This window comes from Hyla sarda, chromosome 9, assembly GCF_029499605.1.
Source record: "Hyla sarda isolate aHylSar1 chromosome 9, aHylSar1.hap1, whole genome shotgun sequence".
Classification (NCBI taxonomy): Eukaryota; Metazoa; Chordata; class Amphibia; order Anura; family Hylidae; genus Hyla; species Hyla sarda.
In genome coordinates this window covers 166524068-166596156 of record NC_079197.1, presented here as the reverse complement: position 1 = coordinate 166596156, position 72089 = coordinate 166524068, and the positions used below count along the sequence as shown (strand labels likewise).

Here is a 72089-nt window from a genome sequence, read left to right as displayed (position 1 = left end):
GAGCAATGACAGGACACTCCCACACAGCATGCAAAATGGTACCGATTTCTGAAGAACAGCGGAAACACAGATCAGATGAAGAAACACCAATGTGTTTCAACTTAGCAGGGGTAAAATACAATCTCAAAACATATCTAGATTGGATCAGTATATCTCTACTACTGACTACTGTGGAATTATAAGAGCCTTGAACCTCCTTCCACTGACTTTCAGACAAATCCGGGATATCAGCCACCTATTTATGAAATGCTAGTGAGAAAGGGCTAGGCCCCAGTGTCTGGAGGAGAGCATAGGCCTGAGTTAGGGGTTTAGAAAGATCCGTAGTTCCCAGGAGGAGCTCCACCTCAGAAAACACAGGAGTAAACGTCAGGGAGCCAAACTGCCCCTGAAACGCATGCTGAAGATACCTATAAAAGGCATTTCTAGGGATGCTATAACGTTCCTTCATGTCTGAGAAGGATAAGAAAACCTGATCTTCCCCAAGCAAGTGGATCACAAATTTGACACCATGAGAACCTCAGAAACTGGCCTCCTGTAACCCATGTAGGTGAGGTAAATGTACATTCCCCCGCAAGGGTTACCGAGGAGATACCAGAGGCTGCGGAAATTCCCTCAACACCACAGACCATACTTTAGCTATAGTTTGAAGGGGAATAGGAAAGGAAGAGTGAGAGTGATACCTGTAGAATGTGTTAGTAAGAGCTTCATAGGAACCCATAATTGCTTCAGCCAAGGCCGTCGTCAAATTGGACAAATCCAGATTGATCCACAGACACTGCATAAACCAGTTGGGAGGCAAGAAAATAGTTATAAACATCAGGGGCAGCTAAGCCGCCATGCCGCTTAGGAGCCTGGAGGAGAGCCCGACCAAGTCTGGGTGGTTTTCCCTGCCAGTAGAAGGATCCCAGAGCACCACACAGTGTACTAAAATATTTCCTAGGGGGGATCATGAGAGCTAAATGGAAAAGATAAAGACATTTAGGGAGATAAATCATTTTAAAAATATTACTCTTGCCAGCTAAAGAGAGAGGGAGTGAGGACCAGGCAGACAGCCACTCCACAGTGGAGCGTAAAAGCATCTCCAAGTTCAGGGATAGATAGTCTGTCAGGGACGCAGTCACCTTCACCCCTAAATATCTAATACGGGAAACCAATTGCACCCCTGCCGTAAGAGAGGAGGGGAGGGGAACTCCAGACAAAAGTGCCTAAAAAGTGTTGAAATCGAACTAAACTGGTCAAGTAGATCAATAAGGGACAGGAGAGAACCCCCAGCATCCGCTAAATATACCAGAGTGTCATCTGCATAAAGAGAAACCTTCTCGACAATAGACCCCCTGGGAATACCACAAATGGTAGGGTCCCTGCGCATGGCTGCCGCCAACAGCTCCATCGCCAGCGCAAAAAAGGAAGGTAGATAGCGGGCACCCCTGCCTCGTCCTACGACCCAAGAGAAAGGGGACAGAAACATCCATGTTTGTTCGAACACGGGCCTTAGAATTATCATATAGCAAGAGAACCCAAGCACAGAACCGGGGACCAAATCCAAACGCAACTAGCACCTCCCACAGATAGGGCTATAACACTGAGTCAAAGGCTTTGTAAATATCCAGACTAACCACCATACCAGTAGGAAAGCTCTCCCTTACTGCTGCTATATTGAATTGCAGACGCTTCACATGAGTGGCCCTACCCGATATAAACGCAGTTTGGTCAGGATGAATGATAGCATTAATGACCCCATATAGGCGAGTAACCAGCATTCTAGCCAAGATCTTTATATCAACATTCAAAAGGTAAATAGGTCTATAAGAATCAAGCAGCAGTGGATCCTTTCCAGGCTTGGGGAGCACTACAATCAACGCCTCCCTCATAGAGTCCGGAAGAGCATCAGCAGCGGCTACTGAGTGAAAAATTTGAGTAGTATAGGGGCCAGTCGCTCCTCATTCATCCCATCGCCTATCATCCCACCTAAACCGGGGGTCTTCCCATGGGGAAGATCACGTATGGCCTGTTCCACCTCTTGAACTGTAAAGGGGGAATCTAAGGCCTCCGCCTGAGCGCTACTAAGCGTGGGAAGGGATAAGTCATGTAAAAAGAACAAAATTTTCCCTTGACAGGGCATAGAAGGGACAGCATACAAAGAGGAGTAAAAGTCCCTAAAGACAGAGTTAATCAATTAGGGGTCAACCACCACAGCACCCTCGCTGCCCTTAATACAAGGTATAGAGGCAGCAGGGCGACTAGCCCTCGCTAAATACGCCAACAGTTTACCATTCTTATCTCTGAAATCAAACAAGGCAGCTTCCCTATTCGCTAACCACAACTGGACCCTATCTTTCTGAATGACCAACAGAGATCTCTGAGCTTTAGCCCACGCCCTCTCAATCTCAAGGGTTCCTAACATACTCAGCCTCCAGAACACTCACCTCCTGCAACAGCCTGCCCTCCATAGCCGACTCAACTTTCCTCTGGCCTGCAACTCCCACTATAAAGGCACCTCTAACCGTGGCTTTGTATGCATCCCATTGAACTAAGGGGTCAGGATGAGAAGCATTATTCTCCCAATACTCAGCATGGGCAACCCCCAGGGCCTCCACAACTGCCTCACCCTGCAGCCAGCCAGGGTGCATTTGCCAGATACGGGAAGGGGGGCTGAGATCCCCCTAGTGGTTTAGGAAATATCTCTTACTGCCTGAAAGAGGTCCTCGGATGCCAGAGCAAGATCAATTTGAGAGAATGACCTATGGGCCACAGAGTAAAAGGAAAAGGAAGATGCAGTCGGGTACTTCCCCCTCCAGAAGTCGGTCAGGCCCAACGCCAAGCGCCAGGTATTAAATGAGGAGGAGCCAGGGTCAGCAGCAGTGGTACAGTCGAGCATCAGATCAGGAGTCACATTGAAATCACCAACAGGTGGACCGATCATCAGAGGTCGGCTGCAAGGCTTCAGCATATTGTTTGGATTTCTTACTCCTGTGACTACCACGGGGGCCACCCATGATTGACAGGGCCCCACACAAAGCAGGCAGAAAGGCACCAGAAACACAGTCCTATGAGTGCAGGTCACCTCTCTAAAGATGTCAGGCCGGAAGCACCACAAGTCCCAGCAGTCCAGGGCCACACAGAGAGCAGGTAGAAAGGCATTAGGTAGCTAGATCAGACCGAATGGGGACCCCAGCAGATGAGGCAGTCCACAGAATGCAGTGGAAGCACCACAAGTCCCAGAAAATCATGGCCACACAGAGAGCAGGTAGAGAGGCACTAGGTTGATATTGCAGGCGGGAGCAGGCACTCCAGCAGAAGAGGCAGTCCACAGGAGACCGCAGAAGCACCACAAGTCCCAGCAGGCCAGGGCCTCATAGAGAGCAGGCAGAGAGGCTCTAGGTGTATATGGCCAACAGTAGGGGCTCAACATAGGGCAAGGCAGTCTACATAAAGCAGAAAGAGCACCACAAGTCCCAACAAACTAGGGCCCACAGAGAGCAGGTAGAAAGATACTAGGCAATATTGCAGGCATTGAGGGGTATTGTAAGGAGTAGGCAGACCCCAGAGGCCAGTGCAGGCACCACAAGTCCCAGCAAGCACTCAGCCAGGGACCAGATGTTCTCACTCAGCAACATGTAGCAGCCAGGAGCTGAAAAGGGTATGAGGCTCCAGCCCGGTCTCACAGCGTGACGTCAGCAGCTGCACTTTCCCTCTGGCGGGAGTTGCTATGGCCCCAGGAAAGAAGGCCCTGTCCACGAAGGCAGAAGATTGCTCCCTGTCTTCAGGATGACCGAGGATCCAGAAAGGTAGAAGATCCAGGGGAAGCTCCCCCCACACCCCTCACCACCCGGCCACAGAGGATCACCCGCTCCAGCCCACACTGGCTCCAGACCTCCATCTCACTCCTCCGTTCAGCGCCGCAGGCCACAGTCACCGGAAGCCATCTGTGCTACTCAGAGCCACTGGAGCTGGATCACCAGCAGCACCCCGTTCTCCTGCACACAAAGGGACCAAAGGCAAGAAGACTGGCAGCGACAGGGTAAGATTTCAGTGGTATATAATAGCAGGGCAGTGGGAGCTCCTAGAGCGCAGGTCCGCTCACTCCAGCATCCAGGCCACACTCCACAGGAACATTTTTCTATGCCTAAGGCTGGGTTCATGCCACGTTTTTCAAATACGGTAACCGTATACGTTAACCGTATTTGAAAAAAGTGATGTGAACCCAGCCTAACTCACAAAATAATTTTCTGATTGAGAGTTTGGAATTTATTTTAAGTAAGAATTATTTTGCTTTTAATGAAGAATTTTTTATACAACACAGAGGCACAGCGATGGGTGCGAAATGTGTGCCAGTTTTTTCTAATATGTATATGGGGGCTTTTGAAAAGTTGTTTATAGAGGAAAGTATTTTTAAACCGTTTATTACTTTTTTTTTTTTTTTTTAGTAGGTATTTAGACGACCTCATTTTAATCTGGCAAGGGAGTACAGAAAGTTTTTATGAATTAAAAATCTTTTAAATAATGACTGGGAGTTCCATTTTACTGAAACAATTAGCAAAAAACAGATCACATTTTTAGCTTTAAGTATTTATAACAAAAATAATGTATTACAGACGCACTTTAAATCAGTAGATGCCAATGGGTATCCACATTTTTCCAGTGATCATTTGAAGAGCTGGAAAGTTAATGAGGGGCATTTACTAAGGGGTTTAGTCATTTTTTTCTGACTATTTTTGGCGCAAAATTGTCGCAATTGCGCCTACCCTATAAATTGTGCGACTTTCCCTAGCAAGAGCTAGAAAGTAAAAAAAAAAATTCCCGCTTAATTTACGCAAGTTTTCAGTTTTGACTTGCAGTGGTCAGGAATTTATTAACTGAGACAGTCGCAGTTGCGCAATAAACTGTCGCAACGGCCATAAAAATTGATTAAATTTACTCCAGCTCCAACATGGAGCAGGAAAAGCTACTGCCGCCCGGGCTCCGACATACTTTCTCCCCGCTACCCTCACTGCGCTACCGGGGAACTACAGTGATTTACATCCCCCCCCCTCTCACCTGCCAGCGCCACACAACTCCCATCTGTCTGCTGTTGCAAGACTACAAGTCCCAGCATGGCCTTACAGTGAGGACACGCTGGGAGTTGTAGTCTTGTAGCAGCGGGAGCTGAGCGGCGCGGGCGGTAGACAAGGGAGGGGGGGTAGCGGGGAGGCCGTATGAGGAGCCCGGGCGGGAGACAAGGGGGGTAGCGGGGAGACCGTATGAGGAGCCCGGGCGGCTGCACTGTAATGTCAGCCCGGGCTCCTGCCCTGAGAGCCATAGGCTTTGGCTGTCAGGGCATGCTGGGTGTTGTAGTTTTGCAACAGCTGGAGGGCCACAGTTTGCAGACCACTGGTGTGTGGTCTGTAAACTGTAGTCCTCCAGCTGTTGCAAAACTAAACAGCTGAAGGGGACCGGCGAAAATGTTCACTTACCCTTCCGAGGCTCCAGCGACGCAAGCTTCCAAACCAGGGTGCCTCCAAATGTTGCAAGACTACAACTCCCAGCATGCCTGGACACCCTTTGGCTGTCCGGGCATGCTGGGAGTTGTAGTTTTGCAACAGCTGGAGGCACCCTTCTTGGGAAACACTGGCCTAAAACAGTGTTTCCCAACCAGGGTGCCTCCAGATGTTGCAAGACTACAACTCCCAGCATGCCTGGACAGCCATTGGCTGTCCAGGCATGCTGGGAGTTGTAGTTTTGCAACAGCTGGAGGGCCACAGTTTGCAGACCACTGGTTTGTGGTCTGTAAACTGTAGTCCTCCAGCTGTTGCAAAACTAAACAGCTGAAGGGGACCGGCGAAGAAGTTCACTTACCCTTCCGAGGCTCCAGCGACGATCGCTGTCGGAGATCGTCGCGCGGCAGTGTCGCGCGGCAGTGTCGTGCAGCGCTGGATCCTACGGAAGCCGGTAAGTTGCGCAAGCTTCCCAACCAGGGTGCCTCCAGTTGTTGCAAGACTACAACTCATATATAGCCAAAAACAAAGAGACCCACAATACTAATATTATTTCAAAAAGTATAACAATCTTTATTAGACAATAAAAAACAGTTTTAAAAAATTAGAAAAAGGCAGAGGATGACCTTACACAGGAGACAACAGGTGCCAGTGGACCTGGTATGGGTAATGGAGGTATTCAGTCAAGAGTATACATAATATAAGGCTGGCATAGCTGCATGTTTACAATATCGTAACAATAGATATAATATCTAACATACATTGAGGTAACATAGGAAGCAGCAATGCAATACAACAGACATAAATAGGAAATACCTAAAAAGGACTACCTGTCATATACCCAAAGGCCAGGAGCACCAAGCACCAACACCCCAACGCACGTTTCGCGTATGGGCTTCGTCAGGGGGCGTGTCCTGATTCCCAAAAGAGGTAGGTATATAAGGGCTAGCATGCCCAATCAGTATCCGCAGATCATGGTGATGGACACTCGTCAGGGCCAATGATAATCCAGCCGATCCATAAGGTCAGACCAGATAGGATAAGTACAAACCGCCCAATTACCTGTAAGACGGAAAGGGGGAGTGTCTCTCCTCATGAGCCGGAAATCCGGCGCTAAAGGATGACGGCGCTTATGTTTCCGGGTTCCCGTGGTGACGCACAAAACATGATCCATAGTAGGCAGGCCACACAAATATGGCGCCCGTCAGTGTGGGCATGGCTACACAAAAATGGCCGAGCGATTAATCGCGCGCATGCGCCCAGAAGGGAACGTAGGGGAGCTCATGCCATCGCGCACGCGTCGAATAACGGCGCACGCGCGATAGGCGTGCGCTCCACAAAGATGGCGCCGGAACGGTGAGCGGAGACAATGGGGCCATGAGTGGCGATACTGGGAAGAGACGCTCGGAAGGCCAATCAACCCATACAGAATAGCAGCATACGTGATACTATATAGGGGAAGGTTAAAAAGGATTAACCTGTAAATAAATAAAGACCAGTAAATAAGAAATAGGGGAGATGAAAAGAAACCACCGACGTGAAAAAGTGTGTGAAAAATAGGAAAATAAATGAAAATACTGAGGAAATACCTACCACCAAAAAATAAATAAACACCTATAATAGACATAAAAATAAATAAATAAATGACTAAACAAAACACAATTAATTATATAAAAAAGGGGGGAGGGTGAATATGAAGAATATATATAAAAAACATAATATGAATAAATTAAGGAAACAGGTGAATTTGATAAAAATATAAATATAATGGGCTGTATAGAAAGTGTAATAAAACGCACATGTACAGGTTTATTGAAGTATGAATAAGCATACAAAAAGTGACCAGTGAAACAACCGAAATGACAAATGTGATCCAGGTAAATGGGGTAAAAAACCCCGTGTAGCAACCATGATAGCATACTAAAAAATAGTGATATAGGTGTGAAAGATGCAAATGTAAGGGCAATCGTATCAGACAATTACGATACAGAGTGCCATAAAGTGCCAAAAATGGTGTAAATACATGTGTGTAAATAAGTGACCAAAAATGGAAATAAAAACATAATAAATGTCAAGTGAAAAATGTGCAAAACTGAATGAAATTGAATAAAAAATTGTGATAAAAATCTGAAATGAAAATAATTAATAATAAATATTGGTAATAATGATAGTAATTTATATGAACAATATCCCCTATAATAAATAAAAGATAAATAAATTCATACATAAATTCATTAGTAAATGGATTAAGCCCCAATATTAATCAAGCGTAGCTAAAAACTAAGCAAAAGTGAATGTACAAAAATTAGTGCTTGGTGGTATCGGTCTGTGGGTATATGACTGGAAGGACAAGTACATCACCATGACCTAGCGGAAAAAGGAAAAAGAAGAGCAGAGAATATAAAACCAATTAAAACCAAATAAAAACATAACACAATACCTCAAAAGAGGAATAGGATCACGATCTAGAGTATAATACATATAATAATACAATTGGTTTAAGGAGAACTATAATTAAATAAATGGTACAAAACTAACATGATCATTGAGTCCCAAAGGTGACAATGTTTTCAAGCGATAGATCCAACGGGTTTCTAACTGTGCCAAACGTAGTTTCCAATTACCTCCCCTGGAGCCCACGTATACCATATCAATTCCTCTTACCATAAGTCCACTTGGGTCACATGCGTGAAATTGCTTGAAATGACGTGGAATGGTGGTGAGTTTATGTGGATCTATTTCATCCTTTGCGGCCATGATCCCAAGGATGTGCTCCCGGATCCTACGACGAAATTCGCGAGAGGTCATACCGACATAAATCAAGCCACATGGGCACGTAGCATGGTAAATGACACCTGTGGTTTGACAGTTAATCTTATGAGTGATGGAGAATCGACGTGTCCCGTTTGAATCAGAGAATTCGTGATCCGTACAGATATTAGGGCATGTGACACATTTACCACATGGGGCACATCCCCATTTGGGGAGTTTTGAGCCGAAGGGACATGGTTTCTTGGGAACTCTATAATAGCTCCTCACCAACATGTCGCGGAGATTAGGAGATCTCCTAAATGTGATGGATGGTTGGGGAGGTAAATAGAGTTTCAAAATGGGATCTAAAAGCAATATATCCCAAAATTTGTTCAGTATGTCACGAAGCTGTGGGACCTGTGCATGGTATGCCGAAATGAGCCTCACCTGATTATCAGTGATAGATTTTCTCGTCCTGCGCTGCATGAGATCTTCCCTTTTCGCATGCTTAGCTCTTAGATAGGCTCTTCTGATCCATTGTTCTTTATATCCTCTCTCCCGAAATCTTTCGGAAAGGTCAATGGCCTGTAATTCAAATTGTGAGGGTGTTGAGCATATACGACGCAAACGTAAAAACTGACCCATGGGAATGCCCTTGAGTAGACTTGGTGGATGGAACGATTGAGCATGGAGTAGTGAATTAGTAGAAGTAGGCTTTCTAAATAAATCAGATTGGATATAGCCATGTTCATCGACCCCAAAAGACACATCCAGAAAATCCATTTTCTCACGGCCTGATTTATAAGTCAGCTTTATATTCAGGTCATTGTGATTTAGCTGATCGATGAATTGTTTAAGTTCCACATCACTCCCTTTCCATATAAAGATAATATCATCGATATATCTTGCCCAGGTCTGTACCTTATCAATAAAGGGTAGTGGATCAGTCAAAAAGATCGCACGTTCCCAGGCACCAAGAAATAAATTTGCATAGGCGGGCGCACACGCCGAGCCCATAGCGGTGCCACGGATTTGTAAGTAATAGACCTCTTTAAAGATAAAAAAATTGTGTGTAAGAGTGAATTGCAATAACTCAGTGATAAACTCACCCAATAGTCTATCTACATCCGACATTCCCAGGAAAAGTTGTGTGGCTCTGATTCCATCATCATGATGTATTGACGTATATAAAGATTCGACATCACATGTCACAATTAGCATATCATCATCGAGATGGATATTTTCCATACGCCTCAAGGCGTCCGAGGTATCTTTCAAAAAAGATGGAAGAGTGTCAACTAATTTCCTAAGGACATGGTCAATCAACTTACATGCCTTGTCGCAAAAATTGCCACACCCCGATATGATGGGCCTACCTGGTGGGGTCCGGGCATCTTTGTGGACTTTTGGCAGAAGATAGAGGGTGGCAATTGAAGGGTATTCGATCCACAGTGAGTCGAACTGTCTCTTGGAGATAATATCAGTAGTCATTGCTTTGGTAAGTATGGATTTCAATTCATCCTGAAATTTAGATAAAGGATTAAACGTTAGCCTTTTATAACAAGAAGTATCCTTCAACTGCTTAAAAGCTTCTTTCTCATAAAGTTTAGTCGGCCAAATAACGATATTTCCTCCTTTATCAGAGGGCTTTATTGTTACATCCTTCATCCCTTGCAATTCACTAATAGCCTCTCTTTCCGTCCTGGAGCAATTATCAAAATTGGGAGCTCTTTGTAAGTTCTCAATCTCATTTGTGACAAGCTGTACAAAAGTTTCGATATTAGAATAAATTGAGATTGGAGGGAACTTACGTGACTTTGGATGGAGTGTGGAAGGAAACCATCCTTCTATATCCTGGGTGTGTTCCTCGGACAGTTCCTCAAGTGCTTGTAGAGCTATGAGTTCATCACGTGAGGAGCAGAAGGCGGCAGTTGTGGAATTATGGTAAAGTTTCTTAAATATCAGTTTCCGGGCAAATAATTGTAGATCCTTGTGGACCTCAAATTTATCTATACTAGATGTGGGCGAGAAAGATAAACCATAACTCAATACATTATTCTGTGCTGTGGTTAAGACCTTATCTGACAGGTTAATTACCTTCATCGTATGGCGTTGATGATCATGGTGTTGGTTCCTATCCTGTCTATGTCTTAACACTGGTCCAGCTGCCTGGTCCTTCTTCCGTTTGCCTAATTGGCCACGGGAGGAAGATGAAGCTACCGAAGACGTGTCTCACATAGCACCGTGTGAGGCATTAGAGGAGATAGAATTGGTTCTATTCCTAGTCTGGAATTTCCACTTGTAGACCCGTTGGTTATGGTAATCAGAGAGATCACGTTGAAATTTCTTGACTTTCTGGGACTGAATTTGTTTTTCCCATGTAGTAAGTAAATCGTCGAGTTCCTTAAGGAAACTCTCATTATCAGGTGGAGATAGGGTGTCATGGAGTTGTTTCAGATTATTTTCAATTTCACTAGAAATACTGACCAGAGTTCTAGAATTGAGATCAATAATGAGTTGTAAAAAAATACCTGCACAATTATGGCAGTTTTCCTCCCATGCTTTAGTGAAGATTTCATCCTCCCTTCCGTATGATGGGAATGTTTGAATACGCAATCCACGGGGTATCATCCCCTTTGACCTATATTGCTCCAAAGACATCCGATTCCACCATATTTTCGTTCTCCTATGTAATAAATTCCGCAATGTCGTTTTCAGAGTCCGTGTTGACTCTAGATCTGTGCCACCTGCCAAGGTCATCGAACCACCGAATAGATTTTCAGCCTGGGAACGCCAGGATGTTTCACGTGCCGTAAAATCCATATTAGGACAAAAAGTATACTCTGTAAACACAGGAAAATTCAATTTAGCCAAACAACAAAAACGGCAAAACAATGCGTGCCGTATGTAGGTCCCGGGGGTACCAATATATAGCCAAAAACAAAGAGACCCACAATACTAATATTATTTCAAAAAGTATAACAATCTTTATTAGACAATAAAAAACAGTTTGGCTGTCCGGGCATGCTGGGAGTTGTAGTTTAGCAACAGCTGGAGGCACCCTGGTTGGGAAACACTGTTTTAGGCCAGTGTTTCCCAGCCAGGTTGCCTCCAGATGTTGCAAAACTACAACTCCCAGCATGCCTAGACAGCCTTTGACTGTCCAGGCATGCTGGGACTTGTAGTTTTGCAACATCTGGAGGCACCCTGGTTGGGAAACACTGTTTTAGGCCAGTGTTTCCCAGCCAGGTTGCCTCCAGATGTTGCAAAACTACAACTCCCAGCATGCCTAGACAGCCTTTGACTGTCCAGGCATGCTGGGACTTGTAGTTTTGCAACATCTGGAGGCACCTTGGTTGTGAAACACTGTTTTAGGCCAGTGTTTCCCAGCCAGGTTGCCTCCAGATGTTGCAAAACTACAACTCCCAGCATGCCTAGACAGCCTTTGACTGTCCAGGCATGCTGGGGCTTGTAGTTTTGCAACATCTGGAGGCACCCTGGTTGGGAAACACTGGCCTAAAACAGTGTTTCCCAACCAGGGTGCCTCCAGATGTTGCAAAACTACAAGTCCCAGGTTGGGAAACACTGTGCCCGGCCTCCGCCCCACCTTACTGTAAGGGCATGCTGGGAGTTGTAGTCCTGCAGCTGGGGGCAGGGGACAAGCTTGTCACTTGCCCACACATCTCCTGCACCACACAACTACAACTCCCAGCATGTCCTTACTGTAAGGGCATGCTGGCAGTTGTAGTCGTGCGGGGCGGGAGATGTGTGAGCAGGTGATAATAAATGTACTAACCCATTTTTTTTTGTTTTCTTCTCATTTCAGATCCGTGTATCCTGTGGACTCCTTCGGATTCGGTGGACTACTTCGATGACCAGCGTTTTTCTTTGTTTGATTTTAATAAAATGGTTAACGAGGGCTTGTGGGGGAGTGTTTTTTGTAATAAAAAATTTTTAAAACCTGTTGTGTTTTTTTCTTACTTTACTAGACAGGCTTAGTAGTGGAAGCTGTCTTATAGACGGAGTCCATTACTAAGCTGGGCTTAGCGCTAGCAACAAAAACAGCTAGCGCTAACCCCCTATTATTACCCAGTACACAACGCCACAGGGGTGCCGGGAAGAGCCGGTACCAACAGGCCTGGAGCGTCAAAAATGGCGCTACTGGGCCTAAGCGGTAACAGGCTGGCGTTATTTAGGCTGGGGAGGGCCAGTAACAATGGTCCTCGCCCACCCTGGGAACGTCAGGCTGTTACTGTTTGGTTGGTATTTAGCTGAGAATGAAAATAGGGGGGACCCTATGCGTTTTTTTTTTAAATAAATAATTAAATATATTAAAAAAACGCATAGGGTCCCCCTATTTTTATTCTCAACCAAATACCAACCAAACAGTAACAGCCTGACGTTACCAGGGTGGGCGAGGACCATTGTTACTGGCCCTCCCCAACCTAAATAACGCCAGCCTGTTACCGCCTAGGCCCAGGAGCGCCATTTTTGACGCTCCGGGCCTGTTGGTACCGGCTCTTCCCGGCACCCCTGTGGTGTTGGGTACCGGGGTAATAATTGGGGGTTAGGGCTAGCTGTTTTTGTGGCTAACGCTAAGCCCGGCTTATTAATGGACTCAGTCTATAAGACAGCTTCCACTACTAACCCTGTCTAGTAAAGTAAAATAAAAATAAAACACAACAGGTTTAAAAAAACATTTATTACAAAAAACACTCCCCCACAAGCCCTCGTTAACCATTTTATTAACATCAAGCAAAGAAAAACGCTGGTCATCGAAGTAGTCCACCGAATCCGAAGGAGTCCACAGGATACACAGATCTGTAGAAGAAGTAACCAAAAAAAAAAAAAAAGTGTAAGTACATTTAGGGAGAAAAAAACTGTGTTAAAAAAATGTAATAAACACACACACACACACACTAAACGCCGTTTACCACTTCTGAGCCATGACTACAATTTACAGTGATCCCTCAACTTACAATGGCCTCAACATACAATAGTTTCAACATACAATGGTCTTTTCTGGACCATCGTAAATTGAAACCAGACTCAACATACAATGCTACAGACAGTCCGGATCTGTAAAACGTGTCAATGGCTGGAAGAACCAACCAATCAAAATGGGCATTCACTGGTAAAACCCCTGTATTACTGAAGTGTATGCACTGACTGGTGTCTGGTATTACATGTTCTGTACACTTTACCTGTATCAGGGTTAGCTGCTCTTTTGGACACCAGGTGAGGGCAACTCCATTACTTGTTTGGGACATTGCCTCTACTGTACAGGACCCCTGAAGAAGCTCCTGTCCTCTACATAGACCAGTGTTTCCCAAGCAGGGTGGCCCCATCTTTTGCAAAACTACAACTCCCAGCATGCCCGGACAGCCTTTGGCTGTCCAGGCATGCTGGGAGTTATAGTTTTGCAACAGCTGGAGGCTCCCTGCTTGGGAAACACTGACATAGACAGTAATTTACAGCTCCCAGCAGATCTTTATTACTTTTATATGTAAGGATTTGCTTTATCTATATTAGTTATCTACTTATTTTTCTTTGTCACTTTTTCCTATTTTGGATGACATTTTGGTGCCTTTAGAAACAATTACCACGTTTCCATAGAGTTATGGTCTCAACATACAATGGTTTCAACTTACAATGGTTTTCCTGGAACCAATTGATATTGTAACTTGAGGGACCACTGTAGTTATTGAATTATTTAGATGTGGTGAAAAAGCTAAAAAGAAACTCAAAAACAAAAGATCCAGTAGGAAACCAGCAGCCAAACCTATTCAGACAGCAGGAAAAAGGAACAGACTATTTTTTCTACTACATGAAGTAAATTTCCCACTTTTGCCTATGTGTGCCAAATTTATTAATGCCGTGCAACAATTTAGTAAATTTGTCGCACATAGTCAAAAATGAAGTAGAAAAAAACAGGGTAAAAACCAGACTACATAGTAAAAGATTAGTAAATGCCCCTCAATATCCCTTTTGGGCAACTATCAAGAATAAGAAGAAATTGTTCAGAAGAGGTGAAGTATGAAGTTCAAGCGAAGATAATAGAAGAGAAATTCAAGGAGAAAAATTATCCATTGAAAGTCATAAAAGGAGCGAAAGGAAAAGCGGATGATAGAGTAAGAAATGAACAGATAAAGGACCAGGGTTTAGGAAGAAATTGAAGAAAAAAAGTACAGAAGAAGATCGATAAATATGGAAAAGCTTTCATTACCCGTTTCCCTCGAAATACAAAGGAAATAGAAAGAATTATTAAAAATCATTGGAATATATTAATACATGATCCTTTTCTTAAAGGGGTACTCAGGCCCTGAGACATCTTATCCCCTATCCAAAGAATAGGGGATAAGATGTCTGACCGCGGGGGTCTCGCCGCTGGGGACCCCTGCAATCTTGTATTCGCCACCCACCTGTTTGAGCTGCAGCCGGGTGGCGACCATGGGGCCGGAGTATCGTGACATCAAGACTCCGTCCCCGTGTGATGTCACACCCCGCTATGCAAGCCTATGGGAGGGGGCGTGACGACCGTCACGGCCCCACCCATAGACTTGCATAGCGGGGGCGGGGCATGTCACATGGGGCGGGGGCATGATGGCCGTCACGCCCCCTCCCATAGACTTGCATAGCGTTGGGGCGTAACGTCACGATACTCCGACCCCGTGGTCGCCACCCGGCTGTTTGTGAGCTGGAACCGCGGCATGCAGCTCAAACAGGTGGGTGGCGAATACAAGATTGCGGGGGCCCCCAGCGGCGGGACCCCCGCAGTCAGACATCTTATCCCCTATCCTTTGGATAGGGGATAAGATGTCTCAGGGCCGGAGTTCCCCTTTAACATCAAACATCACTATCCAAAGCATTGCGTGTCCCGGCATTTTGCTGTAGCTCACAATGCAGACCCAGAACTGCTGACAGTCATTCCTATAGCGGAGGTACAAGAAGGGTTAAGGAGGTTTGCCACTTTGTGGAGGAGAGTACGTTTTTTAAATTTTAAGCTCGATACTCTGGTTCCGTATGCAGTGGCGTTGCGACCGGGGTGCGGGGGGTGCGGCCCGCACCGGGTGACACCATCCTGATGGGGTGACACCAGGTACGCCGCCGGTCCTCAGTTGCGCTGCCTGTCTCCATACTAGCAGCCCCCCACGGCCCCCACTTGCGCTGCCTCTGTAAGAGCATTCCCCCCGGTCCTCACTTGTTGCGTCTATGTACTAGCACCCCCCCCCCCGTCACCTGCACAGTGAAGCGGCCTGCGCCCCCACGTCTTCTGTTGCGCCGGTCCGACGTCCCTCCGCAGGGCCGGCGCAGGAGGACGTGACGTCACTCGCAGAGCGACCGGAGAGAAGGAGCGCTGCGCTGGATGGGTGAGTGAGTGTCTGTCTCTCTCTGTCTGTGTGTGACTGTGTGTGTGTCTGTGAGTGTGTGTCTCTGTGTGTGTGTGACTGTGTGTGTCTGTCGCAATCGCTGTCTGTGTGTGGCTCTCTGTCTGTGTGTGACTCTCTGTCTTTGTGTGACTCTGTGTGTGTGTGACTCTGTGTGTGTCTCTCTGTGAGTGTGTGTCTCTCTGACTGTGTGTGTGTGTGTGTCTCTCTATCTATCTGTGTGTGTGTGTGTGTGTCTATGTTGTGTGTGTGTGTTTTTTTTGTGTGGGGGAAGGGGGGGTTTGTTTGAACCAGCGATCTAATGTGGGGAGACTTTGACTTATTGTGGGGAACATGCAAGGGAACCTGCGGCCTAATGGGGGGAAACTACTACCAAATGTGGGGAATCTATGCTACCTAATGTGGGGAAACTGCTACCTAATGTTGGAAAATTGCTACCTAATGTGCGAAGGCTGCTACATAATGTGGGAAAACTGCTACCTAATGTGGGGATTCTGTGCTACCTAATGTGGGGAAACTTCTACCTAATAGGTGGAATCTGTGCTACCTAATGTGTGGAATTTGTGCTACCTAATGTGTGGAATCTGTGCTACTTAATGTGGGGAAATTACTACCTAATGTGGGGTAACTGGTACCAAATGTGGGGAATCTATGCTACCTATTGTGGGGAAACTGCTACCTACCTAATGTGGGGGAACTGCTACCTACCTAATGTGGAGAACTGCTACCTACCTAATGTGGGGGAACTGCTACCTACCTTAAGTGGGGGAACTGCTGCCTACCTAATGCTCCCCCCCCCCTGGCAGTAGCACCCTCATCATCCACCAGCAACCCCCCCCAGCAGCAGCACCTCCATCAGCAGATCCTGATGGTGGATGATGGGGGTGCTCCTGCCAGGAGGATGATCCTGCCGATGGACGATGGGGGTGATACTGCCAGGGGGGATGGCCAGTAGCACCCTCATCATCCTCCAGCAACACCTCCCCAGTACTAGCACCCCCATCATCAACTAGCAACACCACCAGATTTATATTCAGAGGGTACAGTATGTGGCAGATTTATATTCAGAGGGCACAGTGTGTGGTGGTATATTCAGAGGGTACAGTATGTGGCAGATTTATATTCAGAGGGTACAGTATGTGGCAGATTTATATTCAGAGGGTACAGTGTGTGGTGGTATATTCAGAGGGTACAGTATGTGGCAGATTTATATTCAGAGGGTACAGTATGTGGCAGATTTATATTCAGAGGGTACAGTGTGTGGCGGTATATTCAGAGGGTACAGTATGTGGCAGATTTATATTCTGAGTGTACAGTATGTGTTGGTATTCAGAATGTACAGTGTGTGGTAGTATTATATTCAGAGGGTACACTGTGTGGCGGTATTATATTCAGGGGTACAGTATGTGGTAGATTTATATTCAGAGGGTACAGTATGTGATGGTATTATATTCATAATGTACAGTGTGTGGTAGTATTATATTCAGAGGGTACAGTGTGTGGCGGTATTATGTTCAGGGGTACAGTATGTGGCAGATTTATATTCAGAGTGTACAGTATGTGATGGTATTATATTCAGAATGTACAGTATGTGGTAGTATTATGTTCAGTGGGTACAGTGTGTGGCGGTATTATATTCAGGGGTACAGTATGTGGCAGATTTATATTCAGAGGGTACAGTATATGTTGGTATTATATTTAGAATGTACAGTGTGTGGTAGTATTATATTCAGTGGGTACGGTGTATGGAAGGTTTATAATCAAAGAGTATAGTGTATAGTAGTATTATATTTAGAGGATACAGTGTCTGGCAGGTTTATAATAATTATTGTTTTCATATAGAGGATGAGAATGCGCTGACATAGTGAGGAGACGTCTGGGCGTCACATTCTGCAGACAGAAGTTTTAGCTGGACCAGGCGGTATGTACCATCTGAATTAGATAAGGGAAGACTATAGAGAAGACGTCACCTGTAGTCACTGATATCGTTGTACATTCTCCTCACTATGTCCTATCAGAGCTGGAGTCACTTGTCAGTTCTACAGTTATGATGAGTGAAACTACAACTCCCAGCATAACCTCACCACTGCATAAAGGGGTACTCTACTGGAAAAAATGTTTTTTAATCAACTGGTGCTACAAAGTTAAACAGATTTATAAATTACTTCTACTTAAAAATCTTAATCCTTCCAGTACTTATTAGCTGCTGTATACGTGATTCACAGGAAGTTCTTTTCTTTTTTAATTTATTTTCTGTCTGACCACAGTGCTCTGTGCTGACACCTCTGTCCATGTCAAGAACTGTCCATAGTAGGAGCAAATCCCCATTGCAAACCTCTCCTGCTCTGGACAGTTCCTAACATGGACAGACAGAGCACTGTGGACAGACTGGAAAGAACTACACAACTTCCTGTGGAGAATACAACAGCTTATAAGTACTGTAAGGATTAAGATTTTAAATAGAAGTAATTTAAAAATCTGTTTAACTTTCTGGCACCAGTTGATATAAAAGTAAATGTTTTCCAGTGGAGTACCCCTTTAAGTAATTCTGGGAGCTGTATATTTAAATGGTGAAAACTTCTTTAACACTTTCCCATTCTGAGGCAACTGGTATATCTGATTATTATACTGGAATTTCTCACAATGCGCTACAACAGTGGTGTCTGTCACAACAGGCTAAAAACTTACTCGGGGGGGGGGGGGGGAGGTATGGGGTGACACCATTTTCTACCGCACCGGGTGACACCAACCCTAGCAACGCCACTGTCCGTATGGTTTAACTTAATGAAACACTTGAACGTATATGATTGATTTAGGCTATTTTTAAGGTGTACATTGTTTTATTATGTAATTTCCTTTCTGTGGGGGGAGGGGTTTGACTATAAAGGTAGCATGGTGTTTGTATAGTGTTATCCCTGAGGAAGGAGGCAACTCCACAACGCGTCGGAACAATTGTTAGATTTTATGTGCAATAATTGTACTGTTTGTATATGAGAAACAAGTCCCTGTCCAGAATTTGCTCTACAAAAGGAGAAATACGACGGAAATAAAAAAAAGAAGCAAGGTCCAGAAAAACAGCTGGCGGTACACGGTGGGCCGAGAGTTTACAGGTGGACCGGCGCAAGGGGAGCTATTACTGCTGTCTCCCCTCGGTGAAGTAAGTGGTTCTACTTACTTTTTTATGCTCCAGTGTGCCCTCCAGCAGGATGGTCGGTCCGCTCCTCCAGTTTATTCTTACAGTTTCCTTGTATACTTGTAATAATTGGTGTTGGGCACGAATATTCGCAATGTGAATATTTATCACGAATATCGCATATTCTCGAATTCGCGAATATTGCAAATATAGCGCTATATATTCGCAATTACGAATAGTCACATTTTTTTTTTCATAGTACACCTCCCAGTGATCATACCTCCCTGCTTCCAGCTTGTGGTCTAAACAAGGCTCCAATACTAGTTACTGTGTCAGACTGGCGTGTGCGCAAAAATTCGCATATGCGAAAATTCGCGAATGGTGATCCCTCCCTTCTTTTAGCTTGTGGGCCAATGAGAATGATCATGTTTGCTGAAGATCATTCGATATTGCGCCTGCGCATGCAAATTTTATGGCGAATGTGCATGCAAATTTTATGGCGCATAGCAAAAAAAGGCCTTGAATATTGTGAATATGCGAATTTTGTGAATACATGACAAATATTTGTCCATATAGTCATGAAATATCGCGAATTCGAATATGGCCTATGCCGCACAACACTAGTAATAATGGTGAATGTGGTCTTAGTGTACTGTACATAATCTACCATGAGCCCCACAGGACACTAGATACACCTCTGCCACTAGAGATTGGTGCTGCCATGACAGTGCAACCATCTCACAACCGATCGGATCACTATGTGAAGTCTGCAGAAAATTATGCAGGGCCTCATGTTTGAGTTTTGCCGAAGGCTTCACAAAGTCTAAAGCTACCTTTGCCTATGCCACTGCTCAAGCATCATTTTTTTTCCCTTTCTGATCCTAATGGAACCTCTGGGCATTCCTGAGAAAGGAGATTTCTCATCAGTGTTAGCCTTCTTTCCGGGCCCTGGCTTAGTAATGGACATGGTGTCTGATGGTTTCCACTGCTAAGCCAAAAAGTAAGTAAGCAAAAATACACTAATACTATTTTTTATTTTTTTATTTATTGAAACCAACCCAGGCCCCTAAAAATAAATTTTGTTAATTAAAAAAAAAACAAAAAAACAAAAAACATTTTTTGTTCTTGATCAAGTAGTCGTGGCCCTCTTCATGTAAAAATAAAAAAAAAGGCAGTAAAAAAAAAAAGAAATAGGAATACAAGATATAAATACAATAATAATATTAATACGGCAATTATCATTGTATCCATAACCTTTTGCAATGTGATGTATAAACAAATTATGTTTGTCAATTACCGTGTAATAACGCAGATGCTCCAACTGCAGTAATACCATGGGATTAATTATCAATAACACATGGCATTATATATAAACCTATTAAAGCAGTGAGCGCTATATACCCTATACAAGAACATCACATCACTGTGGAGGCAATGACCAATTCATATTGAGGTTGATCAGACCCAAGGTCTTCATTGGGTCAACCAGAACAGGTAAGAGGAGATCGTGTGTTATAATAAACTAAATGGCCAAAACGATGTGGACTCCTACAAATGACAGCTACGGGGTGTTAGCATATTGGGCATCCCATTCCAAAACTCTAGGCATTGAAGGGAGATTTTCACCCCCTTTCACAGCTATAACAGCCTTCCCTCTTCTGGGAAGTATTGGTGGCTTTGAGAAATGTTGGTGGGAATTTTTTGCCCCTTCCGCCAAAATGGCATTTGCGAGGTCGAACACTGATGTTGGACCAGAAGTTGAGTTTTCCAGGTTATCTATTAGTAGAGGTGAGTGAAAATGCACCACAAAGAACCCCGCACTCACCGCTTCACTGACGACTTCAAATTCCAACGCTGGACAGACCGGATGAGGCTGCAGGAACGACAAGTCGTTCCTGCAGCCTCATCCGGTCCGTCCAGCGTTGGAATGCGAAGTCGTCAGTGAAGCGGTGAGCGCGGGGTTCTTTGTGGTGCATTTGCATTCACCTCTACTAATACATGTTATTACTCACATTATTCCCCAGCACCTCCGGACCATGACCCTGGTACCTCCACCCTACAGCCTGGTATTGACCTATATTTATGTGTATTAGCCTTTGGGGGATATAGCAGTGCCAACTGAGCTCTTGTTTTGCAACAATTCCAGGTTATCCTATGGTGTTGGATGGAGTTGGTGTTCCTATGGTGTTGGATGGAGTTGAGATCAGCGATCTGTGCAGCCACCTGAGTTCCTCCGCCCCAAGCTTGTCAAACCTTATCTTTATGGCCCCTCTATTTCTGCACAGGGGCATAGGTAGTCAAGCTGCAAAAGAAAATGGCTTTCCCACAAAGTTAGAAGTGTCTCTGATGGGAAACTCAAAACCAGAACCATTGAAACCAAGGGCAGGAGAAGGAGGGCACACCGGTCATCAATGTATGGAAGTCACAGTATCTATATTCACCTAGCATGCAATGCTTTTTTCTGGCTTAGAAGACAATATGGCCAATCCAGGTGAATCAAACACCTTGTGCATAGTGATGAATGCTGTATTATCTTCCATACCTGATAATCTGTCCAGGGGCCCTGAAAAGACATTTGTGAGCCTTATTTTGTTAACTACAGGGATGGAACATTAATTCATGGATAGAGTGCTACTCTTTTCTCTTTGGTAGAGTCTAACCAGAGATGAGCAAACTTTAAAAAATTTCGGTTCTGTCGGTCAGCCAAACTTCAGCTAAAAGTTCTAAAAGTCAAAGCTGGGTAAATGAATGGTACCCGAGGGATACTAGAATAATAAGGGGACTGGGAGGACTAAGAAAGATTATGAGAATTAGGGTTATTTAGTTTAGAAAAAAGAAGGCTTAGTGGAGACCTAATAACTATGTATAAATATATCAGGGGGGAGTGCAGAGATCTCTCCCATGATCTATTTATACCCAGGAGGTGGTCATGGTGAACTCAATAAAAGAGTTCAAAAGTGTCCTGAAAGTGTTTCTGGAGAGTAATAACATTACAGGTTATTGATACTAGATCTATAGGTACAGAACCTTGATCCAGGGATTTGTTCTGATGCAATATCAGAGTCAGTCGGAAAGGATTTTTTCCCCCCCTAGTATGGGGCAATTGGAATCAGCCTCATAAGGGTTTTTTGTCTTCTTCTGGATCAACATATGAGGGCCAAAATAAGGTTATAGGTTGAACCTGATGGACTCTGGTCTTTTTTCAACCTTAAGAACTATGTAACTAACAGGTTTAATAAACCACTCTGCACTAGAGGATTGTTTATGCTTTTTAAAATTATTGTCCAAAAATTATCCCTTATGAGGCAGAGGCCTACCAATGTTTATATGCCCATACATACACACACTCTCTGTTGCTTTTGTATAATTATTATATATGTGTGGGGTCCTACTCCTATCTGTTTTAGTCACTGCTTAGTGTCCCTCACAGAGTTCTTCACCTAACATCTGCTATCTCTAATATAGCTGCTGAAGCTATGTGCATAGGCTTTTATAGTGGCTTTGACTCTATACTGCCTCCTGATTGACTGGGAGATCTGTTTGAAAGGTATTATGGGATTCCTTAAAGTCATGTGATCCTCCCTCCTTCTCCTTTCTGCCATATGGCTGATGTTATTTAAGCAGTTCTGAACTGAACTTTTAGCAAGATGCTAAAACCGAACTCAGGTTCTATGGGTTCAGTTCGCTCATCTCAAATTCTAACTTTAAACAAGCCCTTTAAAAAAAGTCAGTGGTCTATGAAAACTGGTTGGTTATGGTGGTCACTGTTTCAGGTATCATCACATAGCTGTAACAAAAAAATAGATAGAGGTGGTCATAGTTTTCTAAATCAGGATGTGGGGGGGGGGGAATTTAAATAAGATATTTCAATGGGGTATCCATTTGGTTCTGCTAGCACATTAGTTATTTATATTAGACATTAGGACTGAATGTTTTTTGGCCTCGGTATTCCATATTTCCTTATTTGCACATGCTGTAGGGTCTATGAAGGGGGAAGGGGGCAGCATTATACATCTTCTTACATCTTCTTACCACTCATGTTGGCTAAATTGTTTTGGGCCCTCTCTATGGTAAGATCATCTTTGGTCATAAAATATAGATGTTATATACATAGCAGATACATTTTGAAATGTTGTTGAAGGCCTGATAAGAACTTTTCTAATTCCATGGTATTGCTCATGGTTGGGTCTCTTTTCAGATACAGCCTAAGGACAAAGATGTTCAGGAATGAGACCTCATTTTTCATCATAAGAGGAATCACCGATGATCCACAGCTTCAGGTTATTATCTTCTGCCTGGTTCTATTCATTTATCTCACCACTCTCACAGGGAACTTGACCTTCCTATTACTTGTCTGTTTTGATCATCATCTCCACTCTCCCATGTACATTTTTCTAGGTAACTTGTCCCTCGTAGATATCTTATGTTCCACCATCACACAACATAACATCCTTTTAAGTTTCATCACCAAAGATAAGTCAATTTCCTACATTTCCTGCATGGCTCAGATGTACATGTTTGGCTCTCTAACGGGTCAAGAGTTATTGATATTGACGGCTATGGGTTATGATCGCTATGTCGCCATCTGTAGACCACTCCTCTATCATAATATCATGAATAAGAGAACATGTGTTCTTCTGAACGGTGCCTGTTGGCTATGGGGATTTCTACAAATCATGCCACCACTTGGGGTATTCTACACCTTTACCTGTTACTCATCCATGATGATCAATCACTTCTTCTGCGACATTCTGCCATTAATGAAACTATCCTGTAATGACATTTCGTTACTACACACCTTCTTTTTTATGGAGTGTTTAGTTCTTATAGGTTCTACACCGTTCATTTTGACCTTCATTTCCTACGTTTTTATAATTCGCAACATACTGAAGATACATTCCACCACTGGGAAGCGTAAAGCCTTCTACACGTGTTCCTCCCATCTCACAGTTGTTCTACTGCTCTACACAACTCTTTTCAGCCAGTATCTGTCACCAGAACTGAAAAACTCGACAAAACTTTTTGCTCTTTTTAACACGGCTGTTGTCCCTCTGCTAAACCCACTGATATACAGTTTAAAAAATAAAGATGTTAAAGCGGCTCTCAAGAGAAGGCTGATCCTGCTGAAATGAACTCTCTGATTTTTGCACCCATAGACGTACATACCACAAAAGCAGCTGGTTTGGCCCTCAGAGAAAGTCAGTTTTGCCCCATCACTCTAGATGTCACCTCCCTATCCAGGATCCCAGAGTGTCTGTCGGCTTTATCTTCCTTCTTCTCCTGCTTTCTAAATCTTATCATGTAGAAAATGGAACTCATTGGCCCTGATTTACTACTGCAAATCTGACATGTTTTGTCAGGTTGTACATCAGATTCTGTCGCATTGCACCAGAAATTCTGTCTGCGCCAGAATTTGCATCAGAATTTGCTCCAGAATAAAAAAAAAACCCTACTACCTCTCCATTTTACTGAGAAACCCCAAAAATGGGTGTGACCGTCGGGAAAGGGGCGTGGTCACTGAAAAGGGGCGTGTCCCTGACATTTTCACAAAAACCCAACATATTTACTAAGGTTTTCACAGAAAATTTAGTGGATTTGAGCTGATGAAAACCCTACAAATCAGAGCACATGTAAAAAAAGCAAAATGTACAGAAAAGTACAAATTGTAGGGAAACCTTAGTAAATACCATGGAAAAAAAATTGTAGGGAATTAAAACCCACAAAGAAACCTACACAACACTCTTAGTAAATCAGGGCCAATGTCTTTTCCCCATTTTCCTCAATCCCTTCCACCTGATCTATCAATCACAGTTAATAGCTCTACTCTTTCCCAGTCCCTGAAGTCCAATGCCTTGTGATCACCTTGCTATCTTTCAAACCACACATCCAGACCCTTACTACCTCCTGCCATTTTTACCCCAAAACATTTCTCAAGTCCATTCATTCCTTAAAAGGGGTACTCCTTTGGAAAACGTTTTTTTTTTAAATCAACTGGTGCCAGAAAGTTAAACAGATTTGTAAATTATTTCTATAAAAAAAATCTTAATCCTTCCAGTACTTATTAGCTGCTGAATACTACAGAGGAAATTCTTTTCTTTTTGGAACACAGAGCTATCTGCTGACATCACGAGCACAGTGCTCTCTGCTGACATCTCTGTCCATTTTAAGAACTGTCCGGAGTAGGAGAAAATCCCCATAGCAAACATATGCTGCTCTGGACAGTTCCTAAAATGGACAGAGATGTCAGCAGAGAGCACTGTGCTCGTGATGTCAACAGAGAACTCTGTGTTCCAAAAAGAAAATAATTTCCTCTGTAGCATTCAGCAGCTAATAAGTACTGGAAGAATTAAGATTTTTTTAATAGAAGTCATTTAAAAATCTGTTTAACTTTCTGGCACCAGTTGATAAAAAAAAAAAAGTTTTCCACCCCTTTAAAGGGTACCTCTCATCAAAAAAACTTTTGATATATTATAGATTAATGTATGCAGAATAACTTTACAATTGCATGTTATTAAAAAATATGCTTCTTTCTATTTAATTTTCCACTTTGAAGAAATGACCACTAGGGGTCTCCCTACCAGTCCTGGCAGCAAGCATTTCAGACTCATGCTGGAGTCCTAAACACTACGAGCTGCCAGTCTGCTTTGTTCACAAAGGAGAACACTCAGAGCTGCCAGCCTGCTTTGTTCACAGCCTGTTTGACTGTGAACAAAGCAGGCTGGCAGCTCTGAGTGTTTAGGACTCCAGCATGAGTCAGAAATGCTTGCTGACAGGACTGAACGGGAAAAATACAATAGAAAGAAGCATATTTTTCATTAACATGCTATTGGAAAGTTATTCAACATTCATTAATCTAAAAAAATACCAAAAGTTTATTTGATGAGAGGTACCCTTTAAGTTTTACTTGTTGACTAAACTACTGGTGCATGCCTTCATCATCTCCCACTTGGACTATTGCCACATCCTCCTCTGGGGCCTTCCATCAAACCTCTTGTTCCCCTTCAATTCTCGCTGTCCAGCTTATCCACGTGTCCTCTTGATTCTCCTCTTGGCTACCTGTTGCCCAAAAAACTTTTGTTTAAACTGTTAACCAAGACATACAAGCCCCCCCCCCCCCCCCCCCACAACCTGTCCCCTCCGTACCTCTTTGACCTGATATCCCAATGCTTCCTATCACATCATTTCTGATCCTCTCAAGACCTCAATCTGTGCTCTCCTCATCCGCACCTCACACGACTGTCTCTAGAATTTCTCCCGTACTTCCCCATACATTAGTAATCACTCCCCCAACATATCTGCTCTCACCCACCATCAAGAGGCCTTCAAGAACAACCTGAAGACCCATTTCTTCAGGACAGCCTACAATAACCCTGCTGCCATTGTCTTGCCCTATGAACGGCCCCTTTCCTACCGGCTCACAGATGACCAGCTGTCTCCCTCACCTTCTGTTTCCCGCCCATGCTCTCTCTATTTCAGGCTGTCATTTACTTACGTTCACTGTACCTGTGTCTGTGTTATGTATTTTTACCTTTATCATATGTACAGCGCCCTGGAACCAAGGACACAATAAATATAAAGAAGAAGAATAATCCCTTTTCTGAATTTGTGTTGTGACACTAGGCTGCCCCTTTCCTTCATATAGATAACAAAACAGGATGACCGTAAATTTAGGAATTAGTCCGGCGCAGAGAGGAACCATCAGGGAGCCAGATAAAATCAATGGATTTATTAGATTCAACGCGTTTCACTGCGCATGCGCAGCTTCATCAGGCATCATTTCCATCCTGTTTTGATTCCACTTCTACCCAGGAGGGCTGCAGTGGACCTATACTTATATTCATTCTACACTTTACCTTGTTGTGTGTGGGCGCACAACCTACTCCGGTAAGCGGCCTGGGAATTACCGTCCCCTTCCCCCACTAACAAGACCTGCTGATCCCGCACATGAGGCGCCTTCCTTCCTCTCTCTAGATTTCATATAGATATGTTAGTGTAATGAGCACCTGCTTTCTTGTTCCTGACTGGGGGTATGTTGGCATGAACCCCATACTGATTATATTGTGGGGACCAGTGGCATTGGACAGTCATTCCAAGTTGTGAGTTGTGACTTCTTTTAGCATATACAGTGGTCCCTCAACATACGATGGTAGTCCGTTCCAAACGGACCATCGTTTGTTGAAACCATGGTATGTTGAGGGATCCGTGCAATGTAAAGTATAGGACAGTGGTCTACAACCTGCGGACCTCCAGATGTTGCAAAACTACAACACCCAGCATGCCAGGACAGCCAACGGCTGTCCGGGCATGCTGGGTGTTGTAGTTTTGCAACATCTGGAGGTCGGTCCGCAGGTTGAAGACCACTGTTAGAGGAAGTTGTACTCACGTGTCCCCGCCGCTCCGGACCGTCACCGCTCGTCACCGCTGCCCGGGATGTCGCCGTCCATCGCTGTCGCCGCGTCCCTGGGGTGTCCCTCTGCTCTGCTTCCCTGGCATCCGCGCGCTCCATCGCTGCCATCACGTCGCTACGCACGCCGCTCCTATTGGATGACGGGACGGCGTGCGCAGCGACGTGATGACGATGATGGAGAGCGCCGACGATGCAGGGGATCCCGAAGAGGACGCTTCGGAGCCCCGAGGACAGGTAAGTGATCGTCAGCGGACCACACGGGGCACCGTAAACGGCTATCCGGTCGCGGCTGAAGCAGTCTGCGCTGCCGGATAGCCGTTTATGCGATGGCCCCGACATACAAAAGCATCGTATGTTGATGCTGCCTTCAACATGCGATGGCCTCTGAGAGTGATCGTATGCTGAAATGATCATATGTCGGGGCCATCGTAGGTCGGGGGGTCACTGTACTGTATATCACAATAATATTTTTCCCTTAATTGGGCTGAGTTTTTATGACTAATAATAAAAAGTCAGCCATGCTGTGTAATTGCCCTCTTTATCCTGTACTATGTGCCAAGTTCCCCCTGTATTAGGTCTATGTATTAGCAGCCAATAGGCACAGAATGCCAGATATCACCTGTTACCTGCTAAAATCACAGCCTCACCCCCATGTACCCATATCAGGGTCTTCTCTTTCCTTCTGTAGTCATATCAGCCCCCTCAACTTTCTCCTTAAAGGGGTACTCCGCTGCTCAGCATTTGGAACAAACTGTTCCGAACGCTGGAGTCGGGAGCCCGTGACGTTATAGCCACGCCCCCTCGTGGTGTCATGCCCCGCCCCCTCAATGCAAGTCTATGGGAGGGGGCGTGACGGCTGTCACGCCCCCTCCCTTACACTTGTATTGAGGGGGCAGGGCGTGATGTCATGGGGGGCGGGTCTATGATGTCACGAGCTCCCGGCGCCATCTCCAGCGTTCCAAACTGTTCCAAATGCTGAGCAGTGGAGTACACCTTTAACCTATATAATGAAACAGCAGTCTCCCCTTTCCCAGTACACACTGGGGCCTATCATTTTTCTTGTAATCCAATCAAGCCCCCTTATCCTTGTGGTTGCAACAGTGCCAGTCTTCCCCAACAGGCGCACTGATGTATAAGAATATCAGGGGGCAGTACAGAGATCTCTCCCATGACCTATTTATACCCAGGATCTATAACAAGGGGACATCCTCCACGTCTAGAGGAAAGAAGGGTTCTATGACAGCACAGACGTGGGTTCTTTACTGTAAGAGCAGTGAGACTATTGAACTCTCTGCTGGAGGAAGTGGTCATGGGGAACTCAATAAAAGAGATCAGGAGGGGCCTGGATACATACCATTTAAATTTAAATCAACTGGTGCCAGAAAGTTAAACAGATTTGTAAATTACTTCTACCTTAATCCTTCCAGTATTTATCAGCTGCTTCATGTTCCACAGGAAGTTCTTTTCTTTTCGAATTTCCTTTCTGTCTGACCACAGTGCTCTCTGCTGACACCTCTGTCCATTTTAAGAACTGACAAGCAAATCCCCACAGCAAACCTATTCTCTATCCTGCTGTGGACAGTTCCTAAAATGGACAGAGGTGTCAGCAGAGAGCACTGTGGTCAGACAGAAAATAAATTCAAAAAGAAAAGAACTTCCTGTGGAGCATACAGCAACTGATAAGTACTGGAAGGATTAAGATTTTTAAATAGAAGTCATTTACAAATCGGTTTAACTTTCTGGCACCAGTTGATTAAAAAAAAAAAAAAAATTTCCAGTGGAGTACCCCTTTAAGACGCACACAGAGTTCAAAGTACGCTACCCGCTGCCATAAGAGAAAGTAGCCGCGCGGCTCCATTCTGTCACTGCCGACTGGAGCCGTGGAGAGAGAAGCGCCAGGAGCTTCGGGAAAACGACGAGAGGTGAGTGGTCTTTTACATTTTTTAATGGGGCTTGCAATATGGCAACACTTATGTTAGGAATATAAGGACAATGTATATGTGGAATATGGGAACAATATATATAAGGAATATTGGGGCAATGTATATGTGGAGTATGGGGGCAAAATATATTAGAAATCTGGGGTAGTTTATGTAAGGAATCTGGGGGCAATGTATATGAGGAATATGGGGGAAATGTATATGAGGAATATGGGGGAAATGTATATGAGGAATATGGGGGCAATGTATATGAGGAATCTGGGGGCAATGTATATGAGGAATATGGGGGAAATGTATATGAGGAATATGGGGGAAATGTATATGAGGAATATGGGGGCAATGTATATGAGGAATCTGGGGGCAATGTATATGAGGAATATGGGGGCAATGTATATGAGGAATCTGGGGGCAATGTATATGAGGAATATGGGGGCAATGTAATGAATATGGGGGCAATGTATATGAGGAATATGGGGGAAATGTATATGAGGAATATGGGGGCAATGTATATGAGGAATCTGGGGGCAATGTATATGAGGAATATGGGGGCAATGTATATGAGGAATCTGGGGGCAATGTATATGAGGAATATGGGGGCAATGTATATGAGGAATATGGGGGCAATGTATATGAGGAATATGGGGGCAATGTATATGAGGAATCTGGGAGCAATGTATATGAGGAATCTGGGGGCAATGTATATGAGGAATGTGGGGGAAATGTATATGAGGAATCTGGGGGCAATGTATATGAGGAATCTGGGGGCAATGTATATGAGGAATCTGGGGGCAATGTATATGAGGAATCTGGGGGCAATGTATATGAGGAATCTGGGGGCAATGTATATGAGGAATGTGGGGGAAATGTATATGAGGAATCTGGGGGCAATGTATATGAGGAATATGGGGGCAATGTATATGAGGAATATGGGGGCAATGTATATGAGGAATATGGGGGCAATGTATATGAGGAATATGGGGGCAATGTAATGAATCTGGGGGCAATGTATATGAGGAATATGGGGGCAATGTAATGAATATGGGGGCAATGTATATGAGGAATATGGGGGCAATGTAATGAATATGGGGGCAATGTATATGAGGAATATGGGGCCAATGTATATGAGGAATCTGGGGGCAATGTATATGAGGAATGTGGGGGAAATGTATATGAGGAATCTGGGGGCAATGTATATGAGGAATATGGGGGCAATGTATATGAGGAATATGGGGGCAATGTATATGAGGAATATGGGGGCAATGTATATGAGGAATATGGGGGCAATGTATATGAGGAATATGGGAGCAATGTATATGAGGAATATCGGGGCAATGTATATGAGGAATATGGGGGCAATGTATATGAGGAATAGGGGGGCAATGTATATGAGGAATCTGGGGGCAATGTATGCGAGGAATCTGGGAGCAATGTAATGAATATGTGGGAAATGTATGAGAGGGGGCAATGTGAGGAATATGGGGGCAATATATGTAAGGAGACTGCTACATATGGGGGCAATGTGAGGGGGCACAAAGTGAGCACTATTACTGTGTGGAGCAATACACATGGGTAGTTTGTATAAAGGTGGGGATTGTGGTGGATGGTGTAGTCTAAAATATTTGTCCAGCAGATTCCGCAAAGATGAGTCGATGCTGGAGATGAGGAAAAAGGTGACTGACTCAGATCAGAGAAGACGTCACCTGTGAGTCCCCACATGTAGCTGTAATCACTTATACTGTCTGTGCAGCCTGTGTAGAACTGGTATCTACTTCTGAATGGTCACTGTATGTGAGAATATTGATCTTTGTATAGTAGATTTTATTTAGTAAAAGTATAGTGCAAAAAAGGGGTGCAACCAAGGGGTGGGGCCACAGGGGCATCAAAATTTGGTTTTGCCTAGGGTGACAAAAATCCTTGTACCAGCTCTACATCCTCCCTACCTTATGTAGTCACATCAGAACTCCCCCATTCCCCTTGTATTCATATCATGTTCCCTATTCCCCCAGAGGGTATATATTTACCCCAGTGAATAAGTCATTCCCTCAGTATCAAAGGAGTGCCACCTTGACAGCATGTCCCTCTTTTCCTATTTAAATATATACTCACATCTCTGTCATTTATTGTTCTATCTTTCAATGTCAGCTTTCTCAGTCGGCTCCATTGGGGGGGGACAGAGACCGTGGGTACATCTTACTGCCACTAGGAGGCTGACACTAGATATGCAAAAAGAAAATCGGCCCCTCCTGACAGGATAAACCCCACCTACTAACCCTGAGCTAATCAGTTTTGGCTTAGTGTTAGTAGGAGGCAGACACAGGTCTGGAGAGACCTGGTCTTCTTTTTTATGTTCTAGCTAGGGACTGTATTAGCTTTTTACTCCCTTTTCTCTTCTCTTTTTTTAGGTAGGGGTTCAGGAGCATGGACATCTTAGGTGAGTATTGGTGAGTATGTCCTTTCTTTCCCTCTTTTCCCCTGCCTTTTTTGCCGGGACCCTGTTACCTCGGACCCCTGGAGGACTTCCCTATCTTTTATTAAGTTCTGGGGCAGGGATACTGGCCCTCTCAGTCTCCGGGATGGGGTTGCGAGGCAGCTCTCCCCCCACCCCCCACTTACTTCCATCTGGCGCATCCTAGGCCAGGGGACAGTTTTGCAGCAGCCCGGTTTCCCACACATGTGCCCCGATGCACCGACCGCGGCTCCTGTCTGCTGGGCTGTGGTCGTGTTACACGGTCTTTTACTTTCATTTTTGCATGCTGCAGGCACGCGTCGGGGAGGGCATTATTTGAATCCGTGGTTGCGGCCAACTCCTGAATTTAGCTCCGCCCACTCCCCGCATTAATTGAGGCTGCGGCTACGGCCTGCTATGGAAATGGACTCCGCCCACTCCTCGTTTCCCTGGCTCGCTTGCAGGGCTCCCGCCTACCTCTCCCCGCCAATGAGTTTTTGCGCTCGCACCAGGGGTAACTGATTAGCCTATCAGCACGGTGCCGTACATGTGCCTGAGTCCACCCTCCTTCCTAGCAAGTGCAGCTTGTTCCGCCCCCTTCTCCTCTTCTGGCTCAGCGTGCAAGTTCTCCTCAGCTGCTGCTCCCGCAACAGGACACAGGACAGCTGCTGCCTGCTTCTTCAGCTACAGCCACAGGGCACAGGACAGCTACAGCATGCTTCTTCAGCTCTGGCCTTGGGACACAGGACCTGGGTGAGATTGCTCCATTTTCTTGGCTGTCTACTCTTACTAGCACCTATGTCCAACCCCAGACCCGAACCTCCCCCCAGACAGGCGGCCGCAAGCCTGGTCACTTATTACTCTTGTGTGGGCTGCAAGACCAAAATGCCCGGTGGTTTCGACCTACCTGTCTACCTGTTCTACCTGTTCTGCCTGTTCTATCTTGTGCACCATTCCTCCTGTGCCCCCCTCTCGGGACGCCCCCCCTGGTATGCGCAGTTTCCGCTACGCCTCCAGAATGGGCTTCTTTCCTTTCCCAGTCAAATTCCGAACTGGCTAGGGTCTCCAGAACCATGGTTTCTGCTTTGGAGTGGTCTTCCCTGCAAACGCTCTCCAGGGAATCTCGCTCAGTATCTCCTGACCCCCACTTCTAGTGCTCTCACAAGCGCCCTAAAGTGCTTTCGTCTGGCTCTTCCCAGAAGTCGCCTTCTTGGGAGGGGCCCTCTTCCTCTAGGTCATGTTCATCTTCTCCAACTCACCAGTAGCGCCCCCGCTCTAGAGGCAGCTCCCCCGGTGTCCATCCCAGGTCTCTAAATTTACAGGCAACTCAGCCCAATAGGACTGGGTGAAAAATCCACTTGATAGTCCTCACTGCAAAAATTGTTAATACTTAACTTTTATTGATTATATTTGAAAATTAGGAGCTGAAAAAAGTGATTTAAAAACCCAGCATCAAATGCACTGTTCTGTAATTATTCCATAGCCCCCCTAACATGTTTCGTCACAGAGGTGATGTCTTCAGAGGTTATGGGGCAATGGCAGTGATAGACGCCACTGGGGGGGGGGGGTTATAACATCCCCTATTGATGCCAGAGCCACTCCTCCAGGAGATATCCAATCCACTCTCATTCCTTGGATTGGCAGTTCTAAACTTATCACTAAGTCTGTTAGATTGCCCATTCGTATTAGATCCACTCCTACTTTATTTTTGCTTGGTTGGATTCTTATCCTGCCATTCAAACGAGGCTGAATTCCATTGGTGCAATGCACCGGAAGTTGCATCACTCACCTGTGTTCCAATTCCTGCATTCATGCCCGGTCTCGCAACTATTGACGGAATCGGAGCAGTCTTTAGCGCATGCTCATCCTTCTTGTGCATGCGCGAGAACTTCTAGTTTCATTTTCATTAGAACGGTCTTCTGCGCCTGTGCGGCCATCTCGCGCATGCGCGGAAACTTTTAGTTTAGTTTTCTCCATCGAATCGATATTCTGTGCATGCGGGACTCTCTCGCGCATGCCCGGGAACTTTTGGTTTCGGTTATGTCGCCGAAGATTATTCACGTAAGTGTTGGCTTCTGTGCGTCCTTCTTTGCGCATGCGTGAATATTTTGGATTTCCAAAAACATCATCAGCTTATCAACTCCCCTATGTATGCGGTGATGTTAAGAAGGTGAGTTAAGGATTTATTTAAGGGGAACTCCAAATAGTAGGAGTATTAAAAAATTATAATAATCCATTTGGGTTCTCCTATTTTATGGTGTATCTTAATGCAATAAATATTTAATAATTAGGAGACCTCAGGGGTGGATATAGGAGGTATATTATATATTAATGGAAATCTGCCATCCATACTGATGGATCCGGACCAAAATAATTGTAAAGTCAGTATATCTTTGTACATCTATATGGTAAGCTAAACACAAGGAAGGTGTTAACTCTTCCTACTCCAACTCCTTCACCACTTATTAGTCAACCTCCTCATATCCTTTTAGATGTAAAATTAACATTATATTGGATCATTATACACTATATTAGTCATTATGGAATTCCTCTACTTCTTTTACATCCTCAATAAGAATTAATATCAAGTTAGCAAATAAATCCACTTTCCAAGCCTCTTTGTCTCATATTTTTATTGTGTCCTTATATTATTTAATGTTAGATTTATTTATATTGTTAGTGGGTTTTGAAATCATATTACTTGAGCTGTTATTATAATGGGGGGTGTTTTCTCCATGGGTGGCCCTTAAAAGCGGCATCAACCTAGGGCTCAGCTCTATTTATTTTAAAGAAAAGTCAAACATTTACAAAAAATATTTACAAAAATGCTGAAAAAGTTAATCCCTCATTTAAACAAAGTGGGCTTTGAGATTTTAATTTATAAATCCAGAAGGCCTCCTCCTCCAAGAGTTTCCGATTTAGATTGCCTCATCTCGGACCAAGGCTACATTTCTGCATGCTCCAGAACTTCAATAACGAGGGATTACCCCCATGGAATTATCTAACATGTCTCCATAAGGATATGAGTAGGTTGACTGATAAGTATTGAAGGAGTTGGAGTAGAAAGAGTTAACACCTTCCTTGTGTTTAGCTCACCATATAGATGTACAAAGATATACTGACTTTACAATTATTTCGGTCCAGATCCATTAGTATGGATGGCAGATTTCCATTAATATATAATATACCTCCTATATCCACCCCTGAGGTCTCCTAATTATTAAATATTTATTGCATTAAGATACACAATAAAATATGAGAACCCAAATGGATTATTAGAATTATTAAATACTCCTACTATTTGGAGTTCCCCTTAAATAAATCCTTAACTCACCTTCTTAACATCAACTATTTTATAGCTCCCCTGCATACGTAGGGGAGTTGATAAGCGGATAATATTTTCAGTTATGAAAACTAAATCCAAAGTATTCATGCATGCACAAAGAAGGGCGCACAGAAGCCAACACTTACGTGAATAATCTTCGACATCAAAAACTAAACCAAAAGTTCTCACGCATGTGTGAGATAGTCGCGCATGCGCAGAAGATTGCTTCGATGATGAAAATGAAATTAAAAGTTTCTGCGCATGCGCGAGATGGCAGCAAAGGCGCAGAAGATTGTTCTGATGAAAATGAAAGTAGAGGTTCTCGCGCATGCGCAAGAAGGCTGCGCATGAGCTAAAGACTGCTCCAATGATGTCTATACATCCCAGGTCTCTGACCCACCATTCCAGGTCTACTTCACCTCGTTCTAAGGCTTCCTCCGCACGCTCCCATTTTCCAGGGGAAGTAGCGGATGAGGTGTCCAATTCCACCTCAGATGAAGAGCATCATTCTGCAGGGTCTAATATGCTGGACAGCCTGCCTGGTGTCAACCATTAGGGATACCTTTAATCTACGGGACCCAGGAACTTCGGATCCTGTTCCAGAAGTCTCCTATCGCCGCTCATGCCATTCCCCTAAGGCTTTCAGTTCTCACATGGATGCGGCTTGGAAGCATCCGGACAAGCGATTCCAGAGGAACAAGAAGATTCAAGTCCAGTTTCCTTTCTCTCAGGATCTGGTTTCCAGGTGGACAACACCACCTAACGTGGATCCTCCGGTTTCTCATTTATCGAAATCTACTACGTCCTTTAAGGATCAGGAAGATCGGGAACCTGATTAAGTTTGCCTTTTGAAGCAGCAGGTTTGTCCCTGCTTCCAACTTTTTCTTCCGCCTGGTTGTCCAAGGCTGTTTCTGTTTGGGCTTCTCAGCTTCGCCAAGGCATTTTGTCAAGTGTCCCTCCAGAAGACTTAGCGGACCTCGCACGTCAACTCTCTCAAGCTGGGGACTACCTCTATTCAGCAGCTCTGGAGTCCATCTGCTGTACAGCTTTTGCTTCTGGTAACTTGGTGGTGATTTGTCGCTCCATGTGGCTAAAGGAGTGGGATGCATATACCGCTTTGAAGAAATCTGTCTGGACTTGCCCTTCTCCAGTACTCGGCTATTTGGGAAGCGCCTGGACGAGATCATATCCAAAGCAACTGGGGGTAAAAGTTCTCTACTGCCGCGCGCCGGAGCTTTAAGATTTAAAGGGCCAGTACACTCATTAGTGTAATCCACCTGTGGCTTGTTTATAAATTCTTCCATCCTCCTCAGTTTCCTGCCAGATCTTTGTTGCCTTGTGCCTTTGAGAAAGCGTTCCTCTGTATTGCCTTGCCGTGTATCAGATCTCTTGCTCTTGTAACTTGACCTTGCTCCTCTGCCGCCTGCCTACAGAACTCCTGCTTCGCTTTGACTACGCTAATGTGCCACCTGACCTGACCTTCTGCTATCCAGAATACGAGTTGCTTTATCCCTCCTGTGCCTTGCATCTCCTCAGCCTCCTGTGTGGTCAAGCCGTGCCAGGGGTAGCGACCTGGGTGCCGCCTGCCGCAGCAAATCCATCCCACTTTGTGGCAGGCTCTGGTGAAAACCTGTGGCACCTTAGACTCCGCTTCCAGGTACGGTCTGAGTCATCTGCCACACATGTCCAGCGGATCCACATCCACTGGGATTCCTGTCTTCAGAAAAGTGAGTGTTACATGCCTAGTCCAGTCGGACAACGCCACGGCGGTGGCGTACATCAATAGGCCGGGCCGGCACATGCAGTCGCTGAGTGATGGAGGAGGTTTCCAAAATTCTCCTCTGGGCCGTGACAAGAGTTTGCGCAGATTTGCGATCTTTGGGGAACCCCAGACATGGATCTCTTCACGTCTCGCCACAGCAGACAGGTTCCTTGCTTTGTTGAAGTTCTGCGACCCTCTGGCTCTGGCAGTGGATGCGCTTGTGATCCTGAGGCCCTCTTCTGCCCAGGGTTCTGAGAAAACTCAAGGCAGAGGGCGTTCCCGCCATTCTGGTGGCTCCAGACTGGCCAGTTGCGCGTGATATGCCGACGTAATTCGGCTGGTCGGCGACGTACCACTGTGTCTTCCAGTTTTTTCTTATCTGCTCTCCCAGGGTCCTCTCTGCCACCACCAATTTAGTGTCACTGCATTTGACGGCGTGGCAGTTGAAATCGCGGTTCTGAGAGCTCTGGTTTTTTTTTACCAGGGTGATTCACACCATGCTTCGGGCTTGTAAGCCTTCTTCCACTAGGATTTACCATTGCTCTTGACAGGCCTATTTCCGATGGTGCGAAGCTCAGTCCATTTCTCCTGTTATCTTTTCATTTCTGTGCCTTCTTTCAATTCGGTCTGGATCAACGCTTGTCACTCAGCTCCCTTAAGGGCCAAGTGTCTGCTCTTTCTATTTTTTTCAACGGCCGTAGGCTTCCAACTCTCAGATCCACACCCTCCTGCAGAGCGTGGCCCATGCAGCACCACCATACAAGTCTCCCACCCCTGCTTGGGATCTCAACCTGGTGCTTGGTGCTTTGAGGGAAGCTCCATTCGAACCTCTCCGGGATGCTTCTCTTCGCATCCTTTCGTGGAAGGTCGCCTTTCTCATTGCGATTACCTCCATTAGGAGGGTCTCCGAGCTGGTGGCCCTTCATCAGGACAAAGTTGTTTTTCGGCCACCTCCTTCTTTCTCGCCCAAGGTAGTTTTCTCCTTTCACGTCGAGGAGATCCTTCTTCCTTCCTTTTGTCTCGCTCCGTCCAACTCTAATGAGCGTTTTCTGCATTGTCTGGATGTTGTTCGAGCTGTCCGGATCTATCTTTCCGTCACCTCCTCCTTCCGGCAGGGTGACTCTTCCTTTGTGATTCCCGTGGGCTGTCGCAAAGGGCTTCCGGCTTCCAAGGCGACCATTTCGCGGTGGATCCATTCTGCCAGCTCGGAATCGTACCGTTGTAAGTACTGATTACTGCGCATTCTGTCGCGGCTTCTTGGGGGCTACGCAATAAGGCTTCGGCCTGACAAGTCTGTACGGCAACCTGGTCGTCCTTGCACACCTTCACTAAATTCTACAAGGTGCACACTTTTGCGTTTGCTGATGCCGGTTTGGGTCGCAGGTGGCAGTGGCTCAGTCTTCTGCCTGATTCTGATTTGGGTATTTTTCCCACCCCGGGGACTGCTTTGGTACGTCCCACGGTCTCTGTGTCCCCCCAATGGAGCCGACCGAGAAAAGTAGATGTTTTATGCTTACTGTAAAATCTCTTTCTCTGAGGATTTATTGGGGGACACAGCATCCACCCATTTGTTTTGGTTGCTATGGTTCGGTTTTCTGTCCGAGGGGTTATTTTCGGTTCCTTTTTGTCTGGTTCCCTCGGATACCTGCTGGTTTCTTTCTTTGTCGGTCCTTTCTTACTGCTTTGGGACTAAACAATTTAGCTCAGGGTTAGTAGGCTGGATATATCCTGCCAGGAGGGGCTGACTTTCTTTTTGTATGCCTAGTGTCAGCCTCCTAGTGGCAGCAAGATATACCAACGGTCTCTGTGTCCCCCAATGGATCCTCCGAGAAAGAGATTTTACGGTAAGCATAAAAAATCTACTTATTTCACTCTCATATACAATCCATTCGGAAAGTCTTCAAACCCTTTCACATTTAGTAATGTTGCAGCTTGTAATTAAGTCAACAAATTTCAAGGTAACCCTCATTATTCTGTACTCAATACCAAATAAAGAAAATGTGACAACAGAATTTTTGATTTTTTTCAATTATATTTAAGAGGAAAAACTAAAATTTTGCATCGGAATAATTATTTAGCAGACAAATGGGACAAAAATCACTCAGAAAATCCCAGAAAAGAGACCACTTACTGTTTTTTGGTGCAGGAGCAGGTTAGACACCCATTCCCACCATGATGGCGATTAATCACAATGCTATATAGGGGAGGTCGCACATGTGTAAAATAGCATTGTGGTTGATCTGCATCATAGTGAAAATAGGTGTCTAACCTGCCTTGGTACCAGTAACCTGTAAGTGTGGCCTCTTTTCTGTGAGCATAAATATTCAGACCCTTTACTGAATACAGCCGACAGTCTTGTTGAGGATGATGCCACGAAGTTAAAAGGGGTACTCCGGTAGAAATTTTTATTTTCAAGTCAACTGGTGTCAGAAAGAAAAATGTCTAAATTACTTCTATTAAAATATCTCAATCCTTCCAGTACTTATCAGCTGCTGTTTGCTCCAGAGGAAGTTGTGTATTTATTTCCAGTCTGACCACAAAGCTCTGCTGACACCTCTGTCCATGTCAAGAACTGTCCAGAGCAGGATAGGTTTCCTATGTGGTTTGTTTCTGCTCTGGACAGTTCCTGACATGGACAGAGGTGTCAGCAGAGAGCACTGTGGTCAGACTGAAAATAATTATACAACTTCCTCTGTAGTATACAGCAGCTGATAAGTACCTGAAGGGTTAAGATTTTTAAATAGAAATAATTTGCAACTCTATTTAACTTTCTGGAACCAGTTGCTTTTAAAAATAAATTGTTTTCCACCAGAGTTACCCATTTAAGGGATTTTCTGACATTCTATTTCACAATTCCTCTTAAGCTTCATTAGATGGGATTGGGCAGTTGGTGGAAGACATTTTCAGGTCTCCCAAGAGATGTTCCATTGGGTTCAAGTCAGGGCTCTAGCTGGGCCACCCAAAGATGGGATGTTTATTTTAATTTTATTTAGCCTACTGCCCAGAATGGGGGCATGTAAACAACAAAACTTTCAGACTTACCTTTTGCAGCTCCCCTGGTGCCTCCACAAACTGCTTCTTGTGGTCAACTCATCACACTGCCAACAACTAAATAATTGCCCCAAGAGGAGGGGAGGGTACAATTACTCTTAAAAAACAAATGTGCCCATGAGGCACTTATTTCCTCACAATCCCTACTCTTATAAAAACGTAACTTTTATTAATTTATTTAACAAAGGAGGAATATTAAAACCACAACTATTTCCACTGGATGTATTCCACTATCCTCTCCAGTATTGTATTATGAACAACTGTTCTATTTAGAACTAGTTTCTATTGGAGATAGATATTCAGTACTAAACTAATGCTGATTAGCGGCTTGTTGTGCCAACATGGAGGCAATTGCACCTGCAGTGTGCACTGGCTCTCACTGTACTTCTTATATACCAGTGGATGATAGTGCAATTAAAACCATATTACTGCTAACATCAGAAACATCTGGTCAGGACCCTTCTCTCTTATAGATACTGCTGCTCAGGGCCCCCTCTCTTCCTCACAGATTACTCCCCATGCTTTTCCCTTTTACCTCCTCCTGTGGCCCCATGGCTAAATCATGGCAATTTAGGGCCATCTACCATTTCCTCAGTGGATCAATCCAAGCCTGCTCGACAAATGTAATGGACAACTTCTGTAACTACATTATTTATCTTGGTTTTTTATTGTAAAGAATAATTTTTAGAGCCCTTTTTACGTCTTTATTCTTAAGGCTGTAGATCACTGGATTGAGCAGAGGAACAGCGGCCGTGTTAAACAGAGCAAAAAGTTTCTTGTTCTCCAAGGTGCTGCTTAGGTTCGGGGTCAGATATTGTCCAAAAAGTGTCATGTATAGCAATATGACCACGGTGAGGTGTGAGGAACATGTGTAGAAGGCCTTCAGTCTTCCAGCGCTGGATCGTATCTTTAGTATGGCATGTATAATAAACATGTAAGACACAAAGGTTAGGAGAAATGGCATCAGGATCATGGTGAGAAACCCCTCGACGAAGAAGAGGGTCTCCAGAAATGAAGTGTCATTGCAGAAAATTTTCATGACGGGAACAATGTCGCAGAAGAAGTGATTGATTTCATTGGAGGAATAGCAAGAGAAACCACAAATGATAACAGTGAAAGGAGTGACTTGTAAAAAGCCTAAACCCCAACAAACAGAGGCCAATGTAACACATACTCCAGGACTCATAACCATGTGATATCGTAAGGGCCTACAGATGGCCACATAGCGGTCATAACCCATAGCCGTCAATATCAACAGGTCCACACTGCCTAAGGAACCAAACATATGTAACTGTACCATGCAAGCAGTGAAGGAAACAGTTCTATCACCAGCAATGAAATGTATAAGGATCTTATGTAATGCAATGGAAGCACAACTCATATCCAGTATGGACAGGTTGCCCAGGAAGAAGTACATGGGGGTGTGGAGACGAGGGTCCAGACAAGCAATGAGAATGGTCATGTTACCGCATAGGATGAAGAGATAAATCAGGAGAACCAGAAGGAAGATCGGAAGTTGAAGCTGAGGGTCCTCAGATATCCCCGTAATGATGAAATATCTCATGGTTGTCAGGTTGGATTGCATTGTGGTCAATTGTGTAAATCGAAATAGTATAATATGACATAAGTGTACATGAGGGAGGTGTCTATATAATAACATAAACAATATTGTGATGTGAAGAGGTGGCTAAATCATAACACAGGGAAGGCCAGAAGTATTGTAGATTACTATATGTGGTCTATTTGCTTTCATTTTTTTTTATTAATTTGTTTGCTTTTTGTTTTCTTGCTTTACAGAATCTTCCATCAATTGTACACTATAAAAATAAGAAAAAAAATACAAAGAATGAGTTAATTATAAAAAAAATATTAATAAAGTTATATACTGTAATTTGTTTAAAAACTGTTCATCTTTATTAACTGCATTTATTTGCTGTTGCTTATACTGTACTTATTATTATTATTATTATTATTATTATTGCAGTGCTATACAGAGACTGGTATCAGTCGCATCATTCCTTGTCTTCAGAAGAAATCATAAACTATTTTTTCCTATCTCAGACACAAACATAGTCAGGACAATTTTATAGTAAACTGAGTAATCTTTGAGGATTTTTTGGGAATGTGAGAAAAAATAAGGGAAAACATATAAAATCTAAGCTGACGTTGGCCTGAGGCCTCCATCTTGTCTCTATAAATAAACCAAACTCTCATCAGGTGCTATATACATCAAGGGCTCATGCACACAGTTATATTAAAGCTCTGCACCCCTTCACATTGCACAAAGCTATAATATGGCTGCCATTACATGTCATGAGGGGTTACTATACCTCAGTAAATAAAATTAGACTCCAGACCAGACCCCAAATGTAATTCAGGTTTAATGTTAATTTAGATCTCAGAGAATTTAATCAAACTCTAGACAAGACTGCAAAATTATTTCAGACCCCTAACCAGACCCCAGACTAGATCCCAGAATTATTTCTGACCCCTAACCAGACCCCAGACTAGATCCCAGAATTATTTCAGACCCCTGATCAGACCCCAGAATTATTTCAGATGCCAGACCAGACCTTAGAATTAGTTCAGACCCCAGACCAGATCCCAAAATTAGTTCACACCCCTGACCACACCCCAGAATAATTTTAGACGCCAGACCAGACCTTAGAATTAGTTCAGACCCCAGGCTAGATGCCAGAATTAGTTCAGATCCCAGACCAGACCCCAGAATTAGTTCAGACCTCTGACCAGATGCAATAATTCATTCTGACTCCAGACCAGACTGCAAAAATTAAAAAGGTAATAATAAAAATGATTGATTACCTCCAAACAAGCTAAAATAGGTGCACAGATGCACACTGCGAAGGCTGAAATGTAATAGCAAACACTCAAAAGATACAGTAAAATACTAAAACCATTAAGACATATCAAGACTCATATTCAATAGGACCCTATAATATTAAAGGGGTATTCCAGGATTTTTTTTGACTATGCTACAGGGGCTGTAGAGTTAGTGTAGTTCATAATATAGTGTCTGCACCTGTGTGTGATGTTTTCTCACAATTCTTATGTGATTTTCACCCCAATATTTATTTTTAACAGCATACAAAATGACTGTTGTCTCAGATTTTTCCTAGTTTGCAATGCAGCCGAGACCTGACATCACTAGTCAGCTGATGACAGGGAGCCTGTCTGCTTCAATGGGTGGAGCGATCGCTTGGTGGGAGAGAAATCAATCTGCAACTAATGCAACAGCTGTAGGCACCCTGATTGAAAACCACAGGTCTTTTGAATGGATGCAGCTCATTTGTGTTTCAATGAGTGGGATGGCTGATGTGTGGGAGGGAGGAAAATGGATTTATAGGATTTGTAGGCAAAGAAGGAAACTAAAACAGGAAATACCAGTTCACAAATAGCTAGCCACAGTGTTATGGTAATCTCACAACATAGCCATTTAGCCCCAAGACAAGCGCAGATCCTTCCTAAGCATGTCCATTACTGTCTGCCAGGTACATACTAAAATCACCTTATGGTGGAGAACCCCTTTAAATAGATTAGGCTTAGGCCTCCAAATATTTAGTTAAAGGGGTACTCCGCCCTAGACATCTTATCCCCTATCCAAAGGATAGGGTATAAGATGTCAGATTGCTGCGGTCCCGCTGCTGGGGAGCCCCGGGATCCCCGCTGCGGCACCACGCTATCATTACAGCACAGAGCGAGTTCGCTCTGCACGTAATGACGGGCAATACAGGGGCCAGAGCATCGTTACGTCACGGCTTCGCCGCTCGTGACATCACGGCCCACCCCTTTCAATACAAGTCTATGGGAGGGGGCGTGGGGGTCGTCACGCCCCCTGCCATAGACTTGCATTAAGGGGACGGACCATGATGTCACGAGGGGGCGGAGCCATGACGTCACGCTGCTCCGTCCCCTGTATCGCCCGTCATTACGCACAGAGCGAACTCGCTCTGTGCAGTAATGATAGCGCGGTGCCGCAGCGGGGATCCCGGGGCTCCCCAGCAGCGGGACCGCGGCAATCTGACATCTTATCCCCTATCCTTTGGATAGGGGATAAGATGTCTAGGGGCGGAGTACCCCTGTGAGGTGGGTAAGATCCAGCAACAGTATATGCTGCATTATTTTAAATAGAGCTCAGACCCCAAATGGAAATTAAGGCCCCAGACCAGGCTCCAAAATGATTAAAGAGCTCAGACCAAGCCTAAAACTATTTCAAATCTCAGATTATTCCCCAAAATGAATTCTGATCCTAGACAGGAACCCAAAGAATTCAGACCTCAGACCAGGTCGCAAAATGATTTCAGATCCCAGACTAGGCCCCAAAATAAATCCAGTTCCTGGACAAAACCCCAAAATGAATTTCGATCTGAAACCTGGTCTTAAAATTAATTTGAATCCCTGACAGGACACTAAAATTAAGGAATTAAAATGAATTAATGTAATTGGTTAGAGCGAAGCACACCTTGTAAGCTATAGAGATAGTGCTGTAACTGAGAAATGTTGCAATCTCACAAAAAAGCTTTAATAAAAATTACTATTTGTGGGGCAGTTTAATTGAAAGTGTTTTTTCTTGACTGAAAGGAAAACAAAACTATTTTCCTTCTTTCCATGGGTTGTGTTTGGCATTGCTTCCCAGACCCAATTCAGTTGATTGGACCTATATGCAAAACCAAACAAAGCCCATGATAGAAGAGCACTGGGGAAAGAAAACGCAGCATCCTTTTCATAGGCTCATGTGGTAGAAGGTGTGATGCAAAGGGCAGATGGAATTACACTAGGGGCAGATGGCATTAACCCCTTGTATTCGTGACGCCAGGGCGTGGTTTATCCTCAATACCACCTGAAGGTATACCGCTGTATCCTGGGCTAGGCACGGGGGCAATAATGACTCCGACACCAAGTTACGGACAACAGTAGCTTTACTGAGGTTAGACAGGTGGAAAAGTCTATACAGTTCATCCAGGCCCACGGAGGTGAAAAGTGACTTCTGAGACCTTAAGGGCTTGCTCTGACTTGTATTAGAATGCGACAATTTAGTGCAGGCCATGCTGACTTGACTGACAAGACTGTGACTGTGGCTTGCAGGTTTGTAGCTTTTGGCTGCAGACTGGACTTGAGGCCTCCTATGACTCTGGACACACACTTAGGCACAACTTGACTGGACCTCAGCAAAGACTAAGAGAGAGAGCAGAGGCTCCACCCAGGGCTTATATGGGGGAGGCTCTGGTGGGGTCCCATTGGTCACCTCTTGGTCACCTGGTCACTGATACCTCCTGGCTAACAATCACATGACAAATCACATAGTAAACAGTCTTAAAGGTACAACACTCTTACATATATAACATAGGGATTATATACAATTACAATAAACAGATGCAGGGGGGGGGGCACTGCAGGGAGCTGCCTGACAGGGCAGCAAGGGTACGGCGGGGTAATGCCTACTGGACCACCGCACTCATATACCCATAAAACTCCTAAAACTACATTTTCACACCTATTTTTGATATAATGTTATCTAGATGTTTTGATGTTGTGAGTTAAACCCGACCAGACACCAGTAAGAAATCGTCATTTTCTAAGACTGCACATCAGTAACAAAGGGGCTAAAGCACCATCCGAATACCATGGGGAAGATTTATCACAATTGGTTCAGGGCAAATGTGAAGCCGCCACCTGTAGAAGCCCATCAAAATCCAGCTCCCATTCACAAGCCCTTTCATACATTAGTGGCCTGATTGGTTTTCAGTAGTAATTTCTCCACCATCATCATGCATGGATTCTGAAGAGCCGGCTCTTCAGAATTGTCTTCCATTTTCTAATAATTGCTCCCACAACACGTACTTACATGGTGCCGGAATCAGATGCTCCATATGATCACAACACCAGTTGCTCCTAATAAATATATACCATTCCGTATGTCTTAATTATTCCCATTGCTGGTAATTAGTGCCACTTATTTACTATATACATTGTCAGGTATAGAGTCTCTTGGGTATTGGGCAACAAACATGATCCAAACAGTCAAGAATGCACGTTATCAGCTGAAATGAATTTACATGGCAATTTAATATGGAAATGTAGATATAGCATGGATTATAGTTAAATAGTTCATGAGGTTGAAAAAAAGACCAGTTCATTAAAGGGGTTTTTCCGGCTTAATACATCTTATCCCCTATCCAAAGGATAGGGGATAAGATGTATGATCACAGGGGTCCCGCCGCTAGGGACTCCCACAATCTCGTTGCAGCCCCCGGCATTCTGTGCAAAGCGCTGCATCCGAGACGGGGATGTGACATCACGGCCACCCACCCTAGTGATGTAAGGCCACACCCCTCCATTCATGTCTATAGGAGGGGGAGTGACGGCCATCACGCCCCCTCCCATAGACATGAATGGAGGGGCGTGGTGGTTAAACAATACAGAACTTGACAAAGAATGTATTATGTAACCGAAATCTTGCACTTGTGGATAATGCCGCAAGAAAATATACCCCTCCATTGTGGTACTGTGACCAAACTACTCTACAGCTGCCATCATTCCAATATATCATAGAATATATTTTGCTGCTTTTATTCATACACTGTTGTATATGTTGGCACACTGGGTGAAATTTATAAAATAAAAAGATATAACTTAATTGGTGCAACATGAAAAATATTTCTATAGTGTATGACTTGTAAAGGCCTGTTGTACTTCAGGACCCCTCTCTAGGGACAATAGCAGCAGCAGTAGGAAACATCTTTTCTACATTTGGAAACTTGAACTGAAATATTAAAGTGTACCCAAACTTTCAGAACATAAAATGTTGGGATTTTGTAATCAAATACAAGCCAGAGAGAAGAAGGAAAAAAACCTACAGGGGAGCGTAGCACAAAATCAGAAACAACAACAGAGTCGGGACAAGCCAGGATTAAACCAGGAAGATAGTGCAGTACTAAGTAAGCAGGCGAAGGTAGGGTCAGGTCACAACAGGGGCGGACACAGACAGCAGAGGGCCCCTGTGCAAAGAGTGTGCCTGCCCCCCCCCCCCCCCAGCACTGTGCCCCCTCATGTACCTAGACCCCACCGGAGGGCCTCCACTTACCCCGCGCGTGTAGTGTCGCCACTTGCCAATTCCACCACAGGTGGATGGAACGGCTCCTGAGGTGGGCTCCGGGTGGCCCCTGTCCCCCTCAGTGTGCGGCCCAGTTAGTACTCCCATGGGTCAGCCTGACCCGTATCTAGCTGGGAGGCAGAGGGCAGTGCTCCCCTTTACATTCACACCCCTGGACTTAGCACGACACCCCTTGGCACCACCTGGTTTCTTGGCTTCTTATCCTTAGTGATAGAAGTGACTTACAGGCAGGGCCAGACTGGGACCAAAAATAGGCCCAGGCATTTTAAAATAAACAGCCCATTTTTATGGTGGGGGTCTGACTCATGGGACCCCACCAATCACCTTGGTTCAAGTGGCTCCCCAGATGTTGGAAAGCTGCAACTCCCATCATGTCTGAAGTGACTACAGCTCTGATGGGACAGTTAGGAAAAGACACAATGATATCAGTGACTACAGCTCTGATGGGACAGTTAGGAAAATACACAATGATTTCACTGACCTGAGTGACGTCTTCTCTGTTGTCTTTACTTTTCTTCTTCATCTGGTCCAGACACCAGGATTTCTTCCATCTTCTCTGCAGAGTCTGACACCTGGACATTATTGGTTCCTTAATTTGTCAGTAGATCCTCATCCTCTGTATGATGACAATAATCATTATAACCTTGCCAAATACTGTACCCCCTGAATATAATACTGACAAACCACTGTACCCCCTGAATACTGCCAACCACTGTACCCCTGAATATAATACTGCCAACCACTGTACCCCCGAATATAGTACTGCCAAATACTGTACCCCTGAATATAATACTGCCAACCACTGTACCCCCTGAATACTGCCAACCACTGTACCCCTGAATATAATACTGCCAACCACTGTACCCCCGAATATAGTACTGCCAAATACTGTACCCCTGAATATAATACTGCCAACCACTGTACTCTATTAATATAATACTGCCAACCACTGTACCCTGAATATAATACTGCCAACCACTGTACCCTAAATATAATACTGCCAATCACTGTACCCCTGAATATAATACTGCCAACCACTGTACCCCTGAATATAATACTGACGACCACTGTACCCCCGAATATAATACTGCCAAATAATGTACCCCTGAATATAATACTGCCAACCACTGTACTCTATTAATATAATACTGCCAACCACTATACACCACTGAATCACCCCATACACCCCACGCACTCCATCCTCAGTCTCCTCATCACCCCATACACCCCACGCACCCCATCCTCAGTCTCATCCCCCCATACACCCCACACAACCCATCCTCAGTCTAATCATCACCCCCATACACCCCACGCACCCCATCCTCAGTCTCATCACCCCATACACCCCACACAACCCACCCTCGGTCTTCTCATCACCCCATACACCCCACACACTCCATCCTCGGTCTCCTCATCACCCCATGCACTCTATCCTCAGTCTCCTCATCACCCCCATATACCCCATACTCAGTCTCCTCATCACCCCATACACCCCACGCACCCCATCCTCACTCTCATCACTCCATACACCCCACACACCCCATCTTCAGTCTCCTCATCACCCCATACACCCCACACACCCCATCTTCAGTCTTCTCATCACCCCATACACCCCACACAACCCATCCTCAGTCTCCTCATCACCCCATACACCCCACACAACCCATCCTGTCTCCTCATCACCCCATACACCCCATCCTCAGTCTCCTCATCACCCCATACACCCCACACACCCCATCTTCAGTCTTCTCATCACCCCATACACCCCACACAACCCATCCTCAGTCTCCTCATCACCCCATACACCCCACACAACCCATCCTGTCTCCTCATCACCCCATACACCCCATCCTCAATCTCCTCATCACCCCATACACCCCACACACCCCATCTTCAGTCTCCTCATCACCCCATACACCCCATCCTCAGTCTCATCATCACCCCATACACCCCATGCACTCCATCCTCAGTCTCCTCATCACCCCATGCACTCCATCCTCAGTCTTCTCATCACCCCATGCACTCCATCCTCAGTCTCCTCATCACCCCATGCACTCCATCCTCAGTCTCCTCATCTCCTCATCACCCCATGCACTCAACCCTCAGTCTCCTCATCACCCCATACACCCCATGCACTCCATCCTCATCACCCCATACAATCCATGCACTCCATCCTCAGTCTCCTCATCACCCCATGCACCCCATCCTCAGTCTCCTCATCACCCCATACAACCCACGCACCCCATCCTCAGTCTCCTCAGTCTCCTCATCACCCCATACACCCCACGCACTCCATCCTCAGTTTCCTCATCACCCCATACACCCCACGCACTCCATCCTCAGTCTCCTCATCACCCCACGCACTCCATCCTCTTCACCCCATACACCCCATGCACTCCATCCTCTTCACCCCATACACCCCATGCACTCCATCCTCTTCACCCCATACACCCCATGCACTCCATCCTCTTCACCCCATACACCCCATGCACTCCATCCTCTTCACCCCATACACCCCATGCACTCCATCCTCTTCACCCCATACACCCCATGCACTCCATCCTCTTCACACCATACACCCCATGCACTCCATCCTCTTCACCCCATACACCCCATGCACTCCATCCTCTTCACCCCATACACCCCATGCACTCCATCCTCTTCACCCCATACACCCCATGCACTCCATCCTCAGTCTCCTCATCACCTCATATACCTTAAGCACCTCATCAATATTACACAGCTGACACCCCCCCAGTCCTTCTCATCAACATTTAACCCCCTAATCACTACACCCCTGACCCCCCCTCTGGTCCTCCTTATCAACACTACGCTCTCCCAGACCCCCAATCCTCCTTATCATTACACCACCAACCTCTTCAACACCCCTCCTGTCCTCTTCATCATCATTACAATCCCCTCCCCCCACCGCCCTGCACCCGACCGTCGCTCTCCTCACCTTATCTGCTCAGCGATGCGGCCGTGTGAGGCCGGAGGGTTTGCTGCTCCTGTCGCTTCTGCCAGGGTCAGAGGCCATGACACGTGACATCAGGGGCTTGGAACAGACGTGCGTGCCTGCGCAGGGCACGTCTGTTCCCATCAGCCCCTGGCCTGTCCTCTCGCCCGGCCGAGGTAAATTACTGCTGTCAGTGGCAGGTCCGGGACCTGTTGCTGCAGCATAGAGTATGAAGTACTGGCAGGGGGCCCTGCAGGGGCCCAGTCTGTGAGGCCCAGGCTGTGACCTGGGCTACTAGGTGGGCCCCCTAACATGCTGGGCCCCTGTGCAGCAGAACCGGCTGAACAAGTGATATGTCCGCCCCTGGGTCACAAGTATAGGTCAGGTTATAGAAGGTCAGGTCGGCAACACAGAAATAACAAGGGTCAGGTACGCTGTTGATAGGAAGAAACCTCAATCATGGGTATTAGACTGAGTTAAAATACAGTTTTAACATCCCATTTCTTGGGGACATGAACACCGGCTCTTTGGCTGGGCTGGCAGCATCACACAATGACAATTTAGGACAATTATTAGGACAAAAAGGAACCCCACCGGAGAGAGAACAGGAGGCTACACTTGGCAAGGTAAGTAAATTTCAGTACCCAACCTAATTTTATAAGGGGCCTCATAACTCTTAAACACTGGGGAGAGTTGGGTGCCAGCTTACCTGTGGCACCCTTAGAGTCCATTCACACTAGGGAATTTTTAGCCGGAGAAATTCCAGGCCCACGCTCAGAAATGTGCTGTCTCCGCAGATGGCAATGTATCATCGAGTGGATTCAGCCTGAGAAATAAAATGGAAATTCTGTAGTGTCAATGGTGCAGGAGAAACAGTGGGAGGCTGCTGCACTGGATTTTTTTTTTGCAGCAGCAGCAGAATTCTGGATGCTCTGAGCTTACTCCAGCTTCTTCCGAATCTGGACCCAGACTGTGCACAAATCAAAATAGATAGTATCTATCTCTGGAATTTATAAGCAAGCTGGGCCTAGTTTATCTTGGGGAACATTGTTAGGGGGACGATCCTGACCTCCCCTAATATCAGACGTCAGATCTGAATCCACAGTTGACACCGCAATTTTCACAGATGGGATATTGCCTGACTTAGTTTCAGGGGAAGGACTGGCACAAAGGCAGTGGTTTGAGGGGCAATCAGTTCTCCATCTGATCAACTCACTGGAAGACCAATCAAAAACAGGGTTATGCAGCTTTAACCAGGGCAGACCCATTAGACACATTTTTCATAATGTAGAATGAATAGAATTAAGAGTGTGAAGAGCCAATATGTAAACGGGCTGCAAGTAAAAATATACTCAATAACCCCATTGACCAGAGGTGTAGCATCCAGCTTAGGCTAAGTGACTACTTGTTTTTTTTTTTGTGCGTTTTTCCCCCCAAAAACGCCAAAACGGCCCCCATGACGTTTTTTCATTGAAAAAACACTGCGGACAGATGTTAGCTTTAAATCAATGAGAAATCGCAAAATTCTTTTTCTACTTTGGGTTTTTCAGTTTGGCGTTGTTTTTAATCCTTTTGACGTTTTATCCCTCTTTTTGGCATTTTCAGCTCGTTGGCGGTTTTGCAAAGTCGCAGCATGTTGAGCCTATGGATTTTTTTCCCCTGAAATTGTGGCGTTTTTCTCCCATAGAAGTCTATGGGAGTAAAAAAATATGCCAAGAAAAACGACATGTGGGTTTAAACTTTGGCGTTTTTCCAGGTGGTTTTTGATGGAGATACCTTTCTTAATAAAATTTTGTGGGGTACCATTAAAAAAATTAATAAAAAAGATACAGTAGTGATGGGAAAGATTGTATCTAACGAAATGTATCTTCTTTATGACAACATTTTTATTAATTTTTAAAACAGCGATCAATTTATGTGTGCGGGCAGGGCACTAAAAATGTAGCCATCAATAATAAAAATGTAGTGCGTGTGTGTGTTTTTTTTTCTTATTTTTTTTTTTACATTTTTAGGTAGTACTACTACTCCCAGCATGGAACAAATTGTTCCATGATGGAAGTGGTAGTACCTGTACTAATTTACAGATCTGTACAATTTAAAGATGCGGCCGGACGCTCTTCTATGGTGCCCTGCACTGCCGTATATATACACCTATTCATATTTCCTGCGGAGAGCTGTGATTGGCCAGATGGTTCCAGCCAATCACAACTCTGCGGGAAATATGAATAGGTGTATATATACATCAGTGCAGGGGACCATAGGAGAGCGGTCGCATCTATACATTAAACAGGAGGATCACAGCGGGTGTCAGAAGTTACATCTGCTATGAACTTTACTTAACTGCAGGTACTACTGCTCCCAACATGGAGCACACTCTGCTCAATGCTAAGAGCTGTAGTACCTGCATTAATAGACAAATAGCAACAGGTGTCAGAAGTTACACTCGCTGCAATCTGTCTATTAAGGCAGGTACTACAGCTCCCAACATGGAGAAGAGGTTGCTCCATGCTGGGAGTAATAGTGCCTGCAGTTAAGGAGAGATCACAGCGGGTGCCACTACTGACACCCAATACAATAGTCCTATGTATTGCAGAGATGCGGAGCGGCTCTCTACAGCGCTAGCATCTCTGCACTTTATTCTGGCCGGCCAGTGATATGAATAGAACATCACTCATTCATATTTCCCGCTGAGAGCTGTGATTGGCTGCAACCATCCGGCCAATCACCACTCTGGGCAGAAAATATGAATGAGTGATGTTCTATTCATATCACTGGCTGGCCGAAGTATAGTGCAGAGATATGAGCGCTATATAGAGCCGCTCCACATCTCTGCTATATAATGGACGATCGCATCGGGTCTCAGGAGTGACACCAGGGGCGATATGTCTATTAGTACAGGTACTACTACTCCCATCATGGAACCGTCTGTTCCTTTCTGGGAGTAGTAGTACTACCTAGAAAAAAGTAAAAAATTGAGAGAAAAAAGTGAAGCACACACTTCATTAAAAATTAATTTGTTATAAAAAATAAAAATGTTGTTAAATACATTTTTTCCAACACTACTGCATCCTTTTTTTTTTTTTCGGTACCCAACAAATTTAGAAAAAACGTCAAAGGGGCCAAAAATGCTATTTTCACTCAATGGCAAAGAAAAAAAAAAAACAGAAAAAAAACGCAAAAAAAAAAAAAAAAAGCCAAACACAGGAAAATGTTGTGCCGTTTTTGCTGACTTTTTTTCTTGCGTTTTTTTGGGGCCACAAAAAAAAAAACAAGTTATTATGTTCTTCATAATAGAAACACAGCCCCCTACTCCAACATAGCCTTCTACCACAAACGGAAGCTCAGAAATGTGAATGGGAGTGCGGAATCCCATAGAAGTCTATGGACGGCGTTGATCATTGTAGGTGTAAGAGAAGCATTTTTCTACACCTTTTTTTTTTGTGAACTGGTAATGTGTAGGATCACCAAATTTATGAAATGGTCACAGAGCATTTGTAAAATTTTGTGCAGGTCACATTTTCTGAAATTTCTCTCTTCACGTACACCATAAAGCTAAGTCTGGGGCGGTGTCGTTTTATAGACTTTTCAGTGGCTTTGCGCCTTTTTTGCGCCTTTTCACAAAAAGGCGCAGTTAATAAAACCCTTCCATATCATGTGTATTGCCAAAATCAGTGGATTGCAACTCAAAATCATCTGAAATGTGTAAACCAAAAGGCGCAAAAAAGGCGCAAATAAACCCTTCTTGTGCTTTTTTTGCATCTATTCCAGGCGTTGAAAAATATGTGGGCTTTAATTTGAGGCGGAATTCCGCAAGCAGAAATTCGGATTAGGATGTGTTCACAGTGGCATATAGATTTTTTTGTAATTACACCTTACAGTCTTAACCCCTTATGGACACAGTTCATTTTAACCTTAAAAGGTACTCCACTCCTAGAATCTTATCCCCTATCCAAAGGATAGGGTCCAGCGGCGGGACCCCCACGATCTCCCTGCCGTACCCGACATTCGCTTAGAGCATCAGGTGCAGTGCCAGAGGCTCATGACATCACGGACACGCCCCTTCAATGCAAGCCTATGGGAGAGGCCTTTAAGGACACAGGTGAAGTACCCCTTTAAGAACACAGCCAATTTTATTTTTGCGTTTTCGTTTTTTCTTCCTCACCATCTAAAATCCATAACTCTTTTATATTTACATTCACAGACCCATATGATGGCTTGTCTTTTGCATGGTCATTTGTACTTGTACTGTAATGACATCACTCATTTTACTCTAAAATGTATGATAATATGTATTATTCAAATTTTTTTCACTTTTTTACATTTATTTTACACTTTTTTTAGTCCCCATAGGGGACTATTTATGGCAATCTTCAGATTGCTAATACTGTTCGGTGCTATGCATTGGGCATAGCTCTGATCAGTATTATCGTGATTTTCTGCTCTGGTCTGTTGGAAGGAAGATCAGAGCAGAAGACACTGGGAGAGCAGCAGAGGCAGGTGAAAGGACCTCCGTCTGCCATCCTGGCTGACCTGATTCCCGCAGCTGATCTGATCAGCCATTCTAAGTGGCGCACTTCCGCAGATGCCGTGATCTGTATTGATCACAACATCTGAGGGGTTAAAAGCAGACATCAGCACGATCGCTGATGTCCGCCATTACCAGTGGGTCCGCGGCTACTGCGCCGTAAATGTACTTGGCGCTGTGTGCAAAGTTACTCGCTGCAGCGTTGTACATTTAGGCCGCATGTCCTTAAGGGGTTAATGCAGAGCAGTGGTAGTTTTTGTTGGTCGGGGTCTGACGGCACAGTCTATAGAATAGAGATGGGAAAACTTTTCAAAAGTTTGGTTTGACCGGTCGCCAAATTTTGGCAAAAAGTTTGCGTTGGAACAAATTAGTTTGAGGCAAACCTGAACTTCAGCAATGACCTAAAAACCTCTGTTTAAAGTGGTACTCCCCCGTCCCAGTGTTTGGAACATTTTGTCATCACGGCCACGCCCCTCGTGAAGTCACATCCCCTCAATGCAAGTCTATGGGAGGGGCATGGCGGCTGCCATGCCCCCTCCTAAAGACTTGCATTGAGGGGGGCGTGGCGTGACATCACGAACACCGCAGCCCGCACCCAGCATTTGGAACAAAATGTTCCGAACTCTGGGGCAGTGGAGTACCCCTTTAACACTATCTTAGAGCCCTAAAAGCATGCTTGCGTTCGCCTCGCCGGGCGAACATATGTGAAGTTCGATCCGCCCCCTATACTTTAACATTGCGGTAAACTTTGACCCTGTGAGTCAGAGTCAGCAGACACATTTCAGCCAATCAGCAGCAGTCCCTCCCTTCCAGACCCTCCTACCTCTTGCACGGACGCCATTTTACCCTCATTCAGCATACTGCAGGCTTAGGAAGTGGAGGGTCAGAGAAGCTGCTCCTGCTGTATAGGGAAAGCGATAGCTAGGTTGCTTCTAGGTGGTGTATTCAAGGTCCAGTTTACTCCTAAAGCACTAGTGTAACATCTGATTTAAGGACAGCACCCAAAAAAGCCCTTTTTAGGGCTCAAATATCAGTCCGTGTGTCTTGCAACAGCTGGAGGCACCCTGGTTGGGAGGGAACCACTGGTTAAAAGAGGTACTCCAGAATAAAAATTAAGTTCCTTCAAGCAACTAACTACTACAGTATTCAAAGGGCTGAAAAATATCAGTCCCTGTGTCTTGCAACAGCTGGAGGCCCCCTGGTTGGGAGGGAACCGCTGGTTAAAAGGGCTACTGCAGTATAAAACTTAAGTTCCTTCAAGCAACTAACTACTACAGTATACAGTATTCAAAGGGCTGAAAGATATCAGTCCGTGTGTTTTTCAATAGCTGGAGGGACCCTGGTTGGGGACCACTGCTTAAACGGGGAACTCCGCTGGCAAGCTTTTTTTCTTTAAAGCAACTAACTACTACAGTATTCAAAGGGCTGAAATATATCAGTCCGTGTGTTTTGCAACTGCTGGAGGCACCCTGGTTGGGGACCACTGCTTAAAAGGGGAACTCCGCTGGCAAGCTTCTTTGCTCATTGTCACACTAGTACAAATCCTATTTGGTGTGACAGTTGTGCAAATAAAAAAAACTTTTTTGGCTGTTAAATAAAACCAGTCACTGTCAGTTCACGTCACAGTTGCCATTTTTTTTTTGCCTGCAGGGCAGATTGTTTCACCCAGTTATTTACACATCAGTTTGAAGACATGAGTGATGCGCAACCATTATTGCCAGAGGATGTAGTTAACAGGGATATGTCTCAGTCAGGCAGCATTACACACATGGACGTACGGTGTGATGATGATGTTGTACCCGCTGCTGCTTCTTTTCTTGAGGTGTCAGATAGGGGTGAAGGTGTTGATGATGATGATGTGTCCGTGGATGCCACGTGGGTGTCTGCTAGAAGAGAAGAAGAGGGGGAAAGTTTAGATGGGGAGACAGAGAGGAGGAGGAGACGAGTTGGAAGCAGGGGGAGGTCGTCACAAGGAGCTAGTGGCACAGTCAGACAGCATGCATCGGCACGCAGGGTCAGCCAGACGGGACGCCAATCAACACATGCTGTTGCCACCACCAGAATGCCGTCATCGCAGAGCTCAGCAGTGTGACATTTTTTTTGTGTGTCTGCCTCTGACAACAGCGAGGCAAATTACAACCTTTGCCAGAAGAAACTGAGTCATGGGAAGTCCAACACCCACCTAGGCACAAATGCTTTGCGAAGGCACATGATGTCACATCACAAACGCCTATGGGATCAACACATCAGTACAAGCAGCACACAAAGTCAAAGCCACCATCCTCCTCCTGGTCCAGCATCTTCAGCCAGGTCAACCACTGCTGCCCTCCTTGCCCCCTCTCAACCATTCGCCTCTCCATCTCTCGCCTTGAGCAGTTCCTGCTCATCTGCCCACAGTCAGGTGTCTGTCAAGGAGATGTTTGAGCACAAGAAGACAATGTTTCAAAGTCACCCCCTAGCCCGGCGTCTGACAGCTGGCTTATCGGAACTGCTAGCCCGCCAGCTTTTACCATACAAGCTGGTGGAGTCTGAGGCCTTTAAAAAAAATTTAGCCATTGGGACACCGCAGTGGAAGGTACCTGGCCGAAATTCTTTGCACAAAAGGCAATCCCCAACCTTTACTCCATTGTGCAAAAGGAAATTATGGCATGTCTGGCACACAGTGTAGGGGCAAGGGTCCATCTGGCCACTGATACCTGATCTGCAAAGCATGGTCAGGGCAGGTATATCACCTACACTGCGCATTGGGTAAACCTGGTGACGGCTGCCAAGCATGGAATGCGTGGCTCTGCAGAGGAGTTGGTGACACCGCCACAACTTGCAGGCAGGCCTGCTGCCACCTCCTCTACTCCTCCTACTCCATCCTCTTCCATAACATCCTCGGTCGAGTCCTCTTCCACTGCTGCGTCTTGTTCCACATCACCGGCACCCCCCCAGCTCCCTAGGTGCTATTCCACATCCCGGATACGGCAGTGTCACGCCATCTTGGGGTTGACTTGCCTCAAAGCGGAGAGTCACACTGCACCAGCGCTCCTGTCGGCCCTGAACGCACAGGTGGACCAGTGGCTGACTCCGCACCAACTGGAGATCGGCAAGGTGGTTTGTGACAACGGAACAAATTTGTTGGCGGCATTGAGGTTGGGCAAGTTGACACATGTGGCGTGCATGGCACATGTGTGTAATCTGATTGTACAACGCTTTGTGCTCAAGTACCCAGGCTTACAGGATGTCCTGAAGCAGTCCAGGAAGGTGTGTGGCCATTTCAGGCGTTCCTACATGGCCACGGCGCACTTGTCAGATATCCAGCGGCGAAACAACATGCCAGTGAGGCGCTTGATTTGCGACAGCCCGACACGTTGGAATTCAACACTACTATTGTTCGACCGCCTGCTCCAACAAGATAAAGCCGTCAACAAATATTTGTATGACCGGGGTGCTAGGATATCATCTGCGGAGCTGGGAATTTTTTTGCCACGTTACTGGAGGCTCATGCGCAATGCCTGTAGGCTCATGCGTCCTTTTGAGGAGGTGACAAACCTGGTCAGTTGCACCAAAGGCACCATCAGCGACATGATACCGTTTGTTTTCTTCCTTGCCCTGTTTTCTTCGCGTACCCTGCTAAGAGTGCTGGATCAGGCAGTAGATGAGCGTGAAGAGGAAGAGTTGTGGACACCATCACCACCAGAAACAGCCTTATCAGCATTGCTTGCTGGACTTGTGGCAACGCTGGAAGAGGATTGTGAGGAAGAGGAGTCAGAGGAGGAATGTGGCTTTGATGAGGAGGAGGAAGACCAACCACAGCAGGCATCACAGGGTGCTCTTTGTTACCTATCTGGTTCCCGTGGTGTTGTACGTGGCTGGGGGGAAGAAGATTATACCTTCCCTGACATCAGTGAGGACTAGAAAGGGGACATGAGTAGCTCGGCATCCGTCCTTATGCAAATGAGGTCTTTCATGCTGTCGTGCCTGTTGAGGGACCCTCGTATAAAAAGGATGAAGGAGAACGACCTGTACTGGGTGTCCACGCTACTAGACCCCCGGTATAAAGATAAAGTGCCTGACATGTTACCGCATAACAGCAAGGCGGAAAGGATTCAGCAGGTCCAAAATAAATTAAGAAGTATGCTGTACACAGCGTATAAGGGTCATGTCACAGCACAACAGGAATCTAACAGGGGAAGAGGTGAAAGTAATCCTCCTCCTCCTCCTCCCACGAACACGCCGGTAAGGACAGGATGCTTTACAGACATGCTGTTGATGGAGGACATGCAGAGCTTTTTAAGTCCTATGCATCGCCACAGCCCTTCGGGGTCCACCATCAGAGAACGACTTAACTGACAGGTAGCAGACTACCTGGCCTTAACCGCAGATTTCGACACTCTGAGGAGCGATGAACCCCTTGACTACTGGGTGTGCCGGCTTGACCTGTGGCCTGAGCTATCACAATTTGCACTCAAATTCTGGCCTGTCCCGCTTCAAGTGTCCTGTCAGAAAGGACCTACAGTGCAGCAGGAGGTATTGTCACTGAGAAGAGGAGTCACCTTGGTCAAAAAAGTCTGGATTACCTCACCTTTATTAAGATGAATGAGGGATGGCTCCCAAAGGGACTGACACTGGGCGATACATTTGACTGAACAAGGCCAGATCAGATGAGCTGCCTTGGGCTAAAAATGGTCCACACGCTGCTGTATTTGAACTCTGAATGCCGGATGACTTGCGTGACTTATCCCCCACCAAGTAGGGTTCAAGCCGCAATGTTTTAGGGCACTTTATGCTTGGCAAAACAAACAGAAATTTTTCTGGCCGCTGCTACATCAGCGGCTGCGACAATACCTAATTTTCATCCATGTGTACATGCCTAATTTTTCTGGCCTCTGCTGCTGCACTTGTTATGGTGCTGCAATTTTTCTGGCCGCTGCTACTGCTGCGGCTGCAACAATACCCAATTTTTCATCCATGTGTACATGCCTAATTTTTCTGGCCTCTGCTGCTGCACTTTTTCTGGTGCTGTAATTTTTCTGGCCGCTGCTGCAGATGTGGCTGCGACAATACCCAATTTTTCATCCATGTGTACATGCCTAATTTTTTATGGGGGAATCTTATGTGCTACCTAAAGGGGAGCTCTAACTATGTGCTGCCTAACATGGGGGAATCTATGTGCTGCCTAAAGGGGGGATCTAACTATGTACTGCCTAATATGGGGGAATCTATGTGCTGCCTATAGGGGGGATCTAACTATGTGCTGCCTTAAGGGGGCTAAAGCATGTTATTCCAAACCATTTAGGAATGTTAGGTGATTTATGCCCTTTATGGATTGAAACCAGACTCTGCATCAACTATGTAATTTTCCATGGGAGTTTTGCCATGGATCCCACCCCGGCACGCCACAGTCCAGGTGTTAGTCCCCTTGAAACTACTTTTAAATCACTATTGTGCCCAGAAAGAGTCCCTGTGGGTTTTAAAATTCGCCTGCCCATTGAAGTCAATGGCGGTTAGCCCGGTTCGGCGGTACGCAAACTTTTGCGGAAGTTCGCGGTTCGCGAACCGAAAATTTTATGTTCGCGACATCACTAGTGCCCTGCAACAGAATAGATGGGGAGGTGTAATGGGTACTTCCCCTCTTATTTCTAATCTAGGGGTATGTTGGCATGAATTGTACACTGATTTTGCTATAGACTCCCATGGAAAGTCATTCCAACTTTTCCTTATTTTTAAAGGGACACTCAGCCGCCCCAGCATTCGTAACATATTGTTCCGAATGCTTGCAGCGGGGGCTGGGGGGTCGTGATGTCGACCACGCCCCCTTGTATCATCACATCACGCCCCCTCAATGCAAGACTTGCATTGAGGGGGCTGTGACGTGGCATCACGAGGGGCCTAGCCGTGTTATCACGACCCTCGCCACCCGCACCCAGCGTTCTAAACAAACGTCGGGGGTCTCTCAGCTGGATAGGGGATAAGAGCGGCGGAGTCTAGGGGCGGAGCTGGGCAGAGTACCCCTTTAAGGATTGGATTGACTACATTTTATCTGTAATTCCTTCAGTCTCTTATATAGTCCCGTTCCAACTGTTTATTAGTTCTCAGGTAAAGGAAAGCACCATGGACTCTTTAGTAGGTCAGCAGTCAATAACATACAGTGGATGGGTAAAATATCTCCATGGTATCTCCTTTCTTGACAGCTTTTTGTTTTAGAATGTAATATCTCAGAATCAGGAAAAAGAGACATAATCTGTCCATCCAATATGTCACAGAACATGGTTTACTGTGTTTATTCACATACACAATCTTAAAGGGGATGTCCAGTGATTTTTTATTTTTTTATACTTATATGCCCAGCCTGCCTAATAAAATAATACAACTTTTATCTTATCTTTCTCCACACCCTCCTAACCTCAGGTATCATGGCGTGCCATCTCCAGGTGCGGCTATTTTGGAGTCTCGCCAACAAAGTGGCGCAATCCATTCTCTATGGAATCTGCTAGAGATAGCTGAATGCGCCATTTTGGATTGGCTATGCACGTGAGTGTCATATCTCTCCATTCTGATAGTAGCCATTATAGAGATCACTGGGGTCCCATCATTTGGACCCCTTGTGACCAGATAGGTATCCCCCATTCTAAGGAAGGGATAACTTGTAATCATGGGACAATCCCTTTATCTACTTGTTTTGTCTGCCGAGCTGTGTGTTTGTTTTTTTGTGTGGTGAACTGTAGTTTTTCCTGATTTTGTGTTTTGGTGCAGATGGGGTTTTGGATCACATTTTTGGGATGCAGGGGGACATAAAGAACAATAATTCTGTTCTTTTGTTTTTTTTTGTTACAACATTCACTATACATTATACATAAACTAATACATAATAGTTTACAGATAGTTACAATAATTTACAGACGGATTATATAACACGTAAACAATGCAATTACACCCTGCAATCCGAATGATACCCTGTGGGGGAGAAAGGGACGATCAGAGTCCGAAGGGGCCAGAATCTAACCAATCACATGCCATGTTTGCTATGGACTGCTGCTTCTATGCTTCTATGGGTTAATGGGGTACTCTGCTGGAAAACATTATTATTATTTTTTTTAATCAACTGATGCCAGAAAGTTAAACTGATTTGTAAATTACTTCTATTTAAAAATCTTAATCCTTCCAGTATTTATCAGCTGCTGTATACTACAGAGGAAGTTCTTTTTTTTAATTTCCTTTCTGTCTGACCACAGTGCTCTCTGCTGACACCTCTGTCCATGTCAGGAACTCTCCAGAGTAGGATAGGTTTGCTATGGGGATTTGCACCAACTCTGGACAGTTCCTAAATGGACAGCGGTGTCATCAGAGGACACTGTGGTCAGACAGAAAGGAAATTGAAAAAGAAAATAACTTCCTGTGAAGCATACAGCAGCTGATAAGTACTGGAAGGATTGAGATATTTAAATAGAAGTAATTTACAAATCTGTTTAACTTTCTGGCACCAGTTGATGACATTTTCTTTCCCCCAGTGGAGTACCCCTTTAAGCCACTGGGATCAGAGTTATCTCTGATCTTGGCTGCTGCTATCTACAGCTGACAGCCTCAAATGTCGGGAAGGAGTAAAGTAACAGAAGGCAATGGGCTACAAACTCTGCTTTAGGAAAAGTAATCTAGAATTGAAAGTATCCTCAGATGCAAGAGTCAGAAGAAGGAAAATAGGAGGTAGTAATGATGTAACATTGACCACAGAACATTGGGGGAGATTTATCAAAACCTGTGCAGAGGAAGAGTGGTGCAGTTGCCCATAGCAACCAATCAGATTGCTTCTTTCATTTTCCACAGGCCTCTAAAGAGGCCTGTGGAAAATGAAAGAAGCAATCTGATTGGTTGCTATGGGCAACTGGACCACTCTTCCTCTGCACAGTTTTGATAAATCTCCCCAATTGTGACTTTCTTTTGCCTTTATCTGGTTTAAACATTGAAGCCTTGAAAAGGTTCAATTCGATGGACCATCTAAGTAACCAAACTTTTTTCCTGGGGTTTGGCCTGGCACAGAATCATTTTTTAAAGCCCTTTTCACATCTTTATTCTTCAGGCTGTAGATCACTGGATTGAGCAGAGGAACAGCGGCCGTGTTAAAGAGAGCAAAAAGTTTCTTGGACTCCAAGGTGCCGCTTAGGTTTGGGGTCAGATATTGTCCAAAAAGTGTCATGTATAGCAACGTGACCACCGTGAGGTGTGAGGAACATGTGTAGAAGGCCTTCAGTCTTCCAGAACTGGTACCTATCCTTATTATGGCATTTATTATAAATATGTAAGAGGCAAACGTTAAAAGAAATGGCATCAGGATCATGGTAAGAAGCCCCTCGATGAAGAAGAGGGTCTCCAGAAATGAAGTGTCATTGCAAGAAATTTTCATGACGGGAACGATGTCGCAGAAGAAGTGGTTGATCTCATTGGAGGAATAGCAAGAGAAGCCACAAATGATAACAGTGAAAGGAGTGACTTGTAAAAAGCCTAAAACCCAACAAACAGAGGCCAATGTAACACATACTCCAGGACTCATAACCATGTGATATCGTAAGGGCCTACAGATGGCCACATAGCGGTCATAACCCATGGCCATCAATATCAACAGGTTAACGCCAGCTAAGGAGCCAAACATATGTATCTGCACCATGCAAGCAGTGAAGGAAACAGTTCTGTCACCAGCAATGAAACATAAAAGGATCTTATGTAAAGTAACGGTGGAACAACTCATGTCCAGTATGGACAAGTTACCCAGGAAGAAGTACATGGGGGTGTGGAGACGAGGGTCCTGACAAGCAATGAGAATGGTCATGTTACCAGATAGGATGAAGAGATAAATCAGGAGAACCAGGAGGAAGATCGGAAGTTGAAGCTGAGGGTCCTCAGATATCCCCGTAATGATGAAATATCTCATGGTTGTCAGGTTGGATTGCATTGTGGTCAAAACATTGAATCAAATAGTATAACATTACATATGTGTACAAGAGGAAGGAGTTAATGTAAAGGTATAATAACACAGTGGCTACTTATAGGGGATATCTGGTTGAATTAATAGACAGGGAAGGGACACCAGAAACTACTGTAGATTTCCACATGGGGTCAATTGTATTTTTTTTGTTTTTTTTATTTCTTATTTTTATATACATTTTTAGATTTTGTGACTTGTCTTACACAATCTTCTAGCAAGTGAGCACTGGAAGAACAAAATATATAATTTATTGTTAAAATTTTTAATTATATAAATAATAGTAATAATAATAATAATAGTAATAATAATAACAATAATAATAATAATTATTATTTCAAACCAAACCAGGTCTAAATATTAGTTCAGACTCCAGACCCCTTACAGCCATGTGTCTGTTTTCTCTTAGTTTAAAATGTTTCTAGGCATTTTCTCTCTTTTGGTGGGTCCACCGATGACTAGTAGATGACATGTGGTCCCACCACTAGGACCTCCAAACTTTTTCCCAGCAAGAGAAGTCCGAGCAAAATGTTTATTACTAGTATTGTTATTACAGAGCAGATCATTAAAACCAATTCATTAAAGGGGTACTCCAGCCCTAAGACATCTTATCCCCTATCCAAAGGATAGGGGATAAGATTCCTGCCGCAATCTTGCATTCGGCACTCACCTCTTTGAGCTGCACGCCGTGCTACCAGCTCACAAACTGCCAGGTGCCGACCACAGGGCCGGAGTATTGGGACATCAAGACTCTGTCCCCGTGTGACGTCACCCCCTGCCCCCGCTATGCAAGTCTATGGGAGGGAGCGTGACGCTCCCTCCCATAGACTTGCATAGCGGGGGCAGGGGGTGGCATCACACGGGGACAGAGTCGTGATGTCACGATACTCCGGCCCTGTGGTCGGTACCTGGCAGTTTGTGAGCTGGCAGCGCGGCATACAGTTGTAAGAGGTGGGTGCCGAATGCAAGATTGCGGGGGTCGCCAGCGGCGGATGCCCCGCAGTCAAGCATTTTATCCCCTATCCTTTGGACCATTAGGGCCAGAGTACCGCTTTAAAAGAGTATTCCTATCTCATAAAGTGATGAGGTGTGACTATGAAATGCCATCACTTTATGATAGGTGGGGGTCCAGGAGGCTGCGGTGCTGTTTCATACTGTTCCAGAATTGCGGATCCTTCACTGTTTTCCCTGCAAAGCAGAGTCATTCACATGAATTGTGTTGTACTACAGAGCACAGTGGGCGGCCGGGCACTGCTGTGCAGACAAAGACCACGAAGGGGCCACAGTGGTGAATCAGTGCTATGGTTCGTTCATTCTCAAAATTGGTCTCAGTGGTTGGTCACCCAACAGGCATAAAGTAATGGCATATCCGAAAAAATATATCCCACCATGTTACCATATAGGAAAACTTTAAATAATATCTTTAATGGAAAAATCAGAGCAAGGCAAGAAGATAGAGAGATGATGGTGACCATTTTAAGGTAAAGTTGTTGTCCTTGAAAGACCGTAACAAAGGTGCAAAAACACCAACAAGGGGTAAATTTATCACAACTGGGTCAAGGCAAAACCCATATCATCGGAATCAGCTCTCATTTTTTAGAAGACACATTAAAGCTGCATCCTGATTGGTTGTTAGTAACAATTCCTCCACCATTGCACACAATATATGTGAACCCAGAAGAAGAGCAGACAATGAGCCGTACTTACATAGGGGCGGCTGCAATCCGGTGCTCCATATGATCACACCGCCAACAGATCCTGATATATATTAACAATTTTCTATGTGTTAATTATTCCCATATGAGCGACTTATTTATACACTATTAACACAGTAAGGTATGGATTCTCCTGGGTATTTGCAGAGAAATTAATAGAATAAAATTATAATTAAACTACCGTAATCCAAAATTCACCTTTTCTCAGCTAAAGCAAATTTGAATGGAACTTTAATACGGAAATTGTGTTATACAGTAGAATGTATTATAGAAAGTCATCCAGTGCTACATTTATAATTCTGCAAGCTGCTGAGGTCACATCTACTAACATCTCCAGCTTGTTTAAATTCCATATCACAGTGAAAGACTGGGGTATTTTGCTCCTGTTATATGTGCACATGTAGGTTAAATCCAATGGCATTCATGCTATAGAGGCAGCCAGGGTGGATACTGTGGACTCCATTAAATAGGATGTCCAAATCAGGTTCCCTTATTCTTATTCACCATGAGTAGTAAGAACATGCACAAAGCATCACTTCCACACCACAAATCAGAAAAGGGGCCATAAGTCACAGTGGGAGAGTCAAGGGTCCCATTACCTGGACAGTACAGGAACATGAACCAACACCTAAAGGGGGCAAACTAAATTTTATGTCCATTCCTCATCATATCATCTAATAGGGTATTTATGAATTAATTTAGTAAGCATCACCTTAAAATTAGCGTCATCAGCAGGATCACAAACCCAAAATATTGCTTGGCAAAGAAACCACATCCAATGACAACAGGGCTGTGGGCCACCAAATTCTTACATCAGTAATTCTGCCAGTAGAGGCGCCTGCAGTAGGTGTCCAAAAATCTGGAGTGCCCTGTTGGCAGATAGGATGGAAAGCATGAAGGCCAATGATCGCTTGCTCTAAGTTTCTGTGGCAGAACTGGTGGTATTTCACTCAAGCATTGGAGCACCTAAAAGGGTTTTATATCTACTATCAACAAGAAGGATTGACTCTCCAAGAGTCTGCGGTACAAATTGCCTAAGAAGGACCCATACAATTGTTCAAAAAATTAAACAACGACAGCTCACCCAGATCAGTCTTCACACCAGTGCACGGACCCATCGGTCCCACCTCCGGCTTCAGTGCAGAGCGACACACGAAAAGAATGTCCAGCATCCAGGTTGAAGTGGAAAACGGGTGTTTCTTTATTTGAAAACTTGTATACACACAATAAAAACTCTGACACATTTCACGCTTTTGCGTGCAAAAGCGTGAAACGCGTCAAAGTTTTTATCGTGTGTATGCAAGTTTTCCAATAAAGAAATACCCGTTTTCCACTTCAACCTGGATGCTGGACATTCTTTTCGTTTGTCACTATACAATTGTTCAGTGATACCCAATGGAATGTCCATTGTTAGAGATGAGTTTATAGCTTGGCTCAGTAACAAGGTTATATGATGGGCAGGAAAAGATTTTATTGTAGCCGACCTAGAGCTCATGGTAGATGAAGGAGTCCAGAAGGTGATTAAAAGACAAGAAATGGAAAGGGATAATGTTACTGTGATGTTAAAGGATCTAAGCTCCCCTTTGTTGTCGTCGTCATACATGATGGAGAAGGCTGTGGCCACCCATCAGGTCCTAAGGAAGAAGATAAATGACTCTCTGGAGGCACTCTGGAGGCACTTTGCTCAACGTTGGTGCAGAGGTGTTAAAAACCATTGCCACCTGATGTTTGTAAGTGGCCCAAATGCTCTTCACCTTTGTCACCATGATGCTGTTGGCAATGTGAGCAGCCTGGGCACCTAGGACGGGGGGTTTCTTCACAGAAATCCCCCTTAAACTAGCTTAGCCCACCTCTAAGGCTTAGCAGTGAAAACTTGTTTTTGGTTCAGTTATAAGATGCCCCATGTGGTAGAAAACCAACTGTTACGCCGAGCGCTCCGGGTTCCCGCTCCTCCCCGGAGCGCTCGCAGCGTTCTCTAATTCGCAGCGTCCCGGGCAGACCTGCTGACCGGGTGTGCTGCGATATTACTTCCAACCGGGATGCGATTTGCGATGGGGGACGCGCCCGCTCGCGATGCGCATCTCGGCTCCCGTACTTGACCCGTTCCCCTTCTGTGTTGTCCCGGCGCGCGCGGCCCCGCTCCTTAGGGCGCGCGCGCACCGGGTCTCTGCGATTTAAAGGGCCACTGCGCCACTGATTGGCGCAGCAGGCCTAATCAGTATCCTCACCTGTGCACTCCCTACTTATACCTCACTTCCCCTGCACTTCCCCTGCACTCCCTCGCCGGATCTTGTTGCCATTGTGCCAGTGAAAGTGTTTCCTTGTGTGTTCCTAGCCTGTGTTCCAGACCTCCTGCCGTTGCCCCTGACTACGATCCTTGCTGCCTGCCCTGACCTTCTGCTACGTCCGACCTTGCTTTTGTCTACTCCCTTGTACCGCGCTTATCTCAGCAGTCAGAGAGGTTGAGCCATTGCCGTGGATACGACCTGGTTGCTACCGCCATTGCAAGACCATCCCGCTTTGCGGCGGGCTCTGGTGAATACCAGTAGCAACTTAGAACCGGTCCACCGACACGGTCCACGCCAATCCCTCTCTGGCACAGAGGATCCACCTCCAGCTAGCCGAATCGTGACACCAACGTTAAAATCCAGAATCAAGCAATATAGTAGAGGATACCTTTAGTTGGTTAAATGGGGGCAGGTTTTGTGTGTATCTGTGTGGTGTCAGTGTTACTGGCTTTGGGCAATGTCCTGTCAAATGGAGGAGGCAATAATGGGTGTCAACCTCAATCAAATCCTACAAAGGTAGTATTGGAGGACAGCCCATGAGGAGACAGTTTGGCTAACATTCTTTCTTTTGCCATTAGCCTAGGAAATAGAAAGTCCAGCTGGTAGTGGAGGTGAAGGACTATTTGTGGCTGCCAATCTACAAAATAAAAACAGACATTAATACTGGAAACAAACATGCCAGAAACACTAACATGTCACCTTTAACCCCTTAGGGACCAAGCCCATTTTGGCCTTAAAGCGTACCCGTCAGATCCAACAAATTTTTTTTTTATATATCACTCAGTACCTAATCCTGACCATTCTGCAAGTGCTCCCCACCCAGGAGGAGTCAGAAATTCCTAGCTGTTGGCACAGGAGCTGCTTAGTCAACAGGCCACACAGTGTAAGATTATTCATACCATTTCTACATTGAAGTATGGTGGGAGAAGCATCATGTCTGGAGGAAACCAGGCACTGCCCGTCACCTGCCCAAAACATCCCTACAGTGAGGTATGGGGGGGGGGGAATTATGCCTGGAGGAAACCAGAAACTGCCCATCATCTGTCCAATACCATCCCTACAGTGAATCATTGTAGGGGCAGCATCATGTCTGGAGGAAACCAGGCACTGCTCCTCACCTACCCAATACTATCCTTACAGTGATCATGGTGGGGGAGGCATCATGTCTGGGGGAAACCAAGCACTGCCCATCACTTGCCCAATACCATCCCTACAGTGATCATGGTGGGGGCAGCATCATGTCTGGAGGGAACCAGGAACTGCTCCTCACCTGCCCAATACCATCCCTACAGTGATCATGATGGGGGCAGTATCATGTCTGGAGTAAACCAAGTACTGCCCATCACCTACCCAATACCATCCCTACAGTGAAGCATTGTAGGGGCAGCATCATGTCTGGGGGAAACCAGGCACTGCCAATCACCTACCCAATACCATCCCTACAGTGCTCATGATGGTGGCAGCATCCTGTCTGGAGGAAACCAGGAACTGCCCATCACCTGCCCAATACCATCCCTACAGTGATCATGATGGGGGGAGCATCATGTCTGGAGGAAACCAGGCACTACCCATCACCTGCCAAATACCATCCCTACAGTGATCATGGGGGGGCCGCATCATGTCTGGGGGAAACCAGGCCCTGCCCATCACCTGCCCAATATAATCCCTACAGTGAAATATGATGGGGGAAGCATCATGTCTGGAGGAAACCAGGAACCACTCCTCACCTGCCCACTACCATCCCTACAGTGAAGCATTGCAGGGGCAGTATCATGTCTGGAGGAAACCAGGCACTGCCCATCACCTGCCCAATACCATCCCTACAGTGATCATGGTGGGGGCAGCATCATGTCTGGAGGAAACCAGGTACTGCCCATCACCTGCCCAATACCATCCGTACAGTGATCATGGTGGGGGCAGCATCATGTCTGGAGGAAACCAGGCACTGCCCATCACCTGCCCAATACCATCCCTACAGTGATCAAGGTGGGGGAATTATTATGTCTGGGGGAAACCAGGCACTGCCCATCACCTGCCCAATACCATCTCTACAGTGATCATGGTGGGGGCAGCATCATGTCTGGGGGAAACCAGGCACTGCCCATCACCGGTCCAATACCATCCCTACAGTGATCATGGTGGGGGCAGCATCATGTCTGGAGGAGACCAGGCACTGCCCATCACCTGCCCAATACCATCCCTACAGGGATCATGGTGGTGTCAGCATCATCCCTGGAGGAAACCAGGCACTGCCCATCACCGGCCCAATACCATCCCTACAGTGATCATGGTGGGGGCAGCATCATGTCTGGAGGAAACCAGGCACAGCCCATCACCTGCCCAATACCATCCCTACAGTGAAGCAGGAAGACTGGAGGCTGTAATCGCTGCCAAAGGGGCTTCAACTAGGTCCTAAGTAAAGGGTATGAATACTTAGGTTAATGCAATATATTCCTTTTTATTTTCAATAAACTAATAATGATTTCTAACATTGTGTTTTTACTTTATCATCGTGGGGTATTGAGTGGAGAATGATGGGAGAAACTTGGTTAAAGGCCACAACATAAAAAGTTAAAAAAGTGAAAGAGTCTGAAGACTTTTTGAATGCACTTTATGTGTGTGGAAAGGGTTAGACTGAGTTTGGAAAATGAGGATGCCTTGGAAACCAGGCACTGCCCATCACCTGCCCAAAACCATCCCTACAGTGATCGTGGTGGGGGCAGCATCATGTCTGGAGGAAATCAGGCACTGCCCATCACCTGCCAAATACCATCCCTACAGTGATCATGGTGGGGGCAGCATCATGTCTGGAGGAAACCAGGCACTGCCCATCACCTGCCCAATACCATCCCTACAGTGATCATGTGGGGGCAGCATCATGTCTGGGGGAAACCAGGCACTGCCCATCACTTGCCCAATACCATCCCTACAGTGATCATGGTGGGGGCAGCATCATATCTGGGGGAAACCAGGGACTGTCCATCACCTGCCCAATACCATCCCTACAGTGATTATTGGGGTAGGGGGGCAGAATTATATCTGGGGGAAACCAGGCACTGCCCTTCACCTGTACAATACCATCCTTACAGTGATCATGGTGGGGCAGCATCAGTCTGGAGGAAACAAGGCACTGCCCATCACCTGCCCAATACCATCCCTACAGTGATCAGGGTTGGGGCAGCATCATGTCTGGAGGAAACCAGGCACTGCCCATCACCATCCCAATACCATCCCTACAGTGATCATGGTGGGAGCAGCATCATGTCTGGGGGAAACCAGGCACTGCCCGTCACCTGTACTATACCATCCCTACAGTGATCATGGTGGGGAAGCATCAGTCTGGAGGAAACCAGGCACTGCCCATCACCTGCCCAATACCATCCCTACAGTGAAGCGTGGTGGGGGCAGCATAATGTCTGGAGGAAACCAGGCACTGCCCATCACCTGCCCAATACCATCCCTACAGTGAAGCATGGTGGGGGCAGCATAATGTCTGGAGGAAACCAGGCACTGCCCATCTCCTGCCCAATACCATCCCTACAGTGATCATGGTGGGGGCAGCATCATGTCTGGGGGAAACCAGGTACTGCCCATCACCTGCCCAATACCATCCCTACAGTGATCATTGTGGGGGCAGCATCATGTCTGGGGGAAACCAGGTACTGCCCATCACCTGCCCAATACCATCCCTACAGTGATCATTGTGGGGGCAGCATCATGTCTGGGGGAAACCAGGCACTGCCCATCACCTGCCCAATACGATCCCTACAGTGATCATGGTGGTGGCAGCATCATGTCTGGAGAAAACCAGGCACTGCCCATCTCCTGCCCATTACCATCCCTACAGTGATCATGGAGGGGGCAGCATCATGTATGGAGGAAACCAGGCACTGCCCATCACCTGCCCAATACCATCCCTACAGTGATCCTGGTGGAGGCAGCATCATGTCTGGGGGAAACAAGGCACTGCCCATCACCTGCCCAATGCCATCCCTACAGTGAAGCGTGATGAGGGCAGCATCATGTCTGGAGGAAACCAGGCAGTGCCAATCACCTGTCCGATATCTTCACTACAGTGAAGCAAGAAGACTGGAGGCTGTAATCGCTGCCAAAGGGGCTTCAACTAGGTCCTAAGTAAAGGGTATGAATGCTTAGGTTAATGCAATATATTCCTTTTTTCTTTTCAATAAATTAGTAATGATTTCTAACATTGTGTTTTTACTTTGTCATCATGGGGTATTGAGTGGAGTATGATGGGAGAAACTTGGTTAAAGGCCGCAACATAAAATGTTAAAACAGTGAAAGGGTCTGAAGACTTTTTGAATGCACTTTATGTGTGTGGAAAGGGTTAGACTGAGTTGGGAAAATGAGGATGCCTTGGAAGAAGACTTCATGGCAGTCTAGGGCCGGTTAGAGAGGAAAAGGAAAGAAAATGACTCCAAGAAGACGTCACCTGTGAGTCACTGAATATAACTGGAGTCACTTATATGGTCTGAACCATGGGTTCGCTGTAGGGGGGTTATATTGGCCTATAAATACTGTTTTTTAAACAGTTTAACTTCCATGTGGTGTTTATATGTGGTCCAGATGTGGGGATATTATATTATGTATTTAAACCCCACCCCGCGAGAAAATCTTGCATTCCCCGGGTGCTAGTATTCATGCCATGATGCAGCCAACCAGTGGAACTAGTGCATTTACCTAAGGCTAAAGTGGAGCACAGACTGTTTCAGGAATCCCCATGCATTTCCTTACATTGCGAAGGGTAATTTCATGCTTGGGCCATTGTCCGGATTGTCATCTTCATACTTAAAGGGGTTATCCAGGATTAGAG

The 72089-nt window shown here is 45.4% G+C and overlaps 3 protein-coding genes across 3 annotated transcripts; 1 reads left to right on the top strand and 2 right to left on the bottom strand.

Annotated features, from left to right (window-relative positions):
* Positions 1-20464: 20464 nt before the first annotated feature.
* Positions 20465-23878, top strand: LOC130292010 (olfactory receptor 6C74-like). The gene is made up of 3 exons (XM_056541441.1): positions 20465-20534; positions 20893-21076; positions 22945-23878. Exons 1-3 carry the CDS (start codon positions 20465-20467, stop codon positions 23876-23878), a joined length of 1188 nt encoding a protein of 395 aa, XP_056397416.1.
* Positions 23879-40329: 16451 nt separating this feature from the next.
* On the bottom strand, positions 40330-41262 carry LOC130292009 (olfactory receptor 8D1-like). Its single transcript, XM_056541440.1, has one exon. The coding sequence runs from the start codon at positions 41260-41262 to the stop codon at positions 40330-40332; it is 933 nt and encodes a 310-aa protein (XP_056397415.1).
* Positions 41263-62203: 20941 nt separating this feature from the next.
* LOC130291503 (olfactory receptor 8U9-like) lies at positions 62204-63468 on the bottom strand. Its single transcript, XM_056540271.1, has one exon. The coding sequence runs from the start codon at positions 63220-63222 to the stop codon at positions 62254-62256; it is 969 nt and encodes a 322-aa protein (XP_056396246.1). The 5' UTR covers positions 63223-63468; the 3' UTR covers positions 62204-62253.
* Positions 63469-72089: the final 8621 nt, after the last annotated feature.

Coding starts and splice junctions, on each gene's coding strand:
- LOC130292010 (XM_056541441.1), top strand. CDS start 20,465: ATGGCATTTGCGAGGTCGAACACTGATGTTGGACCAGAAGTTGAGTTT. Junction 20,535..20,892: donor CAGGTTATCTATTAGTAGAG/GTGAGTGAAAAT, acceptor CAACAATTCCAG/GTTATCCTATGGTGTTGGAT. Junction 21,077..22,944: donor GAAAATGGCTTTCCCACAAA/GTTAGAAGTGTC, acceptor GTCTCTTTTCAG/ATACAGCCTAAGGACAAAGA.
- LOC130292009 (XM_056541440.1), bottom strand. CDS start 41,262: ATGCAATCCAACCTGACAACCATGAGATATTTCATCATTACGGGGATA.
- LOC130291503 (XM_056540271.1), bottom strand. CDS start 63,222: ATGCAATCCAACCTGACAACCATGAGATATTTCATCATTACGGGGATA.